The 52,538-nt window shown below is 39.1% G+C and overlaps 1 protein-coding gene, 2 long non-coding RNA genes and 1 pseudogene across 3 annotated transcripts; 2 read left to right on the plus strand and 2 right to left on the minus strand.

Moving 5' to 3' along the window:
* The first annotated feature begins 4,209 nt into the window (after window positions 1–4,209).
* LOC148160169 (uncharacterized) lies at window positions 4,210–5,228 on the plus strand. The gene is made up of 3 exons (XR_015762591.1): window positions 4,210–4,255; window positions 4,327–4,390; window positions 4,462–5,228. It is a non-coding gene; the product is annotated as an uncharacterized LOC148160169 (long non-coding RNA).
* An 11,741-nt stretch (window positions 5,229–16,969) lies between these two features.
* On the minus strand, window positions 16,970–18,009 carry LOC148160170 (uncharacterized). The gene is made up of 2 exons (XM_088004610.1): window positions 18,006–18,009; window positions 16,970–17,702 (listed from the first exon to the last, which is right to left on the minus strand). The coding sequence occupies exons 1-2, from the start codon at window positions 18,007–18,009 to the stop codon at window positions 17,032–17,034; spliced, it is 675 nt and encodes a 224-aa protein (XP_087860736.1). The 3' UTR covers window positions 16,970–17,031.
* A 1,122-nt stretch (window positions 18,010–19,131) lies between these two features.
* LOC106911668 (uncharacterized) lies at window positions 19,132–20,443 on the minus strand (annotated as a pseudogene).
* A 15,918-nt stretch (window positions 20,444–36,361) lies between these two features.
* LOC148160171 (uncharacterized) lies at window positions 36,362–39,914 on the plus strand. Its single transcript, XR_015762478.1, has 2 exons — window positions 36,362–36,676; window positions 39,554–39,914. It is a non-coding gene; the product is annotated as an uncharacterized LOC148160171 (long non-coding RNA).
* The last annotated feature ends 12,624 nt before the right edge of the window (window positions 39,915–52,538 follow it).

A 52,538-nucleotide genomic window follows, 5' to 3' on the forward strand; every position in this document is an offset into this window, starting at 1 on the left:
GAAACCGGAGCACCTGGAGAAAACTTTTGTTTAAAGCAATATTAGTTGATTTTACTAAGAGAGCAAATTACAGTTTGTCACTTGGGTTTTTAGGCACTAGAGCACCCGCAGAAAATTTATATTTAAAGTGGGATTACTTCATTTTACTAATATAGAAAATTACAGACAATATCTATCTATCTATCTATCTATCTAGTAGGAAAACTGGAGCACCCAGAGAAAACCTATTGTCTGTCTGTCTATAACTCCCTCCAGGCAGAAAACGGACACAAGGCGTTCTTGATAGTTACTGGCATTTAATAATTATGCCGTGAGAACTGTACAAAAGACATAAAATACATTTTACAGAAAGAAAGACATTCACATAAAGAAAACTACGGTAAAACATTTACAATAAAGTGGCTTGACTTACAAAAACAAACTCATTACGTCATCCAACACGTGGCTAACAAACTTGACAAATTCTTAAAATAAACATTCTATTTACAAACAAAACTAAAATACAAAAATGCGTACCTCATTGGCCGCTTCAACCTGAAAGGGTTAATACAGAAACTCCTGTAGCCTCTTCTGTCAATCCAGCTACCGGAGCCTCGGTGCCTCACCAAATCTCTCCATCAATTAAGAAAATAATAAAGCATGCTGCCCTCGGCGTGTAACTAAAAATATGTGCCTAAATGAAACAACAAATTAAACGTTGGTTCCACTCCGGTAACCTTTGCACAACTTATAATAAACATAAAATATTTTACATCAACTTAAAATCATCAAATTAAACCAAACTGTATAACTGCCGCCAATGGCAGCCACACTGTCTGTCTGTCTGTTGTTTTTGTAGGAAAACTGGAGCACCCAGAGAAAACCTATTGTTTCAGCAATGCCGACATAGAACTCAGCCCCCACCAATCAATTTGGGACTGCAAATTAATGGGAATTTTACCCTTTTACAGTTCTCTTTGCAATTCTCAGAGAAGTGCACAGACTTGGATTTCAGTGAGGAAAGGATGGGTCTCTCAAGATGTACTGGCTTATTAACTCTTTTTCCTTGGTCATCAAGTGTTGCATCACTCATCAACAGTTCGAGTTTCCTTATGACTCCATCTTCACTAGGGTACACTTTTGTGACCTTGGCCAGTTTCCACTCATTTCTGGGTAGACTATTGTCCATCAGAATCACAATGTCATTGATCTTGGCATTTCTCTGAGTCTTGTACCATTTGTTTCTTTGCTGAAGATTCAGCAGGTATTCCCTTTTCCATCTGGTCCAAAATTCATTGGCCAAGTATCGTACCTTGCGCCATCGTTTGCGAAGATAAAGATCTTCTTTCACAAACTCACCAGGTGGTGGTAAAACCACTGAAGACTTCATGGTCAGGATGTGATTCGGTGTAAGAGGTTGTGGAGAAGTGGGATCACTAAGCAGGTGAGTTGTTAAGGGCCTACTATTTATGATCGCCATAACCTCATAAAGGTATGTACGTAAAGATGAAATGTCAAGCCTTTTGGATGAATGATCCAAAATGGATGTCAACACACTTCTTATTGTCCTGATCTGTCTTTCCCAGGCTCCACCCGTATGGCTAGCAGATGCTGGGTTCATGACAAATTCACAACCTAGTTGTTTTAGGCTTTCTTGGTCCATTTTCTTTACAGATTCCAAGAACTCTCGTCTTGCTCCAACAAAGTTGGTTCCCTGATCTGACCGAAGCTGCCGAACATTTCCACGTATGGCAATCAATGTTCGAAGAGCATTAATAAAAGCATCAGATGTCATGTCGTCAAGTAGCTCTATATGCACAGCACGCGAGCACAGGCATGTGAATAGCAGCCGTAGCGTTTAAGTTCCTTTCTTCCCTCTTTAAAGTAAAACGGGCCAAAGCAGTCCATTCCACAATAGGTAAAGGGAGGCGATGTTTCCACTCTTTCACGCGGTAAATCTGCCATTCTTTGTACTTCAGCATTTCTTCTGAACTTTCTGCATTTCACGCACTTATAAATGTAGGAAGACACTGTGTGACTGCATCCCAATATCCAGATGCCATTTGATCGGAGCTCGTTCATGGTCATCCCACGTCCCTGGTGATGAATCTTTTGATGGAAGTGATCAATGAGCAGCTGTGATATATGGGTTTTGCTTGGTAAGATTGCTGGATGTTTAATGTATGTATGTAAAGAAGAACGTTCCAGCCGACCTCCTACTCTGAGCACACCGTTTTCATCCAAGAAAGGATTCAGTTTATGCAGCCTGTTTGTGCTATTCTTTGTTTCCTCCTTCTTGGATTTTAGATCTTTGATTTCTTCAGAAAACACTTCTCTTTGGACTGTAGCTATGATGAAAAACTCCGCCTCTTTCCTCTCCTCAAGACTGGTGACTTTGTTGGTTCTGGAGAGCGAACCCTTGACCTCTTTGACACATCGCATGAGTCGTGCAATGGCTTTAACTAGTCTTGACAGGCTTGGTATTGGTAACTTTCTGACGACTCAGTAAAGGTCTGGAAACGTTGCTGGTTTTTACGTCATTATGTTTGTCAGCAGGCTGTTTGTTTTGCGGAAGGTTGATACTTTTCCAATTTGCACCTCCACACACTCTTTCCAATTCAATTAATGAAGTCATGTCTTTCCTTTCAAGCTCACAAAGTTCCTTTTTCTCCTGCTGTTTACGTTGTATCTGGGAATCCCAAGAATTAGTCAGAGACTTGATAGCTGCGGCTTTTTTCTCTTTCTCTAGTTTTTCACGGTCTTTCTTTTTCTTATGTCTCTTCATCTCAATTTCCTCAATTTGATGCAGTCTGACTCCATTATGGCAGCCATTTGTTGCTTTTCAATTTCAGCTATTTCCTTCTTCTTCTGTTGTTTATATTGAATTTGTTCATCCAATGCGTCAGTCAGAGACTTTTTCAAAATGGCTTTCTTCTCCCTCTCCTGCTCCTCTCGTAACTTTTGGCCTAACAGCTGCTTAGCTCTCACTTGAAATCGCCTTTCCTCCAAAAGAGCGAAGTTGGCAGCTTCCTTCCTCTTTTATTATCCAGATTGTCATAAACAATCTTTCTAGATTCCTCTAGAGGATTAAACTTTTCAGGAAGCTTCATCTCATCCACATCAACGTGTTGTACAAACACTGATGTCGACTGAAAGCCTTCATTTGAGTCACCGACACTCTGATATATTTCACACTGTGTTATCATTTGGTCCCTCATGTTTGCTCAGTCTTGTCCTGTGTGCTGAGTTTTTGCTTCTTCTTCTCAACTTCTTCTGTTCGATGCAACTGTTCTGATTCCATCAAGGAGTAAGACCCTTGTTTCTTAATCTTGTCCATTTCCATCTTCTTCTGCCGTTTATATTCAACTTGACCTTCCCATGCATCAGTCAAAGACTTTTTCATTTCAACTTTCTTTTCTCTCTCCTGTTTGTCAGGTAACTTTTGGGCAAACTCCTGCTTGGACATTTCTTTATAAAACTTTTTCTCCTCTAAAGCGTCTGACATATTTTTGTGTCCTTATAACCTCCAGATTTTCATAGGCCATCTTCTTACATTTCTCTTGAAATTTAACCATTTCAGGAACATTTTTCTCCCTCTCGTCACGTACATATTGTGACCGAATGCCTTCACTAACTTTCTTGTGTTTTTGCCTTTGCGACTTGCGACTTGTTTCTCTGCATTTTCAGTAACCTGTTTTTTGGGTTTCTGTTCTTTTTTTACGTGACAAAGACTTTATAATCGGTAAGTCAATTTAGTCTTTTCCAGAATCCTCATTGGACAAGTAGAGAGGTCTTACTCCATGTTTGTCAATTTGTAACAATGTTTTTGATACATTTTTCTCCTGCTTGGCTTTCCAGTTCTCCACATCCCGTGCGTAAACATTTTGTGGTCTAGGTTTCGGCTTCTTCTCCTGTAACTTGCGAAGTCCAGCTTCGTGTCTTTCTATCAACCCCTGTAATTCTCGAAATTCATTATCCCGGTCAATGCATGTCTGAAGATCAGTTCCGTCTGCCGTGAACATTTTACTGTAGACAACTTTATAATCAGTATTGGTCGTGCTGTTAGGTTTGAAATGTTTTGAAATTTCAGACACCTTTGAAATAAAGCTGCTTAAATTACAATCCCCATCTTTAATTTTGATAGGCCTGTTGAGTTTTTCATTTGGTTGTGTAGCAGCATAAATGGTGCGCTGCCAATTTCAGCTGCTGCATATAAGCAAGCCTTCACCTGTCGTGACGTCAACCAAATCTGCTTCCTTTGTTTGCACTGTTCTGGGTAAGCGTGGCTGTTTTATTGTTTGTTGGCTTTAATAATTGCTAGTAATACTAATTGGTTTATCTGCTTAGCCTCCTTTGCTGCACCTCCAATATTTGGACCGATCTGTCCGTTTATTCATTTGCTGACAGGAAGGTAAGGGCTTAGCGTGGCTAAGTAACGTCTACCCCATGTAAACAAAACCTTCACATAGCGTTTTCTTACAGTTGCACTGCATCTAGGCGGAATTGGGGATCTGATTATTTGGCAGTGCAGTCATTTATCAGGTCACAAGCAGCTGCTGCAAGTTATGTTTTTGTTAGCAGTTGTATTAATAATTTGCTCTATTCTTTTTAGCCTTCTGACTCATCAGCATTGCATCTGGAGTGACACTCGCTGCTGTTTTGCCTACTTATAAATTGTTTTAAAATACTAATCTGCACTTTCTCTGAGGATAAAGTCCAACATTGTAGGGCTATTGTATCACTGTTTTACTTGTACCGTTTCATTTTCTTGTCTGTCTTTTAGGGACTGAGGCTTCTGTGGTGGTGGTGGTGGTGACCCCTGGTGGCGGTGTCTTGTCTTGTGTGTTTTGTTGGAGCACCTTTTTTTTTCTTTTTTTGTTTGCCGTGTTTTGTAGTGTCCAGGGTGGTCCCCTTTTTCTGCACTGGATGTTGCCCCTTCCCTCACTACTTCCCCCTTCGGTAAGCCTCAGTTTCCTTTGAAATTTAGACATTTTATTATCTTGTCAAATGCATTCACTGTTTTAACTATTCAATTTCAGATTATTGGGAATTTAAAAGATATTTTGAAATTTAATAAATTTTGTAGAACTTTTTGAATCTTGTCTCCTCATTTCCAGTAGAACTTACCTGTGTCCTTACTACATTATATTTTCCTGGATTTATTCCAGGTGGCGTTGTTGGTCATCGTAACCTTTAATATTTTATATTTGGGTTCATACTAAGAAAATCCACCCCCCAGGTTGCCACAGTTGTAATCTCCTCTCTTTTAACGACTCGATAACCCTCCTGGGTGTACGATGAGAATCCATCTTACGTCTCTGTTTAAAATGTAAAATTCACTATAAATTCGTTGGGTTTTACAAGACATTCAAAGGGTTCAGAGCTGATGTCATAGAATCTATGTAATACCTCTCTTTCTCGTATGTATTTGTTGCATTCTAAGAAAATATGTTGTACTGTTTCTAATTCTCCACAATAACTACAACAACCTGTATTATGTTTATTAATTAACTTAAGAGTACTATTTAATCCTGTATGTCCAAACCTGATTCTTGATATAATATCTTCTTCACTTTTCCTTCTGTTACCTTTTCTATTTTCCCCCACTTTTTTTTGGATACTATAATAAAATCTCGCTTTCTCTCCTTTATCCCACTTGTTCTTGCCATTTCCCCTTGATGTATTCCTTTACAATATTTTTTATCTCACTTTTACTTATCTTAATACTTAAATCAACACTTTCCTTTCTTGATGCACTCTTAGCGAAACTATCAGCCAGTTCATTACCTACCACGCCAATGTGGGCAGGAATCCAAACAAATTTCACCTGCGAGCCCTGATTTATAATCCTGGAAATTAAGTGAATTATATCCAATATAATGTCTTGCCTTGATTCTGACTTTACCTCTTGGATACTAATTAATGCGCTACTAGAATCTGAGCAAATTAAAAACTCTCTATTTTCCATTTCCTCAACCCATTCTAAAGCCATTAAAATTGCCATTAGTTCTCCTGTATACACTGTCAGTTTATTATTTATCCGTTTGTTTTTCATAAAGTTTAAGTCTGGAACAATAAATGATATGCCTACTTGACTATTTACCATTTTTGAAGCATCTGTATATATTTAAATAAATTCTGAATATTCTTTTTTAATATAATTTTCCACTTCATCCTTTCCTAATTCTTTTCCCTTTTCCAATAATTTTAAATCAACTTCAGAATGTTGATAAACCCATAACGGAATGACAGAAGTACTAACCACAGGACTAATTAGAAATTGATCTATTCCAATATCATTTACTTTATTTAAAATTATCCATCCAAAACTTTTAATTTGTTTCTTTTCTTTTTCTTGACAAGGTTGTAATGTCATATGTGGAGGATGGGCTTCACTATGACCTTTAATATTTGCCCAATAGGTTAAGGCTAATTGTTCCCTCCTGAGCTCTAATGGCATCTCACCCATCTCAACCTGTAGAGCTGACACTGGAGTAGTTTTCATTGCTCCGCAGCAAAGTCTTAACGCCTGATATTGTATTTTATCTATCTTCGTCAGTAAACTACTTGACGCTGAGTTATATAACATGCAACCATAGTCAAACATTGACCTAATTAGTCCGATGTAAACGGTCTTTAGTGCTTTCCTATCTGCTCCCCATTCTCTGCCTCTCAAACATCTCATAATATTTAAAATTCTTTTACTTTTTTCCACTATTTTATCTATATGTATTTTCCATGTGAGTTTTTTATCAAACCACATACCCAAATATTTAATTTGCTCTTTCCTCTCTATAATATTCCCATATAATTTGAGATCCATATTGGTATTCATTCTTCTATTTGTAAAAACAACAAATTTAGTTTTGGATATGGAGAATCTAAATCCCCAGTCTAAAACCCAAGCTTCTACCTTGTTTAATGCTTCCTGTACTTTCCTGTTTATAAATTCTGTGTTTTTCCCCCTCTTCCAAATGATGCCATCATCTGCAAATAATGAAACACCAAAGGATTTATCCATACTATTAAACATATCATTAATCATTATAATAAATAGCATAGGGCTAATAATACTGCCTTGGGGAGTCCCATTTTCAACTTGATATTCTGAACTCATTTCCCCTCCTACTTTAACTCTAATATTTCTCCCAGTTAAGAAATTTTTAATCCACCTATAAATTTTTCCCTTTATACCTAATTGTTTTAATTTAATCAACAGCCCTTCTTTCCACAGCATGTCATAAGCCTTTTCCACGTCTAAGAAGATTGCTCTCACACTCTCTTTATTAATCTGGGCTCGCCTAATTTCATGTTCCAGACACAACGCTGGATCAATTGTACTTTTGCCTTTCCTAAAGCCAAATTGATAGTTTTTAACCTTTTCCTTAGATTCTAAGAAATAAATTAACCTGTTATTTATCATTTTCTCCATAACTTTACCCAGACATGATGTTAGAGCTATTGGTCTGTAACTTTCAGCTGCATTTGGGTCTTTCCCTGGTTTGCAAATAGGAATGATGATGGCTTCTTTCCATTTATCAGGTAATATACCTCCTTCCCAAACTTTATTATACAATTTTAGAATTACTTCTTTACTCACATCACTAAGTTTACTTAACATATTGTAAGTAATTTGATCATTTCCAGGCGTCGACTTATTAGAATTCCTCAGTGCTCTATTCAACTCAAACAAGGAAAATTTCACATTAATAAAATTATCATATTCTTCATCATCTTGAATTAATTCAATATTTCGCTGTTTAGTAGTTTCACGTCCTAATTTTTCTTTGTTATCTAGATTCTCTGTACTATGTACCTTTGCAAATATTTTTGCTAATACCTCAGCCTTATTTTTATTATCTACAATACTATTTCCATTATCTTTTATTATTGGAAAAAAATACTTTTTGGAATTCCCAGACATTTTTTTAATAGTATTCCAAACCCTGTCTAGTGCAGTATTTTTCCCCAAAGATTCACAATATTTCCTCCAATAATCCCTTTTAGCTTTCCTTATAATTTTCCTGACTTCTGCCTGTTTTCTTTTATAATCAGTTAGGTTTTGGAAACATATTATTTTCTTAAGTATCTTAAAAGCCTTATTTCTCTGTTTAATTACTATTGAACATTCTGGTGTCCACCATGGAACTATCTTCTTTTTTCTATTACCACTACTTCTAGGAATACATGATTTGGCTGAATTTATTATACACTTGCTAATTTCTGAATTTAACTCATTTATTGGTTTATTTATATCCACATCTTCCAGGCTAACCTCACTCATAATTTCAAATTTACCCCAATCTGCTTTCTCAAATTTCCACCTCCCCTCAAGTTTTATCTGGTCTTGCTTTACATTTAAACCTATATTAACAAAAATGGGATAATGATCGCTCCCTATTGTGTTTTCTTTAAATACTTCCCAGCTACATAGACCAGCAATAGATTGAGAGACCAAGGTCAGATCAATAGCAGATTCTTTACCCCTTACCAAGTCCACCCGAGTGCCTTCTCCATTATTTAAAATGGCCAATTCTTTTTCTTCAATTAACTCTTCTACAATTCCTACATTATAATCATCCTGGTCTCCCCATAAAGTACTATGTGCATTAAAATCCCCACACCAAATTATTTTCCCTCTCCAGTTTCCTATGATTGTTTCAAGTTTTAGTTTTTCTAATATTTTACAAGGATTATAAAAGTTTATTATTTTAATATTTCCATTATTTGTCCAAACTTCAACAGCAGTAATTTCTAAATCTGATGTTATTTGTATTTGAATAAATTTTATGTCGGTCTTAACAAATATAGCACAACCTCCTCCACTGCCATTTGATCTGTCTTTACAGGGTCTGAATAACCCTGAATACTAAACTGTAAGGATGGTTTGAGCCATGTTTCTTGAATGCATATTATATCTGGTTTTGGGTGTAGGTTATTAATGAATCCTTTAAATTCCTGACCATTCGATATTAGACTGCGAGCGTTCCATTGTAGTATTAAAATTATGTGACAGTTTGAGATGCCTCCAGTTCAGATGCTCCTTCACTCTGTCTGAGTTCATCATGAATTTTTTCCCAGGATACATCTTTGACCTTAAAAAATTTAGTAGCTGCTTTTACTATGATTTTAATTTTTTCTGTTTTATTTTTTGCTTGCTCTGAGCAATTAATGATGTATGCAAGAAAGGGAATCAATTTTTCTATCGTGATATTACTCTGATGATTGTCTTCCACTGTCTTCTTTTCATAGCTTAATTTTGGAGCGCTATCAATTTTTTTCACCTGTTTCACTGCTTCAGCATAAGTTACTTTCTTTTCAGTTTTAATTTTTTGAACTTCAGCTGCTTCTTTCCTTACAGTGCAACCTGCATATGCTGCAGTATGATTTCCTCCACAGTTACAGCATTTCACAGGGTTATTTCCACACTCACCATATGAATGTTCGCCTCCACATCTCCCACATCTCTGTTTCCCTTTACAGACATTCGCAATATGTCCATACCTTTGGCATTTAAAGCACCTGAGTGGTGCTGGAATATATTGCCTTACATTGAAACTTATGTAGCCAACCATTACCTTATTAGGCAGAACTCTATCTTTGAAGATCAGTAGTACAGATGTACTGTCCGCTCTTTCTCCATTCCTGAAAGCCTGTAGCCATTTGATGTCTGTGACCTCCCCTCCTTTAATTACTTTCTTCAGCTCCTCTAAATTTTCTCCTACAGGAATTCCTGAAATTACTCCTTTTGCTCCTTTCTCTTCCCCAACAACCTTTCTTTCCAGCACCTCCTTTCTACACACCATCTGTAGTTTAAGAGCTTTATTCTTTTGTTCGGCATTTTTGCAAATAATGAGCAGGCCTCTATCGCTTAATACTTTAGCTAGCTCTACTTCTCCAATAACTTTTTTAAGTCCGTTCGACAGACTAATGGGACTTATTCCAAACAAATCATGTCCAGTTTTAAATTTTAATATAACTTTAAACTCTTCCATCATAACTTTCTTCCTTATTTCAGCTGTTTCTTCCTCATCCTCAAGAGATCTTTTCCCAGTGTTTATCTCTTTTTTCGCCTTATCTCTCTCCCCTCCCGCTCTTCTATTTTCTACCATAGACCACCCTGTATCCATACTCTCGTCCTCCCCATTTCCCCCACTACTACTTGCCATCTGATCCACTCACAACCCGGATTATGCCAAAACCACCTCTGGATTAATTTAGCAAATGCCAGTTAGCACTTAATCGAAAACCTGGCAGCTCCCAACCAACTCTCTGTCTCTCACTCGGTTTCCGCAAGCGTCAACCGGACTCAGAGTCGGTGTCAAACTGCCGGAAAATGTGCGGATCAGCTCCTCCTGTGTGGGAGTTTCTAGCCAATGAAAGTGCTCCCCGAAGCCCACCAAATCTCTCCATCAATTAAGAAAATAATAAAGCATGCTGCCCTCTACAGAGTGCGGCGTGTAACTAAAAATATGTGCCTAAATGAAACAACAAATTAAACGTTGGTTCCACTCCGGTAACCTTTGCACAACTTATAATAAACATAAAATATTTTACATCAACTTAAAATCATCAAATTAAACCAAACTGTATAACTGCCGCCAATGGCAGCCACACTGTCTGTCTGTCTGTCTGTCGTTTTTGTAGGGAAACTGGAGCACCCAGAGAAAACCTATTGTTTCAGCAATGCCGACATAGAACTCAGCCCCCACCAATCAATTTGGGACTGCAAATTAATGGGAATCTTACCCTTTTACAGTTCTCTTTGCAATTCTCAGAGAAGTGCACAGACTTGGATTTCAGTGAGGAAAGCTTGACAGGCTTGGTATTGGTAACTTTCTGACGACTCAGTAAAGGTCTGGAAACGTTGCTGGTTTTTACGTCATTATGTTTGTCAGCAGGCTGTTTGTTTTGCGGAAGGTTGATACTTTTCCAATTTGCACCTCCACACACTCTTTCCAATTCAATTAATGAAGTCATGTCTTTCCTTTCAAGCTCACAAAGTTCCTTTTTCTCCTGCTGTTTACGTTGTATCTGGGAATCCCAAGAATTAGTCAGAGACTTGATAGCTGCGGCTTTTTTCTCTTTCTCTAGTTTTTCACGGTCTTTCTTTTTCTTATGTCTCTTCATCTCAATTTCCTCAATTTGATGCAGTCTGACTCCATTATGGCAGCCATTTGTTGCTTTTCAATTTCAGCTATTTCCTTCTTCTTCTGTTGTTTATATTGAATTTGTTCATCCAATGCGTCAGTCAGAGACTTTTTCAAAATGGCTTTCTTCTCCCTCTCCTGCTCCTCTCGTAACTTTTGGCCTAACAGCTGCTTAGCTCTCACTTGAAATCGCCTTTCCTCCAAAAGAGCGAAGTTGGCAGCTTCCTTCCTCTTTTATTATCCAGATTGTCATAAACAATCTTTCTAGATTCCTCTAGAGGATTAAACTTTTCAGGAAGCTTCATCTCATCCACATCAACGTGTTGTACAAACACTGATGTCGACTGAAAGCCTTCATTTGAGTCACCGACACTCTGATATATTTCACACTGTGTTATCATTTGGTCCCTCATGTTTTGCTCAGTCTTGTCCTGTGTGCTGAGTTTTTGCTTCTTCTTCTCAACTTCTTCTGTTCGATGCAACTGTTCTGATTCCATCAAGGAGTAAGACCCTTGTTTCTTAATCTTGTCCATTTCCATCTTCTTCTGCCGTTTATATTCAACTTGACCATCCCATGCATCAGTCAAAGACTTTTTCATTTCAACTTTCTTTTCTCTCTCCTGTTTGTCAAGTAACTTTTGGGCAAACTCCTGCTTGGACATTTCTTTATAAAACTTTTTCTCCTCTACCCTTTTTGGTAGTGTGTGAGAGACAAAACGTAAATTTTGTCCTAAACGGCCCCTCATATCTTACACCGCAGCTCGAAGACTTAAATAATTTTGCTTATTTGTTTAGCTTTCTGACCGTTATGCTAATCCGGGTGAGTGTAGCTGTGCGCTGCTTTACCTGCTGTCTGATCGCTCCATATGTCTTTTTTTTACTGCAGTGAGCCTCGATGTAGCCAAACTCCGTCAAGTATGGCATTGTTTTTATGCCAGGGTTTCCCCCAGAAAACTTGCTAAGCCCGGTGGTCGGGGTGTCGAGGCGGTCCACCGTGTTTTTGTATTAAAAGATATTAAGTTGACAGGAAATATAAAAATGTATTACTGTGTAATTATATGTTACGGGAAAAGATCTCCAGTGAAATGCTATTTAAACCCACAACCAGTATTAAAACAACAAATTTGCACTTCTGTTTAATCCAAATTAAGTCAGCAGCTCCATCAGGCTGCTCCTGCATTGGGATAAAATGGTTTTCTGGACACAATGAATCACATAGTGACCAATAGGCGCTGTCCAGGCCAGTAATACATATCAATTAGCAGGAGTATGAAAGACGTCAAAATAATTAACTATACTACATTAAGAAATTGTATTTAAGCTTCGGTGCTACATGAAGCTCATTTTGAAACAATGCAAGTTAAAAACTATATATATTACATATATATAAACTATACTCCAATACAAGACAAGGAGAAATCTGTCACGAAAATATTAGTAGCGCCATCATTTATTATTAGATATATCTATTAAATACAACTTAAAATAAATATTAGAAAACTGATGTTTGATAAATTCTCCATGATACAAATTACAGAGATCAAACTTTCATTTGTTCTCATGCTACCACTCTTGCTCTGGTAAAAACCATCGGCCCCAAACCCAAATGCCTGCTGGTCCTTCACCAGGCCCCTGCACTTATAGAAAGTGGACTGACCCACATTACTTCCTGTCTAAATTTAGAAAATAAATAAGAAAAATAATAAAACAAAATATAAATAAAATCAACAATTATCAACCTACAAATAAACTCTGTAAATAATTAAAAAAAAATAGAAATTTTAGAATAAAGTAACAAAATTCAAATGGATAAAGAAATAATAAAAAACATAGCTCCAACAATTTATATTCCGCCTTTTCTCGCTCTGTATGTCGGTATTACACGACCCGTTGCCATGGCAACCGACAAACAGCTCAACGAGCAGATAGAGCAGAGATTACCGATCAGGGGAATCAACACCGAAAACTAACATTTCCCACAGCAAAAACACTAAAACAGAACATCCAGTCTGTTACTTTATGTTGTCAGGTTTAATGTCTATATTGTGATTATTCATAAGTTTTCACCTGAGTACAGCGGTGGTTGATTAACTGATTTAAACAGCTGGTCTACTGATGACTTGGTGGGTTGTTTAGTGCTAACGGAAACAAAACACACCGAACTGCGCAGCACATGCTAAGGTTATCAGTCAGTAGCAGGCTAACAACAGTTAGGCTAGTATATCTGACCCACTGCTCACTTGTTCAATGTTTTCTTTAAATTAAAACGTTTTCCTCATCTGTGAAATCTGAAGCCCTTATTACCCTTATGGTTGAATTAACTGCTAAACATCGCGCCCGTTATTCTGATTCTTTGCGTGATCGTAGTGGTTTCCTGGCGACCGATATTCCGCTACTTAGCAGTGGGTGCCGGTCGATCGCGGAAGGTTTTGAGTCGATCTCGGCAGATGACAATCTGAACGCCACCAGCACTTCCTCTTCTGACGGGCATATCAAAAATATTCACTAAGATCCTAAACGTTTGTAGCTTATTTATTTATTTATTTATTTATTTCGAACAGACTTTCAAAAAAGAAAATAAAATAAAGTAGAATGAAACAAACTTAAATAAAATGTGAAACAAATTATTATGCCCATGTGACATGCAAAATTTTATATTTTCTGTTCGAAAAGGAGCAGGTAGAAGATACATCTTATAATGTCCTGCCCCTTTCCTACTTGTCAATGTATTTTCAATTAACTTTCATAACATCAAAAAGAGAGAACTTTTTTCCATTTTTCATCATGTTTAACTATACAGAATTATTTTAAGTACTATTTATATCATCAATTACATTATAGACTATTGAACATTAACATCTTATAGCATATTTTGAAATGAGCTCTGCTTTAATCAGCTTTTTAAATTGGTTTACATTTGTAATTTGTTTAAACTCATCATTCAATCCATTCCAGACATTTACTCCACACACAGATAAACAAAAACTCTTCCTGGTAGTTCTAATATGTTGTTTTTTAAAATATCCTTCACCTCTTAAATTATAACCACCCTCTCTGTCACCAAACATTTCCTGTATACTGTGTGGATGTTTTTGATTTCGGACCTTAAACATGAATTGTGTAGTTTTAAATATTACCAGGTCCCAGAATTTCAGTATATAACTGGTTTGTGTGTTCCCAGTATCCCACTTTATGTAGTATACGGATAGATTGTTTTTGTAAGATGTATAATGGCTGTAAATTTGTTTTGTATGTATTCCCCCAAACTTCCACACAATATGTCAAATGTGGTGCAATGAGTGTGTTATATAGAATAAACAAAGATTTATAGTCCAGGACGAAACTAATTCTTCTTATAACAGCAACACTCTTGGCTATTTTAGATTTTACTAGGCTGATCTGTGCTTTCCAGCTGAATTTATTATCTAATATGACACCCAAGAATTTTATTTCATGTACTTCTTCTAAATCAACACTGTCAATTGATATTTTAATTGGATTATTTTCCTTTTTTTATTGTTTCCGAATATCATGAATTTGGTTTTATCTAAATTTACAAATAATTTATTGTTTTTGAGCCAATGCTGTAATTTTTCTATTTCTGTGTTGATCACTTCTGAGAGTTGTTGAATGTTTTCTCCAGTACAGAAGATACTTGTATCATCTGCAAATATAATGTATTTTATAAGGTTTGATATTTTGACTATGTCATTTATATACAAATTGAATAATTTGGGTCCCAAAACTGATCCCTGCGGAACTCCACAGGAGTTCCGCAACATAACTTACTCAAGTTATGTTGAGTAAGTCTGATTTCTGACCATCTAATTCTACAAATTGTTTCCTTTCTCCAATGTAGCTCCTCAGCCAGTTTAATGGCACCCCTCTAATTCCATACCTTTCCAGTTTTTTTTAATAACATGTCATGATTGATGGTATCAAAAGCTTTTTTGAGATCCAGAAATATACCAATTGCAAATTTCTTTTTATCCATATTGTCTATAATTTCTTCTGTTAATGCCATCAGTGCCATCGAAGTTGATCGGTTTTCTCTAAAACCATACTGACAATCAGTCAGAATGTTTTGCTTTTCAATGAAATTATCTAACCTTTTACTAAAAACTTTTTCTAGTATTTTTGAAAATTGACAGAGAAGAGACACAGGTCTATAATTACTAATTATATTCTTATCTCCAGATTTAAATAGAGGAATAACCTTCGCTATTTTCATTGCATTTGGAAATGTTCCAGTTATGAATGACAAGTTGCAGATGTAAGTTAGAGGATCTGCCACATCATCAATTATCTTTTTTATAAGTGACATGTTAATGTCATTCCAGTCCATTGATTTTTTATTGTTGCATTGATTAACTATTTCCTTAATTTCAATTTTGTCTACTGGTTTCAGGTACATAGATGATGTATTTTGTTTAATATAGATTTCAGGTGAATCCACATCCAGTGGGTTTGATTTATTTATTTGTTCTGCTAACGTAGGCCCTACGTTTACAAAATATTCATTAAATCCATTTACTATCCCAACTTTTTCATTCAGGCTTTTATCATTATAAATAATATATTTAGAGTGAGTAGTATTAGAAGAATTCTTTCTTATCAAGCTATGTAAAGTTTTCCAAATTCCTTTAATGTTTTGTTTATTATTTTCTAATATTTTAAGAATAATAATCTTTTTTACATTTTCTCATAATAATAGTTAATTTATTTTTATAAGTTTTATATTTTTGCTCTGCTTCAAGCGTTTTAGATTATTCTTTTTCTTACATGCATTCTGTATGCCTTTTGTAATCCATGGCTTATGTTTGTTTTTTTGCCTGTAATTACAAGTTACAGTTGGACAGTTTTTATCATAAAATGCTTTAAATATTTTGGTAAACATGTCAAAAGCCTTATCAAGATTTCTTTCTTCACACAACACTTTCCAGTTCTGTGATTGTAAATCGTTTCTTAATGCTCTTATTGAGTCCTCTGATATTATTCTTTTGTAAGTCATGTTTGTGACCTTGTTTATTTTTCTGCAAACATCTTCCAGTATAACAAACACTGGAAGATGGTCACTGATATCATTTATAATAAGTCCACTTCTCAATTTACTTTCCATGTAATTAGTAAATATATTGTTAATCAGGGTTGAACTGTGTGTTGTTATTCTACTTGGTTTAGTAATTAGCGGATATAAACCTAAACTATGCATAGTATCAATAAAGTTCAATGTACTTTTAACCATATGTGGATTCATCATGTCATGATGAATCTAAAGTCTCCACAGATGAAAATTACCTTTTGATGCATCTTAGCAAACAATGTTTACATGTAATTTGTAAAGATGTCAGTGTCAGATGCCAGTGCTCTGTACACACAGCTGACCATTATATTTTTCTGCTTCTCAAATTGGATTTCAATAGCAATGCATTCCATTACTTCATCAACTGACACTGACATTTTTTCTAACACCTTATATTTTAGATCATTATTAATGTACAAAGCTACACCTCCACCTTTTTTATTCTTTCTGTTTATGTACTTGAACTCATACCCCTCCAGTAGGAAATCTGCTCCCTTCTCAGAGGTGAGCCAGGTTTCTGTTATTGCTATGACGCTGAATGACCTTTTTAGTTGATATAAATATTCTTTTATTTTGTCATAATTTGCATAAAGGCTACGGCTATTGAAATGAATAATTGACATTTCTTGATCCAAATTGAAGCATTGGCTATAGTTATCATCAGTGTAGTAATGACATCAGTGTAGTAATGACAGTTGTCATTCAAATAATCAAGAAAATTGTTGTCTGGGTCAATATCTGTGTCTATGTTCATGTGTATATTTTCTTGTTATCTCTGGTTTTCAGAAAGTTGATCAGAGGTTGCCCGGTTATCCTGTTTCACTGATATTTATCCAACTCTTCAATTTGTCTGATGATCAGTATCTTGGCTTCTTCCGGTGAACCGTTCAATTTGATATAAACTCTGCAGTTTGAGGTCCATGTTGACTGTATTTTCTTTTGTTTCCTGAGAAAACGTGCTCGTCTTGCTATATCTGCGTTTAGTTTGGTAAGATGCTCATTTATATAAACATTGGTTCCCTTTAATTTCCTCCCTTGTTTAAGGAGTTCATTTTTGTGTTTCCTGTTTGTAAATCTCATTACAATAGCAGGTTTAACTCCTTTGTTTTTTTGTGGAAGTGGATGGCAAGCTTCAATGCCATTATCAATGCTGATGCCCTTGTTGCTGAAGAATGATATCTGTTTTTCAAAAGTTCCTTGCTTTTCATCCCTTTCTTCGGTATTGTTTGCTTCTGTAACTGCCCGGGCATATGATCGTGGCTTCATTTCCAACCCACTAATTATAACATCATTCATTCGACTGTATTGTTCCAAATCAGCCACACGATGTTCCAGGAAGGCTATTTGCTTGTCTTTCTCTACATTCTGTCTCTTCAATTCTTTAACCTCCCCCATTAAGTTCATTATAAGTTTTTGTTGTTGTGAGATTTTTGTTATAATCACACAGCTGGCGCCTCTGCGCTTTGCCTCGCGCGCCGCCGCTGCTTTGCCTCAGCGGGATCGCGTGCGCCTCCTTTCACTCAAACTGGACACAGGCTGACCTGTATGGATATTTACATCAACTTACTGTGAGGAATTATGGTCCTTTGGAGAAACTCTGGGTAAGAGTTTAAAACCCGCCACATTAGCTCTGGTTGCGCAGCTCAATGTGAACCGCAGGAATAAGTTGTAGCGAATTCAGAGGCGCGTTGTGGAGCGGTGAGAATGATTTATCTTTGCCAACGAGCAATTATATGCGGCGTTTACATCTCAGTATTATATTAAAGCTAACAAATTAACCTTTATTTTTATACCCATTTTGACAGGTTTATTTTTTTTTATAATTCGTTCACTATTTGACAAAGTGTTGATACTTTTATGATTTACAAAAAAAAAAAAAATAACTTGAGAATGAGAATCTCAATCAATGAATCATAATTTGTATTGACACCTGGAGCATAAAATCAGCCAAGAAAAGCTTTCAGACTTTACTTATTGTATTAACTTTCAGCGCTGAAAGGAGACGCTTTACCATTACATCCGAGAAGAGTTTCTAAAAAAGTCTGTGCAGCATCTGAGGAGGAGGAGGAAGGTAGCTGATTATATGGACTGAAGACACTCCCTGAAATCACACCATGTCTCTGTGGCCTGATAAGTTTCTGTTTCTCATGAGAAATGGACCTTGGTGTCTAACAGAATCAAAAATGTAACTCTTTACTATGGGCCCTTTGTCTAACAGCCTGTGACTCTCTCGGCCTTGGTAAAGCATCTCAACAGCACCAACATCACATATAAAAGAATAATGTCGGAAGACTCAATAAGAGCATTAAGAAATGATTTACAAGCAGAGAACTGGAAAGGGTTGTATGAAGAAAAAAATATTGATAAAGCTTTTGAGATATTTCTCAAAATATTTAAAACATTTTATGAAAACTGTCCAACTGTACCTTGTAATTACAGGCAAAAAAACAAATATAAGCCATGGATTACAAAACGCATGCAAGAAAAAGAATCTATATAAACAATTTATAAAATGTAAAACTTTTGAAGCAGAGCAAAAATATAAAACTTATAAAAATAAATGGTAACACTTTATTTGAATGGGGGTGAATAAGACTGTCATGACACTTTCATAAACATGACCTAACACCTGTCATGAACATCAATAAGTCTTCATGAATAGTTATGACTGTTGTCATGAAGCATCATTCGGTAAATAATGACACTTTTAATACAAAGCTGACATTCAAAATGTCTTCATTATGACAACTTGTCATTAATCTAGACAAAACTAAACCCTAACCCTCCATGCCCTGTCCCCTGCCTGGATGTGGGGGCCCGGTCCCCTGCCTGGAGCTCCGGGCCCCTGGTTCTCTGCATGGCCATGCGGGTCTGGAGCTACTCAAACCTCCCCCCCCCCCGGTAATTAAAGAGATGCGGTTGTTTCACAGATAATTTCTTTATTTAACTTTTTTTTTCTTTTAAGTGGTTTGCTCCGTCTCTCTCTCTGAATCCCCAGGGGTGGCAGAGGATGCCAGGTCCGAAGACTAGTCACCTTGCCGGGGGAGTCGTGGACTACCGTCCCCAGAGGTTCCAGAGCCTGGAGAAGATTGTGGCGCTGTGGCTCTGTCAAACTTGCTTCTGATGTCCGCCAGTTGTTCCACAGTGAGCTGGTTGGCATAGAACCTGTCCGCAGTCCTGGCACATGACCCGGGAAAGCTGACCTCTCTGCTGTGTGCATCCCTTGCCTGTAAAACAAAATAAGAGTTTATTAAAAAACCTGGTGGTTTTCTCTGACCGGAGGAATGTGGTACCCACATGTGTCGCTACTGCGCTGTGGAAATCAGTCATGGTCGGCTGGCCTGGAAGCCCCATCTCGGTCCAGGCACACTGTGCGAACCGTGTCAGCTTGGAGATCCGCTTCTGGTTGCTGCTGAAGAACAGGAACTTGCATGGTGGGGTCAGCGTGCTCCGGATCGACAGCCACCGGACGAACCAGCTGAACTCTGCATGGGTCAGGAACAGCTGGGCAGCTCCAAAGGCCCTGTTGGTCTTGTGGTTCCTCACCTGAGAAGGGATGAGATCATGAGCTCCAGGAGCATGGAGCTCAGTGCACCTGGTTCTCTGCCCGGAGCTCCATGCATCTGGTTCTCAGAGATCCACTTACATTGATTACAAAGCCTGGAGATCCTTCCTCAGCATCGTCTATCGCTTCTTGAAGTTCTCCCACCGTCATGTTTGTCAGGACGCCAGGCCTGTGACCGTACACCGCAGATAGGTAGCAGGCTAGGTAGCCGTAGAGCCTGTGGCGCAGCTGGACGGTCGGTGGTGCTGCCTCCAGCTTCCCGAGGAGGACAGGGATGGTTGCCGTGGCCAGGCTCTTGCACTTTGCAGGTGCTTCCTGGTGATGGACCTCTTTGCCTTGGAGCGCTTAACGGAGATCTGGTGGAACGTTCTCGGTTCCAATCTGCAGGAGGTCCGCTCTGACCGCCCTGCTGACGGCCCTGATCCGTCTCCTGGTCAGCCTGGATCCTCTCGGTGGAGTGTCGGAGAAGTAGTCCATGAACTGTGAGAAGTTCACCAGGTAGACCTTGATGGTTGTTATGGTTCTCCTCTTGTCCTTCAGGGCTTGTGGGAAAGCGTGGATCTTCTCCACGTCATGTATGAACGTCCAGGTGGCGTTGAGAGGTTTCCCCCGGGCAACGAAGGAGAGAAGGGTCCGGATCCGGCCCAGCTTGGAGCGTGCATTCATGCGGTGCTGTGGCGTGGACAGAGCCCCCCGGAGGTGTGTGTGGTACTCATCTAAGTACCAGGACGAGAGCCGGCGTTGGAACCAGGACGAGAGCCGGCGTTGGAACCAGGACGAGAGCCGGCGTTGGAACCAGGACGAGAGCCGGCGTTGGAACCAGGACGAGAGCCGGCGTTGGAACCAGGACGAGAGCCGGCGTTGGAACCAGGACGAGAGCCGGCGTTGGAACCAGGACGAGAGCCGGCGTTGGAACCAGGACGAGAGCCGGCGTTGGAACCAGGACGAGAGCCGGCGTTGGAACCAGGACGAGAGCCGGCGTTGGAACCAGGACGAGAGCCGGCGTTGGAACCAGGACGAGAGCCGGCGTTGGAACCAGGACGAGATCCGGCAGGCAGAGAACCAAGTCTGTGAGAGCAAGGCGAAGAATCCCTACCGGAAAGGGGCTCCGGAGCGGTCCGCTGCGGTGTCCCCGGAGAAGAGGAAACATCTCCGTCCTCCCCCAGAGAGTCTGGGGCTGGTGGCTGCGTGGGCTCCGTGGACCTCAGCTCGGAGAGAGCGCGGATGGTGGCTCTCCACTGCAGCCTGCGGAGGTGGTCGTTTGTCGCCTTGATGTCCAGCTCCCTGTGACCGCCGGAGAGGTGGCGGTCCACTCTCGGACCTCTGTAGTTGCAGCCCTGGACAGGACAATCCATTCCCCGGACGTTAACTCGTCCGTGGGCAAACGCCAGGAGGATTTTCCGCTCCGCCTGGTTCAAAACGTGGTGAACTCGGTCCAAATGCTTCGGCAGCTGAGCAAACTTACTGCGGCAGATGGGACAACGTCTGTAGGGTCCTTCAAGTGGCATCTGGAAGCTTCCCCGGTGCTCAAAACGTCGAGTAGAAGCGTCTCTGTCCGGCAAAGTCACCGCTGCCGGGGCTGGAATGAGCAGGTGTCCCCTATTGAGGCTCATTACCTCCAGGCGAACAGCGGGGCGCTGCCGCTGCGCTCCAGCCAATCACCGCTCACGCCCGCCCTGGCAGCGTGAGTGGCGGCAGGGCACCGGCAGACGAACAAACACAGACGAACAGCGGGGCAGCATAAGCTTAACCATGCTCCTTTCCAAACGACAAGGACCCGACGAAGAACACAGACAACAGGTGGGTTTAAATACACACGGGGTAATCAGGGGAATGAGACACACCTGGGGAGCAATCAACGGGGAGGACAGGACAGAGACTCACAGGGAAACAGGATCACATAGAAAACCTCAAAATAAACACAGAAAACCACGGATCATGACACAAGGTCCCAGAATTTTAGTAGATTTGATTTGATAAATAACCGGTTTATGTTCCCAATATCCCACTTTATGAAGTATTTGGATTGATTTTTTTTGTAAGACGTATAATGGCTGTAAATTTGTTTTGTATGTATTCCCCCAAATTTCCACACAATATGTTAAATGTGGTACAGTGAGTGTGTTATATAGAATAAACAGAGATTTATAGTCCAGGACAAAAGTAATTCCTCTTAGAACAGCAACACTTTTGGCTATTTTAGATTTTACTAGGCTGATCTGTGGTTTCCAGCTAAATTTATCGTCTAATATGACACCTAAGAATTTTATTTCATGTACTTGTTCTAAATCAATACTTTCAATTGATATTTTAATTGGATTGTTTTCCTGTTTTTTATTATTTCCAAATATCATAAATTTTTTTTATCTAAATTTACTGATAATTTATTATTTTTGAACCAATGTGTTCATGTTTCCATTTCTGTGTTGACCACTTCTGAGAGTTGTTGAATGTTTTCTCCAGAACAATAAATACTTGTGTCATCTGCAAATATAATGTATTTTATAAGGTTGGATACCTTAACTAAGTCATTTATATACAAATTGAACAATTTAGGACCCATCACTGATCCCTGCGGAACACCACAGGTTATGTTTAGTAAGTCTGATTTCTGACCATCTAATTCTACAAATTGTTTCCTTTTTCCAATGTAACTCCTAATCCAGTTTAACCCTTTGCAGACGAGGTCTAAATGGCCATCCCGGCGTGCCTCTCTTCTCTGTGCGTCAGCGCTTGCTATGAAGCCAGCTAGCAAAACTACTACTAACCCTGCACACACCACAAACTCTAACAAACACACTCAGAGTCTAAAAAACCCATCGAAACACTCTTAGTAAAATCCACAGCATCGCTGCACCCTAGTCTCTTGCCGTATCCAAATCCCCCCCCTCGTCTCTTTCCAGGTGTCTCCATTCTACCTAGCAACAGACCGTCAACACATTTTTATTGGTTGTTTCGAAATGTGGTACATTTAGACCCCACAAAATAAGGCAGAAATGATCTATCTTATTTCTGGCTTTATTTTGAAGTAAATAACCACAAAACCAATATAAAAACACCACTTTTATAAAGTTTGAAGTCCGTGCTGTCCAACAGAGTCGAAATGAGAACTCGGTATGCCGTCCATTATTACGAAGCCTTATTAATGCGTCACATGCTTGTACGCCACACGGCGGGCAGCGACTACATAGGTTAATGCCACCCCTCTAATTCCATATCTTTCCAGTTTTTTTAGTAACATGTCATGATCAATGGTATCAAAAGCTTTTTTGAGATCCAGAAATACAGCAATTGCAAATTAATTTTATCCATATTGTCTATAATTTCTTCTGTTAACGCCATCAGTGCCATTGAAGTTGATCGGTTTTCTCTGAAACCATATTGACAATCAGTCAGAATGTTTTGCTTTTCAATGAAATTATCTAACCTTTTACTAAAAACTTTTTCTAGTATTTTTGAAAATTGACAAAGGAGAGACATAGGTCTATAATTGTTAATAATATTCTTATTGCCAGATTTAAATAGAGGAATAACCTTTGCAATTTCATTGCATTTGGAAATGTTCCAGTTATGAATGACAGGTTGCAGATGTAAGTCAGATGGTCTGCAATATCATCGATTATCCTTTTTATAAGTGACATGTTAATTTCATTCCAGTCCATTGATTTTTTTATTATTACGTTGATTAACTATTTCTTTAATTTTGATTTTGTCTACAGGTTTCAGGTACATAGATGAAGTATTTTGTTTTATACAAATTTCCAGTGTACCCATATCCAGTTGGTTTGATATATTTATTTGTTCTGCTAATGTAGGCCCTACATTTACAAAATATTCATTAAATCCATTTACTATCTCAACTGTTTCATTCAGGGTTTTGTCATTATAATTAATATAGTTAGGGTGAGTAGTATTAGAAGAATTCTTTCTTATCAAGCTTTGTAAAGTTTTCCAAATTCCTTTAATATTTTGTTTATTATTTTCTAATATTTTAGAATAATATTCTTTTTTACATTTTTTAATAATAGTTAATTTATTTTTATAAGTTTTATACTTTTGCTCTGCTTCAAACGTTTTACATTTTATAAATTGTTTATATAGATTATTCTTTTTCTTACATGCGTTGTGTAATCCTTTAGTAATCCGTGGTTTATATTTGGGGGTTTTTTGCCTGTAACTACAAGGTACATTTGGACAGTTTTTATCATAAAATGTTTTAAATATTTTGAGAAATATCTCAAAAGCTTTATCAATATTTTTTTCTTCATACAACCCTTTCCAGTTCTCTGCTTGTAAATCATTTCTTAATGCTCTTATTGAGTCTTCTGACATTATTCTTTTATATGTGATGTTGGTGCCCTCATTTATTTTTCTGGAAACCTCTTCTAGGATAACAAAGACTGGTAGATGGTCACTGATATCATTTGTAATAAGTCCACTTCTCAATTTATTTTCCATGTAATTAGTAAATATATTGTCAATCAGGGTTGAACTGTGTGTTGTTATTCTACTTGATTTAGTAATTAGTGGATATAAACCTAAACTATGCATAGTATCAATAAAGTTAGCTGTACTTTTAACCTTGTTTGGATTCAACATGTCAATGTTAAAGTCTCCACAGATGAAAATGACCTTTTGATAAATCTTAGCAAACAATATTTCCATGTAATTTGTAAAGACTTCAGTGTCAGATGCTGGTGCTCTGTACACACAGCTAACTATAATATTTTTCTGCTTCTCAAACTCAATTTCAATAGTAATGCATTCCATTACATCATCAACTGACACTGACATTTTTTCTACTACCTTGTATTTTAGTTCATTATTTATGTACAAGGCTACACCTCCACCTTTTTTATTCTTTCTGCTTATATAATTGAACTCATACCCTCCCAACGGGAAGTCTGCTCCCTTCTCAGAGGTGAGCCAGGTTTCTGATATTGCTATGACACTGAAATTCAAATGCCGGGAAAAAAGCATGAAGACTGTTGATGGAGTGAGTCAAAACTTGTGCAGGTCATTTGGAAGAGAGCGTCACGAATAAATAATTCTGTTTTCCTCTATCTCTCTTAGCTCTTTGCATGCTCGTTGTGAGGGTTCTTACATAAACCAGCCAGAGAGACGCTGAATGGAATCCAAAAATAATCTTAATTTATTACAAAAAAGTTCAAAAATAATTAAACAATGAGGAACTGGGCCCAAAAACTGAGGTCAACATAACAAACTCCAACTCAGGTAGTAACACAAAGAACTCAAGCACAAAACTGACCTAACAAAAAAGACATGAGGGGAACTTAAATAGTGGCTGATCAGACCACTGCTGACACACGAGGGGTAATTAAACATACAAAAACTTAAACAAATACTAATCAATACAATACCAAATCTTTAAATTAAACAAACATTAGAATGAAAGTACCAAATAGAAGAAACATTAAAAAAAATGGTCAAATTAAACTAAAGAAAACCAAATGTCCTCGTCCCCTGGCAAACAAATGGAATGGCCCGCTGAGGAGGTTTGCCAGCCATATATGGACGTCAATTAGCTGGAGCTCTTCTGTGACCCTCCAGCAGCAACTCTAAAGGAAACTGGCAACTCAAAACAAAGAAATTAATTTATTGCATTTAACAAAAAATATAAAGAACTGACAAATAAAGTTAACTAAATGTGTGCACTTCAAATAGTTAACTAAAAAGTCAGGCTAATGAAACTAATTTTCAAAAATAAAAATCTAAACTATTCACTAATTAATGTCTAAATTAATGTTAAGGATAAACAAAAGAAACGATCACCATTCAGGTCTGTGTGACAGTAGGGTCAGCTGTCACACTCGTACATACATACACATAGGTGGTTTTCACACACGTAAAGCTAAGGTTGAACAAAATGACACGCTGGGAACGCCGTCTTTAGGGCGTAGCTTAGATAGCGGCCAACAAAAGAAATTAGAAACTATTGTTAGGTTCCTCATCAAAAACGTCTTTTGATGAAGAAAACACTGTTGAGTTTCCCTTATAACATTCACCTGCATCAAACACGTTGCCTCCCATCTGACTGATATTACCTTGTCTTATTATGGAGTGAACTGATTCAGCATATGCATGCTCATCAGTGCGCAATAATGTAAATGGGACTTTTAGATGGAAATCGCTTTAACACAGAAGGTTTATTTCTTTCAATCAAGTTATATTTTGAAATTAATATTGGTTTAGAACACGACTGAGCTGTGCTACTTGATTCGTATATTCGTAAATTAATAAATTAATGGAAAACCCTATATCAATTACAGCCACATTGGCTGAAGTTTGTCTAAACTGTTGGAAGAAGTTACATTTGTATTATGAATCAATTTATTTGGAAATGATTTCATGGATTGAAACATCTCCTTTACTAGAAAGTGTGAATAACTTAAGAGCTTTTCCTGGTTACAATAGCAATTGAACCTGTTACACTTCTACCTAACTGATGATGTCACTAGGATCCCAGGCTTTGTGTCATAGATTCTATGACATCAGCTCTGAACCCTTTGAATGTCTTGTTACTTGTGTTCTAAAGCCAGATGTGGACAATCCAACAAATTTATAGAGAATTTTAAATTTGAAACAGAGACATAAGATGGATACTCGTCGTATACCCAGGAGGGTTATCGCGTCGTTAAAAGAGAGGAGATTACAACCAAATGAAAAACTCAACATGCCTATCATACTTAAAGATGAGGATTGTAATTTAAGCAGCTTTATTTCAAAGGTGACTGAAATTACAAAACATTTCAAACCTGACAGCACGACCAATACTGATTATAAAGTTGACTACAGTAAAATGTTCGCGGCAGACGGAACTGATCTTCAGACATGCATTGACCGGGAAAATGAATTTCGAGAATTACAGGGGTTGAAAGAAAGACATGAAGCTGGACTTCGCAAGTTACAGGAGAAGGAACAGAGACCTAGACCACAAAATGTTTATGCACGAGATGTGGAGAATTGGAAAGCCAAGCAGAAGAAACCTATATCAAAAACCTTGTTACAAATTGACAGACATGGAGTAAGACCTCTCTACTTGTCCAATGAGGATTCTGGAAAAGACAAAAATGACTTACCAATTATAAAGTCTTTGTCACGTAAAAAAGAACAGAAACCCAACAAACAGGTTACTGAAAATGCAGAGAAACAAGTTGTAATGCAAATGCAAAAATATAAGAAAGTTAGTGAAGGCATTCGGTCACAATATGTACATGACGAGAGGGAGAAAAATGTTCCTGAAATGATTAAATTTCAAGAGAAATGTAAGAAGATGGCCTATGAAAATCTGCAGGATATAAGGAGACAAGAAGATGTCAAAGATGCTTTTGAGGAGAAAAATGTTCCTAAAAAGGTTACATTTCAAGAGAAACGTAAGAAGATGGCCTATGAAAATCTGCAGGATATAAGAAGACAAGAAGATGTCAAAGATGCTTTTGAGGAGAAAAATGTTCCTAAAAAGGTTACATTTCAAGAGAAATGTAATGTTTTAATCTACCTCCCTTAGCTCTTTGCATGCAAGGTGACCATATTAGTAGACCATATTATGGTCTATGATATTATGGTCTCTGACAGATTCGTGGGATTTCCAAATACAATTTAAATAGCAACTGAAAATATAGCTTGATATTGTCTGTGATTTTCTTAGTAAAATTAATAATTCTAATTTAAATATAAGTTTTCTCCGGGTGCTCCGGTTTCTCTACAAACACAAATGACAGACAGATATTGTCTGTAATTTCATCTATTGTTAAAATTAATTAAGCCTCAATTTTATATAAGTTCTCTCCAGATGCTCTGGTGTCTCTACAAACATAATACTACATAGGTTAGCTAGTGTTGAGAATGAGAATCTCAATCGATGAATCATAATTTGTATTGACACCTGGAGCATAAAATCAGCCAAGAAAAGCTTTCAGACTTTACTTATTGTATTAACTTTCAGCGCTGAAAGGAGACGCTTTACCATTACATCCGAGAAGAGTTTCTAAAAAAGTCTGTGCAGCATCTGAGGAGGAGGAGGAAGGTAGCTGATTATATGGACTGAAGACACTCCCTGAAATCACACCATGTCTCTGTGGCCTGATAAGTTTCTGTTTCTCGTGAGAAATGGACCTTGGTGTCTAACAGAATCAAAAATGTAACTCTATGGGCCCTTTGTCTAATAGCGTGCGACTCTTTCTCGGCCTTGGTAAAGCATCTCAACACTAGCTATAAATATCAATAGGTCTATCAATAGGTAGGCAGCTATCGGCCACACTTTATTTGACAATCTTTGCATAAGACTGACATGACATAACATCTGCCATGAGTCTTTATGAATGTTTACGACTGTCGTCATGAAGTGTCATTCGGTAAATGACACTTTTAATGCAAAGTTGATTAAAAGTGTTGCATTATTTTGACAATAATGTCACTTTAATGCAAGGTTGGCATGGTTCATTGACTTTCACTGCAACTTCTAGACCAACTTTGCATTAAAAGTGTTATTATGATGGAGGTGTGGAGAACGAAGGCCTCCATATGTGGGTTGTTCTTTACCGCTGTGCCACAACAATACCCCACTGTGATTTATCTTTGACTAAAGTTATGTCCTCATATTATGCATTAAATTATCATAACTTACAAAATCATGCAAAGTTGGCACTTTTAATGCAACTTTTAGAGCAACTTTGCATTAAAAGTGTCATTATTTACCGAATGACACTTCATGACAACTGTCATGTTTATGACAGTGTCATGTCAGTTTTAGGGTGCGTTCACACCCCTTCAAATAAAGTGTTTCCTACTTAATGAAACATTACCGCGTGTTTGATGTTTGTGGTGAATGACATACTCGCAGACGAACAAGATAATCAGTCCAAGTTCGTCATTTATTGAAAGTTCAGGAACTACAGTGGCTGTGATGCACCACAGCAAAGGTAAACAAAGATAAAATAACCTGAACAACTCAAAACCACTCGCACCTTTTTATTCTCTCTCTCTGTCATTTAAGCACACCCGTTGCCGTGGCAACCGCAGCGCTCCTCGAGCCAAACACAGGTTACGTTAAAAACATAACATTCAGTCCGTTACAATATTAGGTTTTCAGGCTTGATATTTATTTTTGCGATGATTAATAAGCCTCCTTGAACCCAGTGGTTGTTGAATAGTTAATTTTAAACTCCTGCTCTGCCAGTTATTTTGGTAATGGAACCAAAACGCACAGAATTGCGCAACACCTTGTTGAAACAATAATTGGGGCATGCCATAGCAATGCATAGGGAGAGCAGTCAGTCACTGCCTCCATGCATTGCATGGCAGGCACCTATTGTTCTACACCCAATAGAATGTCTGTTTATTATAACATCTTCTTCCATTACCGTTAATGCGGCTCGTACCGCTGGTGCCCACCCACAAAAGTGGTATCAAAACGTGCGGCTCGATCCCGGCATTGGAGCTATTATTTTTATTGGCAATTGGAGTGAGCGAAATTTCCAACTGCCGAACCTTAGAGTGTAACTGACACCAACTGCCGCTTTTTTAGAGTGAGAAACAGAGTGGAATTTTGACCCCAAAATAATTTTGAAATCGCCCTCATGGGTGCAAAAATTGCTCTATTGGTATGAAAGTCGGTCATGACATTGATACGCATGCCTGCTCCAATAAAATGTTTTCAAAATTTCTCTAGGGCTGACGGTTTTCTGTCAAGGTGCTTCAGAACAAAATCAAGTGACAGGGTACCTTCAGGCACTCCACCATTCATTTTCAGACTTTTCTGAAAAATGTCTGAGCTCAGCGCACACCTTTTTTCTCTCATCACTGCAATTACTGTGAATAAGCTACAGATATGAATCGCGGTACTAAATGAGACGACAAATAGCCCTCTCATATGCTTCAAACGGTTTTTGGATCGGCCTTACGGATCCTGAACGGGAAGCAGTCGTTCGGACTGCTTTTTTCATTAAAACTGACTGGGTGTCTCATAAAGTTAGATAAAGTCTCTGACACACACACAGCAGTTACAGAAGTTTTATCGCTATAGCAACAGAATACTGAGGAAGGCAGGCTGCTGGTTTGGACTACAAAGACTCTGTAGTTCTAAACATGGCGGAACACTTTAATACAGAGGGCAGAGCAGAAGGTCAGAACTACAACATGGCGGAACACTCAATTATTACAGAGGAGGGCTGAGCTGGCATTAAGAACTACCTCCTGTTTTTGGCATTATACAGGTGGATTAACCAAACCACTGTTACACATTGGATTAGTGTGGTTATGAAAATGAAGTTTACTGAAAGTTTCAAAATAAAACTCTGCAATGTCCACTCACGAACGTGCACCGCCTATGGCGGTGCAATAATATTCTTCTTCTTTTATGTTTTTTTTTCTCAGGATAGTGAACTGCCTTGCTGCGCAAGGCAGTTCATTAACATTAGCATTTCATGGGTGTCTCAAAGATTGAAATCCTTCCCCAGCTTTCTGTCTCACACACAGGGCCAATCGCTATAGCAACAGAATCCAGAGAAAGGCCATAACTTTCTCTGGATTCATAACCAGCCATAACTGCCATAACTGTAGTTCTATCTATGGCCAAGACTCAGTTAAAACAGAGGCCTGAGCAGAAGGTCAGAACTACAACATGGCGGAACTGTCTGTTACTATAGAGGAGGAGTTGGCTGGTATTCTGAACTACTTGTGCTTTGAGCATCATATAACTGATTTAACCCGATCACTATTACACATGAAATTAGTGTGACCATTTCAAATGAAGCTTATTAAAAATTTTCAAAATAAAAGCCTTGATAATTTTTACATCATGTATTTGCTCTTTTTTGTGTTAGATAACTGGTTTAACCAAACCACTGTTACACATGGGATTAGTGTTGCCATTTCAAATTAAGCTTAATGAAAGTTTCAAAATAAAAGCCTGCATATTCCCCTCATGTCAGTGCACCGCTGCAGGTGCACGTCAGTCAGCACGTCAGTGCACCACCGCACTGCTGTTGTAAGCCAGATGAAGAGAAGTAAAGAGCTGAGAACCTGATCTTTGAGCAGACAGAGTACATAGGTCAGGAGCAGCCTGGGATGCTTACTGAGGAGCATCCAATGATGATACCAGAGAACCAGGAAGAGACTGTGATACTGCTTGATCTTGTTCCTGTTTCTCCTCCTGTTGTCCCATCCTCTCAGTCTTCAAAAGAAGAAAAGACCCAGAAGCACCTCTCCAGCTGCCTCTCCTCCCATTCCGTCATCTGTCTCACCCATAGATCAGACACATCTGCATTCATGTCACCTGCTGACCATGCCGTCTCCTTAAGTCAGGGTGGCCGATAAGAAGAGCGTAAGTTTTGTTTTCTTTACATTCATGCATCCAACATGTCAACCTCTTTAGCACGATTTGTACTGTTCGTTATTACGCAATAGTCAGCCCCGCCCTTATCTCACCTCCGACTGACTACGGACCAGTTCTCTAACAGGTCCGGAAAATCCCTGAAACCCGGGTCTTACCCTAGAATAGGTTTGTAGGAGATATTCTTTTTAAACTGGCGGCGGAGAAAACTCGTCTAGCTCTAACTACCTTCAATTCCAGAAGTTACGACCCTTTTCAGTTGAGAAGCAATCAGCTGAGTAGCCTCACAGCTGCATAGCTTCAACAACCACTCCTGTTAACGGTAGCTTTTCTCCTAAAAATAACGTGCACTTGTTACTGGCTAGATTAGATTTAGTGACTTAGATTTAAGTCCCAGGGTCATTATTTTAACACTCACCAAAGGAAAGTACGAAGCCACCACGTCTCTAGAATCATGTATGCTAATTTTACTAAAATCAGGAGATACCACAATGATCAAATGACTCAATTAATCTCAATGTTCACAAGTTCTATTGGTATTTTTAGTATGTAATTTATTAAGCAAGCTTTAGCAGGGGTAAATGACAAGCAGATTTGCTTTCAGAGATTACAAACTTGTAATAAGACAATATATTCAAATTAAAATCAATCATAACCTATTCTCATTTCTAATCCTAGCCTGTGTCACTAGTTCCACTAAGTGGAACTAGTGGAACTAGTTCCACTAGTTCCACTAGTTCCACTAGTTCCACTAGTTCCACTAAGTGGAACTAGTGGAACTAGTGGGGGGCAGTTCAACTCACACCCGGTGGCAATCGATCTTGGCAGCTGAAATCTTTAGATGTCCTTGGTCAGAGTCTCTGTTCTGGTGGAGCAAAGTCCTCTCTCAGAAAGAAGCAAAGCCGAACTGTCCGTTGTCCTTCAAACGCACAGAATCTTCATCACTCAGTGACCTTTGTCTTTTCTCCAAGTTGCTGCAGTAGAATAGGGATCGTTGGGTTGAGGCAGAGGGGTCGGTCGAATCAGGAACCAGGGCTGGGGGCAGATGGGTCTTGTCCCTTCTTTGCGGCGTGAAGTCTCAACCTTCCCTTGGTCCTAGGGTGTGGTCCTCTGCTGATCTTCCGTCTGCGTCCTCTCGTTGTCTCTCCTTCAGCGCCACGGACTAAGAACAGTTTCTCCCCGTGTCTGCTGGTTTTTATACCTTCTCTGCCCATAGTTGTGTATTGGAAAAGTCTACGTGACTTTTGAAACGTTCCACTGAGTGTGTGGAAAGTTCGTTTCCAAACCATCATTCTTTCTCATGACTCATTGCAGCAACTCCTTTCGGTACTTCCCCTTTTCTACGGGCCATCTGGCTGTTGAGGCCGTTTCTCGTAACTCACTTCCCTTTTTGAGTTGTTCCAGCACCCCCGCCCAGCCTAATTGCAACACCGTCTGCTTTGTTTCTCACAATCTCAAATCTTCAGTCTAACATTTCTGTAATCTATTATAAACATAATTAATTTGTCATTTTATCAACTTATGACCTTCAATATGATTCTCTTTCCCTTATCTTGATTCATAACTCCAACTGTTACCATTTCTAATCATCAATAGTCAACATACAACAATCAAGTTGTTTTCGGTTACTTCAAATCAAAAGTACAAAACATATATTCAAATCAAAAGTACAGAAAACATATTTCAATTATACATTTCAGACATTCAAAGTGTTACATATATATGTATTCTTTATTTATCTCCTTTAATCATCATTAAATCAACATGCAAGATTACTGTTATTTCTCAGGCCTTTACTCCGTTCTCTGCGTGTACCTGGACTCAAAACCAAAATATAAAAAAAATTGTATATGTTAGTGATGTTCACTACTTTAGGACTATAACACCTCATGAAGTGTATTTTATTGCTTGTTTTTCAGATTGGAGGAACAGGCTATATTTCAGGACCTTTTCATAGCCACGGATGAAAACCCCATGAATGTAAGGTAAGGAACATTGACCAGGCATTGAATAACCTTGCTGGTACATACTGCATAAACATCTTTGACACAGTTGATGTTTGTGCATGTTTGTGCAGACACAGATGGACACAAAGCTTGTGCCAAGGCCCATCGCAAGATCAGAAAGGAGAACACATCTTAGCTTTAGAAGATGTTGGTCACTTGAAGACTGATACAGACACAGAAGTTCTGTCTTTGGAAGAGATTCTGTCCGGTGACATGACATTGCCATGGCAGCAATCACACAGTGGTAAGTAAACATACACTAATATGTTTTATACTGTCTTCATACCTGACAGATAATGAGACTAGATACTCCAGGTGTTGACCTCAACTTACAAATTTAAATTTTTGCTGAGTTGATTTGTCCTTTTCATAAATTCATTTCAGACTCTGTCAGTCTTCACACAAAAACAAGGGCAATCGATGACATCATGATAGTAAAGAGACTGGAAGAGGAAAAGTGGATCCTTGTTGATGGACCATCATTGGAAATCTCTGTCATCCTATGAAGACACTCTAAAGGAGTTTCCCACCTGTTATCAGGAGGTAAATTTAAAAGTAGGTTTTTAAGTAATGCATAATCATACCAAAAGTAAAAGCATCTAAATTTTGTATTCTTATTTTTATTTATGTTCAACTTTAAAGGTTTGTCCTGTGCCCTAACTGACCAAGGTCCAAGAGGTCTCCAGAGCATCATCCTCAGAGAGCTGCAGCACCAACAGAGGAAGCTGCAGGCAACAGAGTAGTATCTACAGCAGGGGTGCCCAAAGTGGGTCCTGGAGGTCCGGCATCCTGCATGTTTTAGCTCTCTCCCTTGTTTAACACACCTGCATCAAATGATGGCTTGTTAGAAGGGCTAAGAAGAACATTGACAAGCTGAAAAGGTTGTTAGTACCAGCAGGGAGAGAATAAAACATGCAGGATGCCGGGCCACTAGGACCGACTTTGGACACCCCTGATCTACAGACTTTGTCAGTAGCAGAGAGTGTTACCTTTGACGACGACTTCAGTATGACTGATAATAGTCATATATTCATATATATATATATATATATATATATATATATATATATATATATATATATATATATATATATATGAATAATTAGCTGGCCAATGGAAGAGATAAAGGCCACGGATGTTAAGACTTGGAAGCTACTAACCATGCATGGAGGGTTCCACCCCAAATCCAGCACCCTGAGACTGTACACGAGCCGTAAGGAAGGAGGCAGAGGACTAGTGAGTGTGAGAGCCACTGTCCAGGATGAAACATCCAAGATTCATAAATACATCAAGGACAAAGCCTCAATGGACGATGTGCTCAGCGAATGTCTCAAACAATGGGGAACAGAGGACGAGGTGCTGGAGGAACCATCATGGGAAGACAAGCCCCTACATGGGATGTACCACCGACAAATAACTGAAGTGGCTGATATCAGGAAATCCTACCAATGGCTGGAGAAAGCTGGACTCAAGGACAGCACAGAGGCCCTCATCCTGGCCACCCAGGAACAGGCCCTAAACACCAGAGCAATAGAGGCTCAGATCTACCACACCAGACAAGACCCAAGGTGTAGGTTCTGCAAGGAGGCCTCTGAGACAGTCCAGCACATAACAGCAGGGTGCAAGATGCTGGCAGGGAAAGCATACATGGAACGACATAACCAAGTGGCGGGCATAATGTACAGGAACATCTGTGCAGAATATGGACTGGAAGCCCCGAGGTCAAAGTGGGGAACACCCCCAAAGGTGGTGGAGAATGACCGAGCTAAGATCCTGTGGGACTTCCAGATCCAGACAGACAAGATGGTAATGGCGAACCAACCGGACATTGTGGTGGTGGATAAAGAACAGAGGAAAGCCGTTGTGGTGGATGTAGCAATACCAAGTGACCACAACATCAGGAAAAAGGAGCATGAGAAACTGGAGAAATACCAGGGCCTCAGAGAGGAACTGGAGAAGGCCTGGAAGGTGAAGACCACAGTGGTGCCTGTGGTCATCGGGGCCCTCGGGGCAGTCACCCCCAAACTGGAGCAGTGGCTCAAACAGATCCCAGGAACAACATCAGACATCTCAGTCCAGAAATGTGCAGTTCTAGGCACAGCCAAGATACTGCGCAGAACCCTCAAGCTCCCAGGCCTCTGGTAGAGGACCCGAGCTCAGAGGATGAAAGAGACCACCCGCGAAGGGTGAGAGGGGAATTTTTTTTTTATATATATATATATAGTTTGCTCATAAGTCACAGAGACACAATTTGTTCTTCTGTTTTCATGTTTACAAATGGGCAGTGTTTTATCTTGATTCTTTTTTTAATAGTTAATTTGTTTGTGCCTTTGTATTTTCTAAAAGGGCTTACTAGAGCTGTAATTACTTCCACAATCATGTCATTGAGTGTATTTCTTTTTCACTTATGTTTCTGCACATCTAGTGTATTTTCTATGTAATAATAAGAGAAATTGTAATTAATTTAATAGTTTGTTACTATTTTTACTTCAAGTGGAATAATAACACTTGCGCTTATGTTGAGCAGTTAAAAATGGCTACAATGCTACGTTAAGCAGTCCTAGTGATTCTGTAGTTACTAACATAGCCAAGACATCTTTTTGAATCTTCTACTTTTATTTTCTTTTTTATTAATATGTGCAGCTCTGACTTATTTCTTAATCCAAAGAATGCACAATGTGTGTACTGGTGGAACAATTTCTTATCCTTGGTCAATTGAATGCAGTTCACTTTGTCAATGTCTTTATTAAAAATAAATAAGTAAAATAAAGTTTAAGTACTTGTCAAAGTGATTTTTTAATGCGGTATTCAGGTATGATTTTGTTTAATGACATGTATTTATACAAAAATCATAAAGGCATGATTTTATAAACAAAACAGCATCTAATTTAGTGGACTCTTTAGGACATGTTCTGTATCCATCAGCTGATGACAAGTCAGTAATGAAGGATATTAAAATGTTGGACGAACAAGAAGTGGTTTCAAGAAATTGTCAGGAGAAATAAGTTGTTCAGCTTTTAGGTACTTTTTAAGGACTTATGAAAATTAATTATAATTGCCTACATAGACCTAGCGTTATTAAGCATGTCTATGTTCAACAGTTGACAGATGAAATAGGAAGTCAACTAAGGTTTGGTAGAAAAACTTGCTGTCGGTATCATTGTCGGGCGCCTGTCACTATTGTGAATGATTTCTTACGCATCCCTCTTCATCGCATCTGTTTGACTTCGAAGTTGGTTTCTGGTGAGGTGGTGGTGGCCGCAAGTCCAGTTTTCCCAATAAAAGGGGTTGATTTCCTTCTGGGAAACGATTTGGCAGGGGGTAAAATTTTGATTAATCCGGAAGTTACAACAGTTCCAGTGATATCAGATGCCCCAGATGAGTTGCAGAGAAAATATCCAAAGGTGTTTCCCGTGTGTGCGGTTACTCGAGCTATGGCCCGGGAAAACATGGAACTGGACATCGGTGATGTGATCAACCTGGAGGAACGCAGCTTATCAGATGACCCTTTGAATGGGGAAAGCAACTTGGATTCTGCAGGTACGTCGGTGCCTTCTACACCTGTGGCACCTTCACATGATGTGGACCAGGGGGAGGCTCTTTACGACAACATGTCCAGGGGAAATCTTATTCTGGAACAAAGTCGTGATCCCTCTCTTGTCCCTTTGTTCAACCGTGTTGTGTCAAATGATGAAATTGGGAAAATGCACGAGGGATATTTTTGTGTAGATGGCCTGTTGGTGCGTAAATGGACACCATTACGACACCATGGACACCAAAAAAGATGTGAGGAAATATTGTAAAACCTGCGAGGTGTGCCAAATTTCCGGGAAACCTAATCAAACAGTTGCACCTCATCCTTTACATCCTATTCCTGCTGTGGACTCACCTTTTGACCGTGTTTTGGTGGATTGCGTCGGCCCTTTTCCAAGAACTAAATCTGGTCATAGGTTTTTGCTAACAGTGATGTGTGCATCAACCCGGTTTCCAGAAGCTATACCATTGCGAAAAATAACTGCGCCGTCGGTTGTGTCTGCCTTGGTGAAATTTTTCTCCTTGTTTGGTTTGCCAAAAGTCATTCAGACTGATCAGGGATCCAACTTTATGTCGCGTATCTTTAATCAAGTTTTGAAACAGCTTGACATCACACATTGCCATTCCAGCGCGTATCACCCGGAGAGCCAGGGCGCGCTGGAGCGGTTTCATCAGACTTTAAAAAGCATGCTCCGTGCATACTGCTTGGAGTTTGACGGAGACTGGGATGAAGGAGTTCATCTGCTGCTTTTTGCAGCACGTGAGGTGGTGCAGGAATCACTTGGCTTTAGCCCAGCAGATCTTGTTTTTGCTCATTCTGTTCGTGGCCCACTGAAATTGTTAAAAGAGAAGTGGATGGGCAGTGATTCACAGAATCTTCTTGACTACGTCAGTGCGTTTCGCTTTCGTCTTCATCGGGCGTGTGAATTGGCTAGAGAAAATCTTCAAGCCGCTCAGAGCAAGATGAAGGGCTGGTTTGATATTAAGGCTAGTAACAGGCAATTTCAACCGGGAGATAAAGTTTTGGTGTTTTTGCCTGTTGAAGGTGCTAGTCTGCAGGCGCGCTACAGCGGACCGTACGTGGTTACACGTAAAGTGAGTGACACAGATTACATAATTTCTACGCCTGACCGCGTGCGCCGTAGCCGCTTGTGTCACATAAACATGCTGAAAGAATATCATGAACGAAATGAAAATAATTCTGTTGCTTTGAGTTTATCCTCTGGTGACATGCCCTTACCTTCAGAGCCAACAGCGGCACAGTCGGTTCAGGCGAGTTCCTTGGAGGAGCTGTCTAGTCCTGAATCCGATATTGACCACCCAGGTGAGGCTATGCTGCGGGGCCGACTAAAAAACTCTGAGATGCTGGTTAACCTGGATGCTTGTTTGTCGCATTTGTCCGATGATCAACAACAGGACATGGTGGGCCTTATTAAGTTATACTATGGCTTGTTTTCGGATGTGCCCTCCCAAACTCGTGTTGGAACATGATATAAATGTCGGTGGTTCTTCCCCTATTAAGCAGCATCCCTATAGGGTGAATCCAGACAAAAGAAAACGCCTACAAAAGCAAGTTGATTACATGTTGCTAAATGGCATTGCTGAGCCAAGTTGTAGTGCGTGGAGCTCACCGTGCTTGCTGGCAGTTAAGTCGGATGGGTCTGACCGCTTTTGCACTGATTTTAGAAAAGTTAACGGAGTCACAAAACCAGATTGCCACCCACTTCCTCGGATGGAGGATTGTGTAGATCGGGTAGGCTCCGCAGTGTTTGTGACAAAGTTGGATCTGCTGAAAGGCTACTGGCAGGTCCCGCTGACAGAGCGAGCCAAGGAAATAACTGCATTTGTGACTCCAGATGCATTCTTGCAGTACACTGTGATGCCATTTGGCGTGCGTAACGCGCCGGCAACTTTTCAGCGTCTAGTAAACAAGGTCTTGTCTGGTGTGAAGGGGTGTGAAGCTTATTTAGATGACATTGTCATTTACTCAGACTCCTGGGAGGAACATCTAGAACAGGTGAAAACTGTGTTTCAGAAATTAAACGAAGCCCATCTGACGGTTAATCTCGCAAAATGTGAGTTTGGTCGTGCCACTGTGGCTTATTTGGGTAAAATAGTGGGTAATGGACACGTTAGACCGGTGGGTTCAAAAATAGAGGCTATTTCAGCATTTCCCATTCCTTCCTCACGACGTGAGTTGCAGCGTTTTCTTGGAATGGCTGGCTATTACAGGAGTTTCTGTAAGAATTTTTCCGCCGTCGTTTCTTCTCTCACTGACTTGATGAGCCCAAAGGTTCCATTCAAGTGGTCACCGGAGTGCCAACATGCGTTTGAGTGCGTCAAAGCGCTCTTGAGTAGTGCGCCGGTGCTTGCCGTGCCAGTGTACACGGTGCCCTTTAAACTGGCGGTGGATGCCAGTGATACAGGAGCGGGTGCCGCTCTTTTGCAGGACGGCCCAGATGGGATAGAGCACCCGGTGTGCTATTTCTCCAAGAAATTTAATAGGCACCAAAAGGTGTACTCCACAATAGAGAAGGAGGCACTGGCGCTGGTTATGGCTTTGAAACATTTCGAGGTCTATGTGGGCTCCTCTAGTGGCCCAATTGTGGTTTATACCGATCATAACCCACTCGTCTTTATTCAGCAAATGCGTAATTCCAACCGACGGCTGATGCGGTGGGCCCTTTATCTTCAGACCTTCTGTTTGGAAGTAAAACGTGTAAAGGGTAAAGATAACATCTTGGCTGACGCATTGTCCCGTTCCTACTACTGATGCTGCATGGTGACCCGAAATCCCCATGCAGCATTTAGGGGTGGAGGTGTGACGGGCGCCTGTCACTATTGTGAATGAATCCCTGTTTAATTGCTGTTTTCTTCTTGCAGTTGATTGGCTGGCGAGAGTTTAAAGGGATCAAGCCCCACCCACCAGGGCAGCGAGGAAGTTGGGAGAGCTCCTGGTTGGTGGCGTGTCTCCAAGCCTCGCTCCTGCTCCTTCAATATGTTTTCTTGTTGGTTAACTTTCCTTTTGTGTTGTTAGGTCTGGGGATCGTTGGCCAAGCCGAGGTTTTCCGGTTTTTGGTTGTAGGGTGAATGATCCGGCGAGGCAGGGCGAGGGGAGCGGCCCGAATCCGACGGCCAACTGCTGGCTGGTTCGTGAATGCTCCCACTCTTTTGTTTATTTGCCACGATTCCCCAGTACCTCCATGTCCAGCCACAGTCTGAATAAAACTTTTGTTTTATATAACTTGGTCTGGACCTTTTATGTTGTGTGCCCTGTGCGGGCCGTAACAGTACTTGTCAAAGTGATTTTTTAATGCGGTATTCAGGTATGATTTTGTTTAATGACATGTATTTATACAAAAATCATAAAGGCATGATTTTATAAACAAAACAGCATCTAATTTAGTGGACTCTTTAGGACATGTTCTGTATCCATCAGCTGATGACAAGTCAGTAATGAAGGATATTAAAATGTTGGACGAACAAGAAGTGGTTTCAAGAAATTGTCAGGAGAAATAAGTTGTTCAGCTTTTAGGTACTTTTTAAGGACTTATGAAAATTAATTATAATTGCCTACATAGACCTAGCGTTATTAAGCATGTCTATGTTCAACAGTTGACAGATGAAATAGGAAGTCAACTAAGGTTTGGTAGAAAAACTTGCTGTCGGTATCATTTAGTTGAAATACTTCAGATTTGGACATAACTTCTTTTTTAAAACAAAGGGTCCCAACTTAGTGAAATAATCTTAATGAAATGTACAACATTAACTTGGTATTTGGATACATTTACAAACCAAAAGGGGGAGACCTCTATTTCAACTACAATAATTAGATGGACACAACTTAACTTAGATTCTCTTTATGCCTTTTTATCTGCAAGCTTATGAAATGATGAAATAAACCACAGAGGCCTGAGACACCATCAGGCAAATCATTCTTTTCCCACCAGAGCAGATTTAGTCGGGCTACAGATCTCAATTGTAGAGAAAATGCATCTTTAAACCAGTACTTTCATAAAGCATTTGAAGATTAAGCCATCTCTACCACTCAATTTTAGATTAGTGATGGAGTTAGGGTTAACCGTAACCCTAGATTGATTTTATTTAACAGTTCTTTTCTCCTAGAGAAACACTATGTCAATCAAACATAATTTAGATTACTATGCTAACGTAGTTTAAATTACAGTAGACTCAAACTGATTCAATGTTAATTTACTAAACTGTAATGTTGAAGGACTTCAATCTGGGTTTCCTGGGCATACACAAAATAAGCTGCAAACTTTGACTTAAATAATTAACCTTAGATAGGTAAACATGGTATTCAAAATACTTCTCCATAAAACTTTTTTTTATGTGTAAATCCTGATTACATTGAATAAAACACATAACAAATAGCTTCACACAGTTCTGCAAGTGTGTAGGAAACGAATGTGTTACACAGTTTAACCTTGCGTCATGCCTGAAAGGCAACACACAGGGCAAACTTGACCAGCCTACAATGACGACAATGTCAGGCAAAAAGTCTTTATAAATCCCATTATGACTCTTTCTGTATCAAACGAACAGTTTCACTACCTTATGAAGTAACATTTCTAGGTGTATTGTTGACCTTGATCTTATTGAAAACCTTATTACCCTCCACCTCCCACAACGTGCTGATAGTGTTCCTTTCTTCTTTTAATCAGTCTGCCGTACGATGGCTGCGTTCCATTTCAGATTCCCGCCGATCAGCCGTATAATTTCTAGAACTAACTATGCGGAGCTGGGATGCTTATAAAAATATTTTGTGTGGATTATGATAATACATTATGGAAGATCATAATATACAGGTGCTGGTCATAAAATTAGAATATTGTGATAAAGTTCATTATTTTCCATAATATCATGATAAAAATTAAATTGTCATATATTTTAGATTCATTGCACACCAACTGAAATATTTCAGGTCTTTTATTGTTTTAATTTTGATGATTTTGGCAAACAGCTCATGAAAACCCAAAATCCCTGTCTCAAAAAATTAGAATATTATGAAAAGGTTCTCTGAACGAGCAATAAAAATAATCATCTGAATCAACAAAGTAACACTAAACACCTGAAAAAGATTCCTGAGGCCTTTAAAAACTCCCAGCCTGGTTCATTACTCAAAACCGCAATCATGGGTCAGACTGCTGACCTGACTGCTGTCCAGAAGGCCATCACTGACATCCTCAAGCAAGAGGGTGAGAAACGGAAAGAAATTTCTGAACGAATCGGCTGTTTGCAGAGTGTTATATCAAGGCACCTCAGTGGGAAGTCAGTAGGAAGGAAAAAGTGTGGCAGAAAACGCTGCACAACGAGAAGAGGTGACCGGACCCTGAGGAAGATTGTGGAGAAGGGCCGATTCCAGACCAAATTAAATTTTCATCTCCATAAAACTTTTCAGCAGATGGAAGCATGAAGTGCTCCAAAATCTTCTGATAGCTGCTGCATTGATCCTGCCCTTGATAAAACACAGTGGACCAACACCAGCAGCTGACATGGCACCCAGACCATCACTGACTGTGGGTACTTGACACTGGACTTCTGGCATTTTGGCATTTCCTTCTCCCCAGTCTTCCTCCAGAGTCTGGCACTTTGATTTCCGAATGACATGCAAAGTTTGCTTTCATCTGAAAAAAGTACTTTGGACCACTGAACAACAGTGGTCCAAAGTGCTGCTTCTCTGTAGCCCAGGTCAGGCGCTTCTGCCGCTGTTTCTGGTTCAAAAGTGGCTTGACCTTTGACCTGGGGAATGCGGCACCTGTAGCCCATTTCCTGCACACGCCTGTGCACAGTGGCTCTGGATGTTTCTACTCCAGACTCAGTCCACTGCTTCCCCCAAGGTCTGGAATCGGCCCTTCTCCACAATCTTCCTCAGGGTCCGGTCACCTCTTCTCGTTGTGCAGCGTTTTCTGCCACACTTTTTCCTTCCTACTGACTTCCCACTGAGGTGCCTTGATATAACACTCTGCAAACAGCCGATTCGTTCAGAAATTTCTTTCCGTTTCTCACCCTCTTGCTTGAGGATGTCAGTGATGGCCTTCTGGACAGCAGTCAGGTCAGCAGTCTGACCCATGATTGCGGTTTTGAGTAATGAACCAGGCTGGGAGTTTTTAAAGGCCTCAGGAATCTTTTTCAGGTGTTTAGAGTTACTTTGTTGATTCAGATGATTATTTTTATTGCTCGTTCAGAGAACCTTTTCATAATATTCTAATTTTTTGAGACAGGGATTTTGGGTTTTCATGAGCTGTTTGCCAAAATCATCAAAATTAAAACAATAAAAGACCTGAAATATTTCAGTTGGTGTGCAATGAATCTAAAATATATGACAATTTAATTTTTATCATGACATTATGGAAAATAATGAACTTTATCACAATATTCTAATTTTATGACCAGCACCTGTATATATATATATATATATATATATATATATATATATATATATATATATATATATATATATATATATATATATATATATATATAGATAGATAGATAGATAGATAGATAGATAGATAGATAGATAGATAGATAGATAGATAGATAGATAGATAGATAGATAGATGCAAATTTATATTTTTGTGTGTTCTTCAAAATTCTGTATGGCATTTGTGACATAGGTTTATTAAAATGTGTTGTTCCAATACAGTCAGTTGATCTGGACATTACAATGTATTTTTCATCATGCTCTTCAATAACTTCACTTAAAGTTTCTGTGTTTAAAAATAAATGTACTGCATTTGAAAGCAATTTTATTATAGCATTTTGCAAATACTGTCTTGATTGACAAAATCCATGACATCTTTTTGAGATAAAAAAACCCCACTTCCAATTAGTTATATTAAAATCAAGTTATGCTTATTTTGTTATGTATTTTTATAGACTTTACTTTGGACATCCACATCAACATTAAAAACACTCAAAAAGAAATGTGTACAATACCATGTTTAAAGGTTTTAAGACTTTAGGTCATATTTACTGAACAAAATCTATAAACAATTCTGTTCTAAATTTCAAGACTTAATCCAGGCACAATACCTGCCCTGATGCAGTGACTCAATCAGCCTCACTTAGTCTTTAACAGAACTTGACAAAAATGTGTCAAGTTGTGTAACATAAGCTTACATAACTACTATATTTCAACCATAACATTCATTTCAGTGAATGGCCGAAAACAATATTACACAGAAAACATCATAAAATGGACAAACTGCAGTAAAAAAAAGAAAAGAAATTAATACTTTGTAACAGAAAAAAGAAAAAGTAACATCATGGAAGGACTTGTTCGCTGTCTGAAGGAAGTGGCACTTGGTGGACAGCAACATGAGAGGATTTACTTGCAGGTTCCCCGGTATCATCCCAGATTTTTCTGCTAGAAAAGAACAATAAAATCAGGATGTGGATTTTTTGTGCTGTAAGGTTCACAAATCTCTCTTTCTAAGATGTACACCTGACTTTAAAAGGAGGTAATGTAGCCAAAGTAGGTTCTTTGCCTACATCCACCCAAATGCCAACTAGTACTTACATCTTGTTTTGTCCCAAATATACAATATTATCTTGACTTATTAAGTGTTAAATGATAAACTGACTCCAGTCATTTTTACCACTACACAAACAAAGAAAATCTCTTGTAGTGCTTCAGTTTCTTAGAAAAGTCTAAAAATCAAAACAGAAAAAAAGTGACAGTTTCAGATTAAATGTGTGGCTTATATTAATTATAAAAGGCACAGTGTTAAATAATAAGTGTTGAATCACCTTTAAAAATCCAAATATCAAAATCAGCATTCCTTTGCTGATAAACAGCCTAATTACGATATTTGGAGTTCTATCTCTATATTTCTATGTTTCTGTGCACATGCTGACTTTGTGTGAATTTGTTTCACCCAAAGATGTTGTGACTTATGTGGTAGAAGTATTACTGATTCCTGTTGTAATGCCCGTTTTTGTCCTCATAAAAAAATAAAGACAAATAAAGAAAGGAGTCTGTTAGGTCAGTAATTAAAGCCACAAAGTTTATAAGTAAACAACTGTGGTTATTTTTTGCAGACCACTGCCTCCCTTATCACCCCTCCCCCCATCTACTCATCTCCACACGTGGCAATGTCTCTCAGTGTATCTTGGCATGTTTGACTGGGGTGGGGATGTACTGTCACAGGGTGGATTAGTTAAACTTTTAGACTTACCACATTAGTTCTACGCCCAAGGATTGATTTTGGGTACTACATTTCCACCAACCTAAATAACAAGAAAAGGAAAAAAAAACAATTTTAAAAACAAAAGAATAAATGAAGTCAAAGCGTGTACACTTGAAAACTGAAAACTAGTGCGGTGACTGTCATATTTTATAATCCTTCTAAACTTTACTCTTCTTTACATGGATTTACACATTTTCTCAAATTAGTTTAACATTGATTTTAACCACTTTACAATGGCCACATAAATGGAAACTAAGCCCAAAACAAGTTTTCTTTGCTTATAAACGGTCTCTATAGGTTTTCTGTTCCTGTGAGAATTTTGACATTTTAGGGCTGGACTCCTTAAGTCGCTAGTTCAGTTTTCTTCTGGGTTCGATTCCTGGCCCAGGGTCTTTCTGCATGGAGTTTGCATGTTCTCCCTGTGCATGGTGGGTTCTTTCAGGGTTCTCCAGCTTCCTCCTACAGTCCAAAAACATGATGCAACAACAAGCATGATTATAAATACTATTATGTGACTTTATCACGGCTAATTAAACGTATTAAGCACAGGTACAATTAGCCTCCAAGAGGCCAATTTAGCTAGCTTCCACCATATATTCTTCGGGAAAAAAATGTTACAAACGTGTCTTCAACCATTCGCATCACAGTCCTACTGCCATTAAGTCATAAAACTACAATCAGTAACTTTATAACGTAACACTTTGGAGTTATTTTTGGTTTTAGAGTACAAAAACATTATGACAGGTGCAGATTTCTACTCACCGGAGTGTAAGTGTCACATAGGATGACGTCAGCTTATTCTTCTTCTTGGGTTTCTGTGGGATCCATCCTTATTTTTATTATTTCAATCAAAAATATTAAAACGTTTACAGAACAGTTTGCATGAAATCACAAAAGAAAATACATCTTAATTTTTCTTAAATTCATTTGGTGTAAATCATTGATATCATACTCAAAAATAGTTGGTAAATTAAAAAAAAGGCTTTTAAATCAAGTTACAACCACCACAAAAACCCTCCGGTTTTATATTTTACTGAGTTATTTTTAAATACCGAATTAAAGTCCTTTGACCGATACGTCTGACATGTATTTGTAGTAATTATTCTTAATATCCTGTTCAAACTAGCACATAAATTGTAAATAAAGGTTTTAAAAAAAAATAGAATAGATCCTAGATCGTTCCTAGGTCGTCAGTATCGGACGCTTAGGGAGCGGTACAGCATTCAATGAGAGAACCCTTCTTGTCAATTATTGACGCAAAGGGGTTAACCTCTGCGTCAACATGTGACGCTGAGGGAACCTGCCCAAGCGTCAATATGTGACGAGTTGGGATAATCTCCCTTGATCTCCATGCAAGATCTCACCCTGTGGTGTTGAAATAAGAAGCAGTAATTTTGTTTAATGGTTAAAGGAGAGGCTGTTATACTGACCTCTGCTGTGTCTTGTGTGTACTGCAGTTGTATTCTTCTGTTCAGCAAAATAAACGAACGCACGTTGAAACGCCTGTTCTCTTCAGGTTATGGGCCCAGAGCGTCGCTAAAAACGTTCTGTAAGTTAAGTTTTTGAGTCAGATAAACGGAATTGTGGGATTCACAATGGATGAGAAGATGTTTATCGACAAGCTGAGCGGACCAGAGAACTGGGCAACGTGGAAGTTTCAGATGGAGCATTTGCTAAAGGCTAAAGGACTGTGGGGGATGCTAACAGAGACGGATATGCTAACTCCGGACGCTAGCGCACAAGCTCAGGCAGAATTTGAGAGACGGAGAGAAAGAGCATTTTCCATGTTAGTGCTAAATGTGAGTACACCCCAGTTGTATTTAATAACAAGCTGTCAAACTCCAAAAGAGGCTTGGGACATGCTAAAAGGACATTTTGAGAGAGACACTTTAGCAAATAAATTGTTCTTGAAGAAGAAATATTTCAGATGTGAAATGAAAGAAAAGGACACCTTAAATGACCATTTAAAACGAATGAAGGAACTGACTGATCAGCTAAGAGCAATAGGTGCTGTAATTGAAGAGGAAGATCAGATTGTAACACTACTGGGTAGCTTACCACCAAGCTATGCTACGATAGTTACTGCTCTCGAAACAAAGATGGACAATTTGACATTGCAGTTTGTTCAGCAAGCATTAATCAATGAAGAGCAAAAACGAGTCAATGTTAATGATGACTACAGTGCTACTACATCGGGTGTTGCATCAGCCATGTCAACACAAGTTCGCAGAGAAATGCAGGACCATTCAAAAGTAGTGGGAGCTGAAGGACAGAGTTCATGGAGATGTTACAAGTGTGGCAAAGAAGGACACATAAAGCGTAACTGTCCAAGCTGGAAAAAACGAATCAAAGATCATAAAGCCAAAAATGCAGTATGCGAAAAAGAAGAAAACCCGTCTGAGAGTGCCTTTGTTGCAGAAAATGCAAATCTAACTGAAGGACCAGGACAACATGAGTGGTTGATTGATTCCGGAGCATCAAAACACATGACCTGTGACAAAGAAATTCTTCAAAACTACCAGCAGTTTTCAGAAACACAGTCTGTAAAACTGGGTGATGGCAGGGTGGTGGAAGCTCAAGGATTTGGCATTGTGAAATTGAACATGACCTTTAAAATAAGTGATGCTAAACCTGCCACAATGCATGATGTGTTATATGTTCCAAGATTGTCTGGGAATCTTTTTTCAGTGGGAGCTGCTACAAGAAAAGGAAATACAGTGCAGTTCAAAAAATCTCGGTGCTACATACGTGGCAAGGATGGAACTCTTCGAGGAATGGGAACACAAAGATCTGATGGACTGTACCAGTTGGATATTAAAGGATCTTCACCAGTGTGTCATAGTGCATCAAGTGCATCAGTAACAGCTAATCTGTGGCATCAGCGCTTAGGTCACACCACTAAGCTAGAGAAACTAGAAGATCTGGTGAATGGAGTGAAATTCTCTGCAGGCAAAGAACTTCCTTTCTGTGAAGCCTGTGTGGAAGGCAAGCTCACAAGACAGCCATGTAAGGCAGTGGGAGAAATCCGGTCCAAACGAAAGCTGCAACTGATACATAGTGATGTCTGTGGACCCATGCAGACTGAATCCATAGGTGGATCAAAATACTTTGTAACATTCATTGATGACTTTTCTCGCTGTTGTAAGGTTTACTTCATGAAACAAAAAAGTGAAGTCTTAAGCAAATTCAAAGAATTTGAGAGAACATTCTCCAATGAGTGTGGACACAAAGTTGCAAGACTGAGATCAGATAATGGTGGGGAGTACATTTCAAGTGAGTTTCAAGAATATTTGAAGGCTCAAGGCATACACCATGAGATGTCTGTACCTCATACACCTCAGCAAAATGGAGTTGCAGAAAGAAAAAACAGGACATTGGTTGAAGCAGCTAGAAGCATGTTGTCACATGCTAAGCTACCAAAGATGTACTGGGCTGAAGCAGTAGCAACAGCAGCTTACATACAAAACAGATTGCCGACATCTGTTCTGAAGCAAGAGACACCCTATCAACGATGGTCTGGTAAAAAACCTGACATGAGCCATGTGAGAGTGTTTGGTTGTGTTGCTTATGCACATGTTCCAGACGTTCAAAGGCGAAAACTTGACAAGAAAGCTGTAAAGCTTAGGTTTGTGGGATATGCAAACAACGCAAAAGGATATCGTCTGTTAGATGAAGAAAAAAGAAGAATTCTGATTCGAAAGGATGTCGTCTTTAATGAGTCGGACTTTGACTGGAAACAGAAGGAGGAAGTTTCCTGTCCAGAAAAAGAGGTGGTTACCATCACAGAAGAAAAAGAAACAACTGTCGATGAAACTATTAAAAGAGGAAGCAGAATCAGAAGGGCTCCAAAGAGATATGGATATGACGAGTTTGCAGATATGGTGACTGTTGATCATTATGCTAATGTGTGTTCTGTCATGGAACCAATCACACTGAAAGAAGCATTAAAGGGTACAAATGCAAAAGAATGGCAAGAAGCGGCTGATTTGGAATACCAGTCACTGGAAGAAAATGAAACATGGGATCTGGTGGAATTACCAAAGGACAAAGAGGTCATTGGGTCAAGATGGGTGTTCAAAGTCAAGCATCAAAGTGATGGAGAAGTAGAGCGATACAAGTGCAGACTTGTTGCCAAAGGTTACTCACAGCTCTATGGTGCTGACTACTATGAAACATTCTCGCCTGTAGTACGTTTTAGCTCAATTCGTACATTATTGTCCTTTGCCATCCAGAATAACCTACATGTACATCAAATGGATGTTGTCACTGCATTCTTAAATGGACACCTGGAGGAAGAAATATACATGGAACAACCTGAGGGATACATCAAACCAGGTCAGGAGCATCTTGTATGCAAATTAAAAAAGTCAATCTACGGATTGAAACAGTCTCCTCGTTGTTGGAACAAAGAGTTCACAACATTCATGATGGACCTTGGTTTTAAGCAGAGCACCTCAGATCCGTGTGTGTTTGTGAGATCAACACAGGAGCTGGAGATAATTGCAGTTTATGTAGATGATCTGATGCTGATTACAGAGTCGACTGAAAGCATGGATGAGTTAAAACTGACTCTCCAAGAGCGCTACAAAATGAAGGACTTGGGTGAACTGTCCTACATCCTCGGCATCTCAGTTATTCAAGACAAAGCAAAAAACTGCATCTATCTTCATCAGAAACAGTACATTGAAACCATTCTTCAGAAATATGGGATGGATAAAGCAAATCCTGTGGCAACCCCTGCTGACATCAGTGTAAAGCTGAAAAAGGATGATGGTGTCAGTAATCCTGTCAATCCAAGCACATATCAGTCCATGGTTGGAAGCCTACTGTATGCTGCGATGACAACAAGACCAGACATAGCACAAGCAGTGAGTGCAGTGTCAAAGTTCAATGCAAGTCCAAATACTGCACATCTGACTGCTGTGAAGAGGATTCTTCGATACTTAAAGGGCACTGTTAACCTTGCTCTAAAGTATGACGGTTCAGGGAACAAAGATTTGACTGGTTTCTCTGATGCTGACTGGGCTGGAGATCAGGACGACCGCCGTTCAACAACAGGCAACATATTTATACTCAGTGGAGGAGCAGTGAGCTGGTTAAGCAAAAAACAAGCAACGGTTGCACTTTCAACAGCAGAAGCTGAATATGTTGCTCTCAGTCAAGCAGCTCAAGAAGGTACCTGGCTGAGAAGATTACTGAATGATCTTGGAATGGTCACAAAGCCTACAGTGATTCTGGAGGACAACCAAGGAGCCATTGCAATAGCAAAGAATCCGGTGGACCATTCAAGAACCAAGCACATAGACATTCGTTACCATTACATTCGTGAGTGTGTGCAGAATGGTGAAGTCAAGTTAGAATATTGCCCAACTGATGACATGAAGGCAGATATCTTGACAAAGCCTCTTGCAAGACAAAAGTTTGAGTACTTTAGAAGAAAGATTGGACTTTTTCCAATGTAAATCTGTGGTAGAATGTCTTGCTTTGTAGTTTCATTATAAAGTTGACAATGTTTTTTTTGTTGAGTATAGCAAGACGAAAAGTAAACCATAAACAGAAAAAGGTTGAGTTAAAAGTATTTCAGCACTATCTTGTGTCTTAATACCATTGTAAAAAAAAATTAAGTGGGAGTGTTGAAATAAGAAGCAGTAATTTTGTTTAATGGTTAAAGGAGAGGCTGTTATACTGACCTCTGCTGTGTCTTGTGTGTACTGCAGTTGTATTCTTCTGTTCAGCAAAATAAACGAACGCACGTTGAAACGCCTGTTCTCTTCATGTGGAGTCAAAATGATCACAAGAACGGTGAGCAAAAATCCCAGAACCACACGGGGGAACCTAGTGAATGACCTGCAGAGAGCTGGGATCAAACTAACAAAGGCTACCATCAGTAACACACTATGCCGCCAGGGACTCAAATCCTGCAGTGCCAGACGTGCCCCCTGCTTAAGTCAGTACATGTCAAGGCCCGTCTCAAGTTTGCTAGAGAGCATTTGGATAATCCAGAAGATGACTGGGAGAATATCATATGGTCAGATGAAACCAAAATATAACTTTTTGGTTAAAACTCTACTCGTTGTGTTTGGAGGAGAAAGAATGCCTAGTTGCATTCAAAGAACACCATACCTACTGTGAAGCATGGGGGTGGAAACATCATGCTTTGGGGCTGTTTTTCTGCTAAGGGACCAGGACGACTGATCTGTGTAAAGGAAAGAATGAATGGGGCCATGTATCGTCAAATTTTTGAGTGAAAACCTCCTTCCATCAGCAAGGGCATTGAAGATGAAACGTGGCTGGGTCTTTCAGCATGACAATGATCCCAAACACACCGCCCAGGTAACAAAGGGGTGGCTTCGTAAGAAGCATTTCAAGGTCCTGGAGAGGCCTAGCCAGTCTCCAGATCTCAACCCCATAGGAAATCTTTGGAGGGAGTTGAAAGTCCATGTTGCCAGCAACAGCCTGGTAAAAAAAAAAGTATACTTTAGTATACTTCAAACATACTTAAAATTGTGAAAGTACACTTTAAGTATACTAATTATTAAGTGTACTTCCTATAAGTATATCTGAAGTATACGAACAATACATTTGTACCAATTTCGAAATTAGTACTTTAAACACACTTAAACATAATTTTACCAAAATACACTTTTAATATATTAAATAAAAGTATACTTTAAGTGAACAAAATATGAATATGTATGAACTTTTAAGTGCCTTAATAATCTTTTACTATTTATTAAAATTGCATACAATAAAAAAAGGATAATCATGATGTAATTTTTAAGAAAGTGCCCAATCAATTTTCAGATGTGTGATATAAAACCTTATAATCAACGGCATTAGCTCCAGTTCATACTCCAGACCAGATGGTAGCGGTATTGCACACTTTCATTTATTTAAAAAATGCCACAGAGAGAAGAAAAAACTTGGACGCAGGGAAGATAACAGACGCTGTTCAAATTTATGAGAGCCCCCCTGGGTCAAAACCTACAAACTCTCTTACACGTACTATCAAACTCTCTTACACGTACTATCAAACTCTCTTACACGCACTATCAAACTCTCTTACATTTATTATCAAACTATCAAACCCTCTCACATTCGCTATCAAACCCTCTCACATTCCCTATTTAACCCTCTCACATTCGCTATCAAACCCTCTCACATTCCCTATTTAACCCTCTCACATTCGCTATCAAACCCTCTCACATTCCCTATTTAACCCCCTCACATTCGCTATCAAACCCTCTCACATTCGCTATCAAACCCTCTCACATTCCCTATCAAACCCTCTCACATTCCCTATCAAACCCTCTCACATTCCCTATCAAACCCTCTCACATTCCCTATCAAACCCTCTCACATTCGCTATCAAACCCTCTCACATTCCCTATCAAACCCTCTCACATTCCCTATCAAACCCTCTCACATTCCCTATCAAACCCTCTCACATTCGCTATCAAACCCTCTCACATTCGCTATCAAACCCTCTCACATTCCCTATCAAACCCTCTCACATTCGCTATCAAACCCTCTCACATTCCCTATCAAACCCTCTCACATTCCCTATCAATCAAACCCTCTCACATTCGCTATCAAACCCTCTCACATTCCCTATCAATCAAACCCTCTCACATTCGCTATCAAACCCTCTC

This window comes from Poecilia mexicana, unplaced genomic scaffold (assembly GCF_051168715.1).
Source record: "Poecilia mexicana isolate PSO_F unplaced genomic scaffold, ASM5116871v1 scaffold_3, whole genome shotgun sequence".
Classification (NCBI taxonomy): domain Eukaryota; kingdom Metazoa; phylum Chordata; class Actinopteri; order Cyprinodontiformes; family Poeciliidae; genus Poecilia; species Poecilia mexicana.